Source organism: Carya illinoinensis, chromosome 15, assembly GCF_018687715.1.
Source record: "Carya illinoinensis cultivar Pawnee chromosome 15, C.illinoinensisPawnee_v1, whole genome shotgun sequence".
Taxonomy (NCBI): Eukaryota; Viridiplantae; Streptophyta; class Magnoliopsida; order Fagales; family Juglandaceae; genus Carya; species Carya illinoinensis.
Window position 1 is genome coordinate 19,117,865 of NC_056766.1, and position 72,089 is coordinate 19,189,953.

The following is a 72,089-nucleotide window of genomic DNA, read 5'->3' on the forward strand; positions in this document are numbered from 1 at the left end:
ATTTCTTTGGTTCCTTTCTTTTCTTTTCTCTCTCACATACGTTGAAGAACCAAGCACTAGTAGCATTCATGTAGGCCATCTAGAGACTCTACGTTGTTATCCCTGCACGCGCACTAACGTCGCCGCCTTTGGAAGCTGCACGTCCTCCACATTCACTGAAGCCCAACCTGAGTTCGTCCACCGCACAAAGCCACTGTCCAACTCCCCCTACGGCAACCACATGTAGGTAGGAACAAACGTTTGCACCTTTGTTTTTGCTGCCCAAAAAAAATGCACAGCCAAAGTTGCCTCAAAGTCCCTCTATCGTCAGCCGTTTCTCGTCGGAAACAGCCACAAGACACAGCTGCACCTCGGTCGCGCTACTCTCAGACCACTGTACGTAAGTCCTTCTCTCTCACCATGTTCTCTCTCCTCTCTCTCTTTCTCTCTCTGTCTCTCTCTATTGCTTTGCCACTCAAAACATCGGTGTCTTGGCCGCACAACCCTTTTTTTTTTTTTGCCGCGTCTTCCCTCCATGCTCTATAAGTTTCTGCCACCACCCAAACCTTCTCATTTCTTCGTTATTGCTGTGTAGTAAAATTTTTTGTTGTATGCATCTATACCCAAGTAGATATAAGGGGTAGATCTTACGTTTATTTACATTTATGCCCTTTTTGTTTTGAAAGCTTTGTTGAATGTTATTTTCATGTGGGCTTCAGTTTCTTCTTTTTCTTCTTTGAACTTGTTTTAAGATGGCCTTATTTCATTATGGGCCTTGTTTTAAGAATAATCCTTCTTGATTATTGATCTGCCGCCATGGTTATACAGAAGAAGATGAGCAAAGGCAAGAAAACCAGAGGCCGACAAAGGATAGAAATCATGGAACTGGTTGAGGAAAGCAAAAAATAGGTAACTTTCTCGAAGCACCGTGCCGACCTCTTCAAGAAAGCCGGCAAACTTTGTGTCTTGTGTGGTGCAGAAGTGGCCATCATTGTGTTCTCTCCGCATAACAACGTGTTCTGCTTCGACCACCCAGATGTTGAAACTGTCCTCGACCGCTATCTCGCTGGAAATCATTCGTCCTTCTCGGGCACGAGTTCATCTGATCTGCAAGATCAGAACCTCAGTAACGTTAATAATGTGGCTACAGCATGAACAGGCAATATGCAGAGGCGCAGGAGGAGTTGGCAAGGGAGAAGAAGCAGCTAGCGGAGATAGAGGATGAGGTGAAGAGGAAGAAGACGGAGAACAATGGGGAGTACTTGTGGGAGGAGGCAGTGCATGAGAATATGGAGTTGGAAGAGATGGAGCACTACATGAGTGCTTTGCAAAAGATGCTATGGAAAGTGGAGAGCAGGCTTGAACAATTTAGGATGATGAGATCTGCTACTGATTCTTGGGCTTGGGATTGGGGAACTATGTTGCTTTAATTTGATCAAGATTAATGATCATGTCTGGGCGATATTTTATTTATTATGCTTTTACCTTTGCTTTGGAGCAACTGAAGGTTTAGATTACAAGAAGTGGATTTGGAACTTCATTTGGTAGGGATGTGGTGATATTAAGTATTGAGAAGGTTTAGTGAAACCACCACACTTTGTGTTGGTGAGTCTATGGTATTATATAGTTGCATTTACATGAGTATATATGAAAATTACATATAGAGATTATTACGAATAAATGAGAGAAAATCAAGTAAATAAAGGAAAGAATAAGGCTACACTAATCACGGGTCAATGAAGGCTACAATAGGAAAGCCTTGTATTAAGGCAGAGGATCTTCATTCTCAACACCCCCCCGCAAGCTGAGCGTCGGATTGGAAAGAACGTGAAGCTTGGAGCGAAAGAATTCAAAAAGAGGACAAGGAACACTTTTGGTGAAGATGTCAGCAACTTGGAGATGAGAGGGCACATATTGCGTGTGAAGTTTGCTAGCGACAACAAGTTCTCGAAGGAAATGGTAGTCCAGTTTAACATGCTTGGCCCGTTTGTGCGAAACGGGGTTGGAGCTCAAGAAAATGGCACTTTTGTTGTCACATAAGAGAAGAGGCCGCTAAGGAAGAGGAACCTGGAGGTCATGAAGAAGATGTGTAAGCCAAAGAAGTTCAGCAGCAGTGTGTGCAAGGGCACGATACTCAGATTCGCAGCTGGAGCGAGAGACAGTAGGTTGCTTCTTAGCACTCCAAGAGACCAGATTGTCACCAAGATAAATAGAGTAGCCAGAGGTAGAGTGACGAGTGCCAGGACAACCTGCCTAGTCAGCATCAGAGTAGGCAACTAGAGCACTAGGGGTAGCAGAGGAGCGAAAAGTAAGGCCAAAATGAAGAGTGCCTTTAATATAGCAAAGGATACGCTTAACAGCAAGAAAATGATCTTCAGTGGGAGCATGCAGAAATTGGCTAACAGAGTTGATAGCATGAGCAATATCAGGGCGCGTGATAGTCAACTATTGGAGAGCGCCAACGAGAGACCGATAAAGCGTGGGGTCCGAAAACAGGGGACCATTAGTAGACAAATGCTGAGAAACAACCATGGGAGTGTGGACAGGTTTGCTGTCAAGTAACTGAGCTCGAGTAAGGATGTCCCGGGAATATTTCAGCTGACTGATAAAAGGATCATCTGCAGTTGATGAAGCTTCAAGACCAAGAAAGTAACTGAGAGAACCCAAATCTTTTGTGGCAAACTCAGAATTGAGTTTACAAGTAAAGATGGTAAGAAGAGATGGGTTGTTGCCAGTAACAATAATATCATCAACATAAAGAAGCAAATAGATAATCTCAGAGTGCTTATGAAAGACAAAAAGTGAAGGGTCAGCACGGCTGCACGAGAAACCAATCTGTATGAGAAAAGTGCTGAAACACTGGAACTAGGCACGAGGAGCTTGCTTGAGACCATAGAGGGCTTTCTTCAACTGACAAACATGATTAGGAAAACGTGAATCAATGTACCCAGGAGGTTGTTCCATATAAACGTTTTCAGTGATAGTGCCGTTAAGAAAAGCATTCTTAACATCAAGTTGACGAAGAGGCCATTTGTTGGTCACAGCAATGGAAAGTGCAACACGAACAGTGGTAGCCTTGATAATAGGACTAAAGGTATCAGTATAGTCAAGACCAAGTACCTGTGTATAGCCCTTAGCAACAAGGTGAGCTTTGAGACGCTCAATGGAACCATCAGGTAGATATTTAGTCCGAAACACCCATTTGGAGCCCACAATGTTGGTGTTGGCGGGACGGGGGACCAAAATCTAGGTACGATTAGTTTGCAAGGCTTGGACTTCTTCATCCATGGCAGCAAGCCAGGTAGGATTCTTAGCGGCAGATTTAAATCCTTTAGGCTCAGTAGAAACAAGAAGAGCAGAAAGAAGTCCAGAGGATGCCAAGACACCAAGGTTTGCCGGATGGCGGGTCTTAAAAATATCAGCTTTAGCTCGTGTGAGCATTGGATGAGAGCTCAACGGAAAAGTAGGAGCAGGAGCATCTTGTGGAACAGGAGATGGCGAGCGAGAAGCAGGGTGTGGCGAAGAAGGACCTGCAAAGACTCATCCACAGGATCAGTACAAATAGCACACGGGGTGGATCCGGAAAAAGTAATGTGTGGAGAATGGTGATCAGGGGAAGAGGGAGGGAGGTCTATCCGCAGAAGACTAGGTTCCAAGAAATTAGAAAATTGGAGAGAGGAAAGGGGTTGAGCCTGGGAGGTGGTAATGAAGGGGAAATAATTTTCATCAAATTGGGCATGTCGAGTGATATATAGCCTAAAAGTGATGGGGTCAAGGCAACGAAACCCTTTATGAGAGGGATGGTAACCCAAAAAAATACAAGGAATACTGCGAGGAGAAAGTTTGTTAGACATATAATCACGTAGACAAGGATAAACACGACAGCCAAAAGGATGAAAATTTTCATAATTGGGAGAGGAGCCATATAAAAATTCAAACGGGGAATTACCTCCAAGAAGTGGTGTGGGCAAACGGTTGATGATGTAAGCTACAGTGATGAAGGCGTCAACCCAGAAATGAGGTGAAAGATGAGAATGAAAAAGGAGGGCCAAGCCGGTCTCAGTGACATGGCGGTGTTTGCGTTTGGCGAGCCATTTTGGTCGGGTGTATATGGGCAAGAAATTTGATGATGAATGCCAGAAGTTCGTAGATGAGCTTTGAAGCAAGTGCTAGTAAATTCACCTCCACCATCACTTTGAAAAACTTTGATATGAGTAGAATATTGATTTTCAACAAATTTTTGAAATTGAGTGAAAATCTCGTAAAAATCATATTTGAATTTCAAAGGATAAAACCAAGTGAAACGTGAATAATCATCAATAAAGAGAACATAATAGGTAAATCCCGAATTTGATTTTACGGGAGAAGGACCCCATATATCACAATGAATGACATCGAGTACATGAGACGATCTATGTTCGTTACGGGAATAAGCCAAACGATTACTTTTTGCAAGTTGACAGGTACTACACAAAGTTGGAGAGGGCAATAAAGAAGTGAGATAAAGATGGCCTCGTTTATTCAAAAAAGAAAGGATAGAGTGATTTACATGTCCTAGGCGAGCATGCCATAAATCATAGGAAGCATGCAAAGATTTATTTTTAAGGACAGAAATAAAAGCAGAGTTGCCACGTTCCAACACATATAAGCCGCCATCTTTCTTACCGGTTGCCACCACCCTTCCTGTTTGACGAGATTCTGAACAGTGAAAAAATTATTAGTAAATGTAACGGATAAAGGGAAATCAGACGTTAATTTACTAATGGAAAGAAGATTTTTAGTGAGATGAGGGACAGCCAAAACATTTAATAAATGAATATTTTGGGCGGGAGAGAGAGTACCGGTATGGGTAATAGGTAATGAGGCACCATTTCCCACAATTACTGAGTCCTTAACCGTGTACTGAGTGGGCTGATCCAAAAGGGCTGGATCATTGGTCATGTGGGCCGAAGCCCCTATATCCAAGAACCAATCAGAGGCTTCGGTTCCATTAACAGATCAGGCGTTGAAGGCTTCGGCCAGATGAGCATGGAATTGCTGGGTTCACTCCGAGTGTAGCGTTGATGACAACGATCAGCGTAGTGTCCATCTCGTCGGCAAATTTGACAGCGAGGAGGACGCCGGCCTTGGCCAGAGGTGGATTGGCCACGGTTTCTAGAGTTGCGACCATGGCTACTGGTTCGGCCATGGGAATTTCGGGAAGAGGAATGCTGGGTGTTTCGATCGGGGCCACGATTTGCAGCAAGGAAAGCTGCAGTTGGAGGTGCAGGAGACTCCAGTGACTTTTGGAAGAGCTCAAATCTCTCAGCTTTGGAAACTAAATCTGCAAAATAGGGGAGAGGAGTGAGAGCCATTTGGGCAGTAGAGAAACTCGAGAAGTCGGCGCCGAGACCACGGAGGAACCAGTGCACCTTATCGGTGCTATCAACCGGCCGACCAATTGCATGAAGTTGGTCACAGATGGCCTTGAAGGCTCGAGCGTAGAGTGTAACAGATCGGGTGCCACGTTTCATCAGTTGGAGATAGTCTTTGAGGCGAATTTCATGTGCTTTCGATCGATGACTGAAAGTATTTTCCAAGGCCAACCAGACCTCACGGGCAGTGGAGAGACCAACAACCTCAGACATGGCCTCCTCGGTGAGAGAAGAAAGAAGGAGACTAAGTAGGCGTTGGTCAACAGCTTTCCATGCCAAGTGTTTGTCATTTGGTGTGTGAGAATTGGCAGGATCAAATTTGGGTGGGGGAAGAATGGTTCCATCAATGTAACCTATCAATTCTTGAGTTTCAAGAAGGGGAAGAAGTTGGCTTTTCCATGGGAGATAGTTGGTGGAAGAGAGTTTGATGGTGACCATGTGAATTAAGGTGTTGAAGGGGAGGAGGGTGGAGAAGGTTTCGGTAGCCATGAAACAAGAATGCTGGATTGAGGATGTTAATCCGGTTTGGCTCGTGATACCATGAGAAGGTTTAGTGAAACCACCACACTTTGTGTTGGTGAGTCTATGGTATTATATAGTTGCATTTACATGAGCATATATGGAAATTACATATAGAGATTATTACAAATAAATGAGAGAAAATCAAGTAAATAAAGGAAAGAATAAGGCTACACTAATCACAGGTCAATGAAGGCTATAATATGAAAGCCTTGTATTAAGGCAGAGGATCTTCATCCTCAACAAGTATGACTCTGCTTATGCTTGGATCAGATTTTGCTGTTAATAAAATTTGTATGCCAATTATGTGACCAAATGATGTATTTTATTTTATTTTATTTATTTATTTACCATGGAAACAAAAAGACTCACTGCTTATCAAAAGGACCTAACAAAGCTAAGAAACAAGTTACATATGTAAAATATGTAAAATATCAACATGACCAATATTCAGTCTTTTCTTCCACTTCATTTTGACAGATATGTTCCTGAACCAAAAAGGAATCTGCTCCCAACAAGTTTGGATCGACATGTTTCTATCCTCCATGCGCAACCTGCATCGGCGAATCTAAAGGATCCATACAATAAAAACCAACATGATACCCCTTAGATGTTCCAGCTGGGATGACCATTTTCTTTTAGAAACCAAGTCCACAACCGTTCTCTCCAACTTTGCTGCTGTTCATACTCAACCTCAAGCATAACTGATGCCTTTCTCCACAGCTTCAGCGCAAACTCCCTCTCTCCCTGTACATGGTCCATTGTTTCAATGTTTGGCAGCTCACAACATACACACACCAAATATAAGGAAATGCCCATGCGTTGGACGGTGGTGTCTACGCTCAAAGCCTCTTGCAACCCTTTCCAACATACAAAAGAAATTTTGAGAGGAATAAAGGGATCCCAAACAAACTTTGCCGACATGACTTTCTCATACTTGGATCGGCAAAACTCTCATCTGGCTTTCACAATGACAATACTATCCTTCGAAGGCTTCCACTACAACTTATCTTCCATCTCTGGCTTGCCTAGCTTTACCTTCAAGCAAATGTGCTTAGCCTTATCTCTTTCTTTCATTGCCGTAAGCTTGCCTTCATTCCACTCTATTCCAATAATCATCTCAATCCTCCCTTGCTTTTTGATAAAGAAAAGCATTCGTGTATTGAATTTGTGCATGGATAGATTCATTAGCACGTGGGAAAGGGAGCAGCCTTGAGGTCGCAACAACAAATTAGACTGGTGTAGAGCTCCTACCTGCTTGCCTAGAACGCTAAGACCAGACCAGTTCTCCCACCAGAAAGGAATTTGAGTTTCATTAATATGCCAACTTGATTACTCCATGACAACTAAAAAACAGGATGAGATTGACTTCCATAAAGGAGAGGATTTCCACTGAATCACTTCTTGAAAATGATGATGTTTTTTACAATACTTTTCCCTCATGAATTTCGCCCATAAGGAATTACCATATAATACATTCCAAGCTAGTTTCATTCGGATAACCTTCTAAACCTCCAATAAATCACGAATGCCTAACCCTCATTCTTGAGTTGCTTTAGTAAATTTTTGCCAAGACACCTAATGCTTTTTATGATGCTCTTCCGTGCACCGCCCCCCCACCCCGAACAAAAGAAAGCCAACAAAAATAGAATTAAGTTTTCTGATGACCATCTTTGGAACATCCATAACTGACATAAGATGAATAGGTAAGCTAGAGAGCACACGTTGAAGCATGACAATGCGTCCCCCAGTCGATAGAAGAATCCCTTTCCAGCCATCTAGCTTCACCCGGACTTTATTTAACATATCCTCAAAACGTAGGTGTTAAGAAATGTAGAAGAAGAAGAATATAGTCGATAGAAGAACACACTCCAATTACGGATGAGGCTATAGGTGTTAAGAAATGTAGAAGAAGAAGAATATTCACATTTGCTGTGTATTTCTTATTGATAGTTTTTTTTATGTACAGAACAATCACGGTGCAATATTGTAAAAGTAAATGGTGCTACATATGGAATGTTCTGGTTTTAGTCACTATGAGGCTCGATTTGTGCAATTAATCCATAACTGTCAATACTCCCCCTCAAGTTGGAGCATGAAGATCTGTAATGCCCAACTTGGATCTGAAGAAGACAAATAATTCATGACCCAAAGGTTTTGTGAAGAGATTAGCTTGTTGTTGAGAAGTCGGTGAATAAGCGGGAGTAAGAAGACCAGCATGAATATGGTCACGCACCAAGTGGTAATCAATCTCTATGTGTTTGGTGCGTTCATGAAAAACAGGGTTGTGTGCAATGTGAATGGTAGCTTGATTGTCACAATGAAGCAGTGTAGGTTGAGGATGAGAGATTGTGAGATCACGAAGAATAGAGCGTAGCCATGTAATCTCACAAGAGGTGTTGGCCATGGCATGATATTCAGCTTCAGCAGAAGAGCGAGAGACAGTGGATTGCTTCTTGGTACGCCAAGAGATGGGGCTATCGCCAAGTTTGACAACAAAGCCAGTGGTGGATCGGCGAGTCATATGGCAACTGGCCCAATCAGAGTCACAATAGGCAGATAATTGAAAACTGCAGGCTGAAGAGAAAAACAAGCCATAACCGGGAGTGGTCTTCAAATACCGAAGTAATTGAAAGGCAGTTTACTGATGAGGCTCACGAGAAGCATGCATAAACTGGCTCAAAAGATTGACTGTGTAAGCAATATCTGGACGTGAAATGGTCAGGTAGATGAGACGACCAACCAAGTGATGGTAAGAAGCTGGATCAACAAGAAGGGTACCATCAGTGTCATTGAGCTTAAGATGCTGCTCCATAGGAAAGTAAGTAGGGCGAGAACTAAGTTGACTAGCATCAGAGAGAATGTCCAGAATGTACTTGCATTGGTTGAAAAAAATTCCAGCAGGTGACCGTGCTGTTTCAATGCCAAGAAAATACTTCAGATTCCTAGGTCTTTGATCTTGAATGCAGTAGCCAAGTGGTTCTTGAGAGTAGTGATGGTCGGTAGGTCATTGCCAGTAACAAGAATGTCATCAACATAGATCAGGATGGCAGTGAACACTGAGCCCGTAGTTTTGGTGAAGAGACTATGATCAGCATTAGATTGAGAAAAACCTGCCAAAGTAAGAACATGAGACAACTTGGAGTACCATTGGCGAGAAGCTTGTTTAAGACCATATAAGGATTTATGCAAGCAACATAAACGCTTCTCCCCCTTGAGGGCAATAACCAGGAGGTGGATGCATGTATACTTCTATATCAAGATCACCATGAAGGAAGGCATTGTGAACATCCAATTGGTGTAGAAACCAACTTTTAGCTGCAGCTATAGCAAGAAGACAATGAAGGGTAACAAGTTTAGCAATTGGAGCAAAAGTATCATGATAATCCAAACCTTCTGCCTGGGTGTAACCCTTGGCAACCAACCGAGCTTTATGACATTCGATGGATCCATTAGCCTGGAGTTTGGTTTTGTAAACCCACTTACAACCAATGGGTTTTTTGTTAGGAGGAAGGGGTTCGAGAGTCCAGGTATGGTTGGCTTCCAGGGCTTTGATTTCATCAGCCATAGCAGCCCGCCAATGAGGAACAAGAATAGCTTGAGAATAAAGGGAAGGGTCATGAACATTTTTAGAAACAGAGGTGACAAAAGCAAAATGGTTAGGACTAAAAAAACGATAAGAGGGAAAATTAGGTAAAGAATGAACCGTACCTGAGAAAGTCTGTGGATCGGGAGTGGAATGTGAAGGCTCCGGGAGGTTTGAGCTGATATAGTCTTGAAGGTAGGAAGGACGAATGATCTGGCAGTGTGGCCGAGAGGAGGTAGTGGGAGGGTTGGGTTCAACGGGTTCAAGAGAAGGGCTATTGGTGGGAGTATCTGTGGGGTCAGGAAGATGCTCTTGGGGAGGAACTTTAGGAAAGATATGGGTGGGGTCGATAGAGACAGTAGGGACAGCGGGTGGCGCGTCTGTAAGATTATAAGTTGTAGGGTCAACATAAGGAAAGACATTCTCAACAAACCGAACATCTCGTGAAGAAAAAATTCCCTTGGTTGCTATGCTATATACACGATAGGTGGAGTGGCTAAGAGAATAACCAAGGAAAATGCATGGCGAAGCACGTGGTGAAAATTTATCACGATGAATGTTCAAAGCATGTGCATAGCATAGACAACCAAAAACACGAAGATGTGCATAAGTGGGGGCTTTATGAAAAAGAAGTTCATATGGAGTTTTATGATGTAGAGAGACTGACGGGGTATGATTAATCAAATACGTAGTAGTTAGGATACATTCACCTCGAAAAGAGATAGGTAAACAAGCTTGAAAATGTATACAACGAGCAACATTTAAGAGGTGACAGTGTTTTCGCTTGGCAACACCATTTTATTGAGGAGTTTCAACACAAGTACGCTCATGAAGTACACCATGATCAGAGAAGAATTTTTGTAGGCGATGAGCTAAAAATTCCTGACCATTATCGGTGCGAATTCGTTTTATGTCAAAATGGAATTGGGTTTTTATCATGGAAAAAAAACTTGTGAGACAAGAAAAAGTATCTGATTTAAATTTCATGAGATAAACCCAAGTGACATGAGAATAATCGTCTACAATAGTAAGAAAATAATGTGCACTAGAATGAGAAGGTGTGGCATAAACACCCCATATATCACAGTAAATACGATCAAAAGGATTAGCACTTTTATTTTCAACCAATGAAAAAGGTAAATGAGTATTTTTAGCACGAATACAAATATCACAATGAGCATATTTATTCAAATCAAAGAGAGCTTTCGGGGTATAAGGAAGTGAAGGATGACCTAAACGAAAATGCCATAACGGGTGGGCGGTAGAGTCAGTGTGAAGAGCAACGGGGCCTAGGGCTCGAGGGTGATATAGACCTCCACGTTCCTCACCCATTCCAATTAGCTTCCTTATGTGTTGGTCCTGAAAGATGCAAAGAGATGGAGTGAAAAAAATAAGGCAAGAGACGGTTTTAGTAAGCTGGCTAATAGAAATAGGATGTATTGAAAACCAGGGACAAATAACACATTAGTGAGCTGAAAAGAGGGAGATAAAACAATATTGCCCATGTGAGTGACTTGGGCTGTGGCCCCTGTGGGTAAAGTGAGGGACTGCGAGTTGGTTGTGACATGGGTAGTGTGAGGCAAAAAATTCATAGAGGCCACATGCGCTGAAGCACCCGTGTCAATGATCCAAGGCAAGGAGGGCATAGAACCAGTGAGTGATAAAAGGCTAGAGGTACCAGAAAAATCCTCCACACGGCTTGGCTGAAGAAGACCCATCAATTTTCGATATTGCTCAGTGGAGAGGCCAGGGATTACACTTGCAGTGGAAGGAGAGGATGCCCAAGATACTGCATTGGCTGAGATGGTTGGAGCAGTTGCGACAGCAGGCTTTTGCTTAGGCTTGGAGGTATTCCAATGGGTTGGGTATCCAATAATCTCATAGCAGCTCTCAACAAGATGGCCTTCTTTTCTGCATTTGATACACTTCTTGCCATTTCATGCTTTGTTGAGGACTGGATTGGAAGAGCGAGAAATAGCCATGGTTGTGTTGTTAGGTGTGGGTAGAAGTGGTAGATGAAGGTGGCGCTGTGTCTCCTCTTGATGAATAGTAGCATATGCTTTGGCAACGGTGGGTAGGGGATCCATAGCTAGAATTTGGCTTCTGATATTGTTGAAGGAATCATTAAGGCCCATGAGAAATTGAAATAAATGTTTAGTGTTTTCCTTTGCTGAAGCATTTTCTCGAGCCCTGCACGTGCAAGAGTTAGGTTTCTGTAGAGTGTGCAATTCATCCCAGAGTCCCTTGATGGTGTTGTAGTAGGCTGTAACAGTCATGGAATCTTGATGTAGATTGACGAGATCATGCTTGAGGCGATACAACCGTGGGTGATTGCTTTAAGAGAATCGGTGGTCTAAGTCTTTCCACACGTCAGAAGGATTTTGACAATAGATCAAGCTTTGCCTTAGAGATTTGTCGATGGAATTGAGCAACCAAGAAAGAACCATGTCACAGCACCTTTCCCACAGTGTAGCTATGGACGCATCTGCAGGTTTTGTTAAAGTGCCATCAATGAAAACAAGTTTATTTTTGGCATTGAGAGCCATAAGCATCGAACGTCACCATGAGGGGTAATTGTCACCAGTGAGAAGTTTTGGAACCAAGGTAGCTCCAGGGTTGTCGGCAGCGGTTAGGAAATATGGTGAAGTGAGATCACTGATGAGTTAAGATGGGGTTTGGCTGGGTTCAGCCATGGTAAGAAGAAATTTAGTTGCAGAAGCGTTAGAGATCCAAAGGAATGAGAGGCTGTGATACCATGTTAAGAAACGTAGAAGAAGAAGAATATTCACATCTGCAGTGTATTTCTTATTGATGGTTTTTTTATATACAAAACAATCACGGTGCAATATTGTAAAAGTAAATGATGCTACATATGGAATGTTCTGGTTCTAGTCACTATGAGTTGTACACGGTTGTGTTTGATATGAGGCTTGATTTGTGCAATTAATCCATAACTGTCAATAATAGGAATGCCCAGATAGGGAATTCCGACTTCCGATTCCGACTTTTGTCGGAGTTCGGCTCTGTTCGGAATTCCGAATTCCGAATTCCGATCAGAATTCTGACTTCTGAAGTCTGAACGGAAGTCAAAATTTTGAAGTTCGGTCGGAATTCAGAATTCCGATCGGTGCTGGAATTCCGAATTCCAACTTCTTTATTTTGATAGGTTTTATCTTCTTTTAAATTTAATTATATACTAATTTATGTATTAGTTTAATGTGATTAATCAAAAAGTAAATTTTATTAAAAATAATATTAATTTAAATTTTAAATATAAAGAAATCAGTATTTATACGTAGATTAATACACGACTCTGCTTATAATTTATATGTAGTAAAATTCTTTATAAAAATATAGGTCTTGATCAGTTTTTCACGCTTTTTTATAATGAAGTCAATCTTTTTATAAAAGACTTGAATTTGTACTTTTGAAATTAGTACATGGCATTTCTCTTTTACCATTTATGATTAATTTACTAATTAAGGAAACTTGCATTACGGGAGATATAGTACTTATATATATATGTGTGTGTGTGTGTGTTTGTGTGTGTGTATATATATAGGCGGCTCATGATCTAGTTAGCTCCCTTCGCATTTTTGAGCGAAAATCACAAAGAAATTTCCTGCATGCTTGAGGCAGGTACTACTAGCTAGTACTATTTTTTTGGAAAATCTTATAATAATTATGGGCATGCATGCAATGATTTGCTGATTGATTTTTTTTAGTGATCATGATCAGATAGATCAAGATGAGTGCATACAACGTCACAATTAATACCGTTTACAATCGAACGCTACATTTTATTCTCCAACAAAAATTCCAACCAAATATATTATATAATAATAATATAAATAAAGCTCTAAAAAAAACTGATATTACAGGGAGAATTAATCAAAGTACGTACGTGAAAACTGCGAGTGTAGGAAGAAATGATATGGCATTGTGGATATTTATAATTGAGTTTTGTTACATACAAATGAATTCGCATACCGATCTGCGTATTAATATTATTATTTTCATATTCAAAATTTAAATTGACATAATTTTCATTAAAAGTCTGACTTTCTAACCAATCACGTTAGATGGGTGTGCGTACTGGTATACAGAATCGTTTACGACAATATATTTCCTTTATAGCTAGCTAGGAGCTAATTGAACATAATTCAGAAGATCATAAACAATGAATAATAGAAATAACAGCCGAGTTCAAAGTTTGATTAAACAGTCTATAAGAATAAACATTTTGATTCAACAAAAAAAAAAAAAACATCATTTGCAGCATCGTAGTTGGTCATTTGAAGTACCTGAAATTAAGATAAAAAAGTATTCAATCAATAAATGTAACCAAATATTGATCCAGAAAATTGAACACAGTAAAAGTAAAATTTAATTACCATTAATACCAATAAAGATTAAGTTAATTCTGATATCAACTTATCTTTATCCATACTCCATTAGTCATTGGCAACTATACTGGGGTTCACAATTACATCTGTGAAATGATAAAAAAATATAAATTAAATAAATTTATGAAATCATAAAAACAATTAAAATAATCAATAAAAAAAAAGTAAAATAAGGTTACCATCTTCAAGCCTATAGCTCTCATCATCAATGCCAATGCTATCTAGTCCAAGGGGTGTATCACTGATCCAGTTCTGTGTACAAACAAGGGCCTCCACGGTTGACGGTGACAAAGAACTCCGGAAAGCATCCAACATTAGACCTCCAGTGCTAAACGCCGACTCAGATACAACCGTCGTAATAGAAATGGCTAGCACATCTCGGGCAATACGGGAAAGGATTGGATACTTGATGGAATTAGCCTTCCACCAAATGCATATCTCAAATGCAGGACTAGGTGCCTCGACCTCTTCCATAAAATACCGTTCAACCTTTGAAGTACACCCCATAATATTCTTCGATGCAACGAGCTGATGATACTCATTCATGATGTCGTAATTCTTACGGCGTTGAGGCAATGCACCTACTGGGCTAAAGTCATCAGAGGGAGGTGTCGGAGTCACGTGTGAGGTACCCGCTGAAGATGAAGGCTGTCCACCATTTTTGTAGTGGTTGTGCAAGTCATCGAGATCAGTTTTAAGCGATGTAATAAACAATGCAACCTTCATTGCCCCAAGGACGGAATTTGCCCAATATTCTATCACGGCCAACTTGATTCGGGGGTCAAGGATCATAGCCACAAAGAGTAATCTATTTATCTTCTCAACTTGTCCCCAATATTTATTATATTTGGACAGCATTCTCTGAGCCATACCAGATAGAAGTCCGCTAGGGTCATCACAACCATCTTCCAAGTGGTGGTGTAGTGTCGAGATTTGACTGAACCACAAGTTTGCAGTCGTGTATGCGGACCCAGATATTTTCATTGTAATATGATAAAAAATCTGTAAAAATGTGACAAAAAATCCTACACTCGTCCAATTATGTGTGTCCGGCGGACCGAGCCCCTTTCCGGCAGGCTCCAGTAAAGCATACTTAAGGCCCCCATCTTCCACCTCCATCCGCTCAAACACTTTTTGGTACCTCTGTGCCACATCTAACATCATATATGTAGAGTTCCATCGAGTGAAAACGTCCAAGCACAGCGTCCATGAATGTTTTATCCCAAGTTGTTCTTCTATTGCCCTGAATTTTTTCAGCCTTTGGGGGGAAGCCCTCACATACCGCACAATATTGTGGACTTTTGTAATGGAATCATTAACCTCTTTTAACCCCTCAGTCACAATCAAATTGATTATGTGAGTACAACAACGAATATAGATAAACTCATGGTCCCGGATGACATCATCTCTCACTCTCGTATTCCGCTTGAACCATTCAATTGCAGTATCATTGGCACTAGCATTGTCAACTGTAATGCACAAAACTTTTTGAATTCCCCAATCTTTCAAGCAATCATCCATTGTCGCCCCAATTGATGCACCCTTATGATCACTGATTTCTTTGAATCCAATAATCCCTTTTTTTAAAGTCCATGAACTGTCAATGTAGTGTGCTGTAATACACATGTAGGAAACATTCTGTATAGACGTCCATGTGTCAGTCGTAAATGAGACTCTTTGGCCAGTCCTCACAAACATTTGTCTCATCTCAACCTTCTCTTTTAAATGCCTTTTCATACAATCCCACATCACTGTATATCGTGACGGCAATGGGAATCGTGGCTCAATGAGCTTGATAAACTTTCAGAACCCTCTTTTCTCAACTGTAGTAAAAGGCATCTCATCTTCAATGATCATCTCGGCAAGTGCATCTCTCAACATCTTCTCACTGTATTGAGGGATAACCATTTTCTTAACTTGCATACCATCAATCGAAGTAGAAGTTTCATAACTCAACGTTGTCTGATCTTTGGCCGCCAATCCCTTCGCTATCTTATACCTCTGGCAACCATTTAGATGTGATATCAAACAAGTAGTGCCTTGTTTCTTTGAATGACATGCAACTTCTTGGCCACAATGGTTGCAAGCCGCGTGCGGTTCCGAGAGATCACCATCAACCTTGGTGAAATGTTCCCACGTCCACGATCTTTTTTTTATTTGATCGTGGACGTGATGGCTTGGTCCTCACGGATGGAGGTGGTACATCCAGCTCATCCCCAATACCCATCTCATCCTCCTCATTAAATGTATCCTCATCTTCTATATTTATCGGGAGTGAGAATCGACTACTTGCAGATGGAGTTTTTGTTCTAGAAGTGGGTCTCGATCTCGGTGCTGGGGACGGCATTGTGGCATTTTGATCCTGTTCTGGGGTCCCATATGGTTCTTCCTCCATAGCTTGAAATCTGACACATATATAGAAGACCAAATTAATAAGTTTATTTAAAAAACAATAAAAAAATCTGACACATGTAATAGGTGATGCAATTGCTCCTTTGTGATGTTATATGGTTGTTTCCACTGAGACAAAATGCATTGATTGGTGTACGTGTATCTTGTACATGAATGAATTTTTTTTTTTTTATTTGTAAGCATTAGACAGTAAAACTATCAATGCATAAACAAATTTGTAAATAATATAGATCTAGAACAGTGTTGGGATGGAGTCACTTAGAGATCTATAGACTTGGAAATGGTAAAATCACTAAGAATGAAATTGTTTATAAGTAAATGTTAAGATGGAGCCAGCTAGATCAAATTTGTGGAGGAGAAAAGCAAGTAAAAACTAGAACAAGAAAAATTTGGAAAACCTCATGAAAATATCTTTTTGAGTTCTTCAATCCTTTGAGGCTGTACCAGTATGAGAGGAAATCAAGTGAACTATGTATTAATTGCTGCGAACGTGCAAAAAGTTAAAAGCGTTGAAAATAATCATATGCAGCCGTTTAAATACTTTTTACAACGATGGTAAGTGATAAAAAAAATCAGATTTCTTGTAGTTTGTATTGAAGCAGTATGTAATAATTAATATCATTGTAGTCATGCATGGATCACAACACGTACGTACGTATATATTTAATTTACTGGCAAATGTTTTCTAGACATTAATCGAAAGTGGTTTAATCCATATTGACGTGATCATTACTACAGATTCTTGCATGGTGAATGAGGCTCATGATCATCCTTCTAGCTAGTGATACCTAGAACAATTTAAGGTGTCTTCTTGATTATTAGATTGCTGTAGTTTTCAATATCTTTATCTCATGATAATTTTCAAAGAAGTTATATATATATATACCATGTTTTCCTCATGATTTTTAGATTAATCTCTGTATTAATTTGGTTCTCTCTTGTTGACAAGTCTTTTACTTCCACTGCACATTTATCTTTAATTTGACGTAGTTTAGTGTTTATCTTATATTCAAGCATGGATAGGCTTTATATAATATTTACTAATTTTATATATATAATAAGCTTGATTCTTGGGATTTTCTTATAATACAAGTAGAGCTGCCTATGAATTTATATTTGAACTGGCCTAACCTTTAGTTATATATTTTTAGATTTTTAGTTAATGTATTATGTATATATATATATAGTGCCACCCCCTGTAAGCCAAAAAAATCTGCAAAATTTAATCCAGGGAAAAAACAGCAACCATCCTTTAAACCCTAGTTTCTACTCCCTAGAGGCTCTCAAATTCCAGAATTTTACAATGAAATCAGACTGCCTGTCCCTTTTGATAACTCAAGATATTACTGCCACACCCTTTAAACCTTAAGAATTTGAATAGTCTCATCAAGATGAAGCTCCTATACCTCCTTAGGCACAAAAAGAATCTGCCAACCCTAGAACTAATTAAATTTAGCCTTTCAAAACAATACAACTTGCTTTCCTTCATTTTTTTATTTTAAAAAACCCTCAGTGCCAGCAAATGTTATTGAAGATTAGGCCTGCTTTCTCTAATGTGTACTTAAGTTTTCTTACTAAGACACAAGCTTAATCATTTTTTATTATGTTCCTTTGATGATGTTATCACCAAAATCCATACAAGATTCGATCCTTCTTAGCCAATTCATCAACACTCATATTCGGATATTATATATATATATATATATAAATTAGGACATATATATTATAATGTATATATATAAAGTGGACCCCAACATCCACCAAACCACGGCTGAAAATAGCCCATTGCCAAGGAAGCTTTTATCAACATTTTCTTTGTGACATTTCCACAAACAGGTTGCCTTCAATGTCTAAAATCACAAACAAATAAAGTACTGAAAATGAAAAATGGTTCCTCAATACATAATCATTTCACAATGTCATTCACCATTCACAGAAAAATTCCATACATCAAATAATCCGTTTAAATAAAATTCAGAATCGAAAATTCGGAATACATAATTTATCATTCGGAGTCACCTATATTTACCTTTTGGAAAAAACTGGTCGGATTTGGCACTGCGACAGTGCGGCGATGGCTACCTCTGGCAGTCTACGGTGGATGTAGGTCGGTGGGGGGCTGCGGCTTCGTGCGGCGTGCGGCGTAAGATGTATGTGGAGGGGTGTTCAAAATCGGTGAGACCGTGAGAGCACTGAAGTCTTAAAGGCAAGAAATGTGAGACCGTGAGAGCACTCGGTCATGCAAGTGGGCCGTGATTCAAAACGGCATCGTTCCCATTTAAATGGAACGATGTTGTTCCAGTCAATAAAAAAAAACTAATAATCCAGCTGCAAAACGACGTCGTTTTGCAACTGGATTATTTTTTTAAAAAAAAAGTCGGAAGTGAGAATTCGGAAATCAGAACCAACGGGGGTACCGATTCTGATTCCAACTTCCGAATCAGAATTGGAATAGTTCCGATTCCGATTCTGAGTTTCGAATATTCAGACTCCAGAATCGGAGCGAAAATCGATCGAAATCGGAAGTCTCGGAATTTTGAACACCCCTATGCCCAGATATGTATAAGGAAAATTTCCAGGACCATATCCAATGATCCTTTGTAACCTTTTTTTTCCTCGCGTACAAAATACGATTGGAAAAATAAATGGCAAATTTATCCATGTTCACCTTTTTTCCCGAGCACATAGAATAAGTATCAATAACTTCCAATATGAGCCCTTTCATTGATTTTTTATCCCCATTTAAAAACAACACAACATCATCAGCATAAATAGAATGGGATAACTGTGTCCTCACTCTAGGAATTGAGAGTGATCTGATTTTCTGATGGTCCACTGCTTGCTTAACCAACCTTGTGAACACTTCCTCCACTAGAATGAACAAGTATGTTGAGAGGGGGTCCCCTTGCCGAATACTTCTAGATGATTGAAAATTCCCTTGGTATGATCCATTAAGCATCATAGAGAAACTACAATTCTACACACAATTGTTTAGAAGAGCAATAAACTAATATGAAAAACCATAAGCAGTTAAGGCCTCCCATAGAAAATTCCACTCCAACCTATCATATGCCTTAATCATATCCAATTTCAACATTATATTTCCTCCCTTAGTCTTTCTGTTTAGATTACACAATAATTCCTGAGCCAACAATGCATTCTCAAAAATACTACCCCCCTTAACAAAAGCACCTTACTCTTTTGAAATAATGCTAGATAATAAAGGCCGAATTCTTCCAACTATAATTTTTGAAAAGTACTTATAAATTACTGAACATAGGCTAATTGGGTGGAATTTAGCAAAACTATCTGGTTGGTTTGTTTTGGGAATAAGGACTAAGAAAGTGGAAGTATGGTACTGACCCAAAGTAGCGCTTGAAAAAAATTCCATGGCCGCATTAAGCACATCCTTCCCAACTATGTCCCAACAGGAGATAAAAAAAACTAGACCCAAAGTCATCAGGCAAAGGACTAATATCCTCTGGAATGGACTTCATAGCTGCTAACGTCTCCTTCATGGAAGGTGCCTAGACTGTAAGAATTTTTATTTAAACTCTATGTCCCACACACCCATCTTAATAGAATTTGAAATAGCTCAAACTTATCAGATAAAAGATGAGTGATAACGGGATAAGAAAACTCCTAAGAGATAAGATTAAAATTCTATATCTCTAATTATAGTCAGATACAAATTCTGAGATTTCTTGATGGTCAGAAATCTATAAATAGCACTGAGGGGTTAAAGGGTTCTCACCTATAACATTAGAGTGCCTTTTGTCATTGTGAGATACTTGTGAGGCAAAGTTGCTAGGATGATTCTTCCCTCATAGCCAGATCTAATTCTTTATCAAATTGATGGAAAAAGGTACACATTTATTTATCACTGTTTATTATTGTAGATCATATAAAATCAAATATCTATTTATTAACATTCATGTTAAAATATTTAACATATGGTATCAGAGATAGGTTATAGATTTTTTTATGATCTCAATATAATATTGCACATGCCGTATATCACTTTGATATTTCTTTTGGTCGTGAAAGTTAAAAATATATACTGCTTTGTACTGATAATATGCATCAACGCCACACATGCATAAAATTATAATTTTGATTCTGTGTAATATTATCGTATTGATATTAATGATCTATATATGAAATATATATATATATATATATATATGTATATATATGTGTGTGAAATTGCATATGTGAATTTCTGTATATTTATGCATATGAAATTGCTCCATTTTAGAAACTCTAAAATGTTTTGAGATGGAAACCGAATAATGTTGCATGGTGGTTTTCATCTAGTTTTTGTTAAAAATAAATAAATAAATAAATAAATAAATAAAAAGAAAGAAAGAAAGAAAGGGGGAGGATGGTGCAGTGAGGAGGCTGAGAGACTCCTCGCCGGCGTCTCTGTAACTATGACAGAGGGCTCCAAAGCCCACTGTCAAGGTGTTTCCGTGATTAAAAAAAAAACAGAGGGAGAGAAAGGTGAAGAGGAGGTGGACCTCAACAGCAGGAGGAGGCTGGGGATTTCATGTCATCTTCTAGTCGCTGGCGAGGACCACTGTTGGGTTGCCATCAGACTTGATGTGCCGCGTGCTTGTTGAGGAAGAAGGAATTCTGATGTGGCGCTGGCTTTTTCTTAAGGAAATAGAAAGGTTATTGCTTAGGGTTTCTATTAAGTGTGTAAAGTGTTTGGACTTGGGCCATGGGCTTTGGCCCAGTCCAACCCATTTTTGTTAAATGTATATCCTGAAACAGGTTACTCTATGGGCCTATTGGGCTTAGCACAGTCCAAGACCAAGAAAGCAAACAGGCCTATGGGCCACTGATGTGGCCCAGTCCAATAAAAGAATAAAAAAAAAAAAAGAGAGCAATCGGGCCTGGACAGTAGGTCTGGCCCAGGTCAATAGACCTAGTAGACCATAAACTGGGTCTCGGTCCGGTTTAGACCCAAACCTGACCGGTCAGATTAATATTATTATTTTATTATTATTATTTTTTATTTATTTAAAAAAATCTGAAATTTATTTATTTATTTATATATCTATACGTGTTATTATTGTTATTTACATGTATGAAAATTTTATTATTGATAAATTTATATGCATGTTGTTATTGTTAAATACATGTATTAAATTTTATTAAATGTTATATGCATGTTATTATTGTTAAATACATGTATTAAATTTTATTAAATGTCATGTGCATGTTATTATTACATACATAAATCTTATATACATGTATGAATTGGTTCTTATTATCATGCTATATATAATTATTTATCCAATATGGACAAATGATTTACATCAAAATTAAAGAAAAACTTGGTTGCCTAGGTACAAGATTTTCTTAAATTTTGGTGAACAATCATTAAATTCCATAGTAAGGTGGATATGATAGAGTGTACAATTTTGTGTGTCAAGATCTACTCCCAAAGGAGAATCTTGATGACAATACTAGTTCATCTATCAAATTAAGGTTGGAGTGAGCACTTTGTGTATCAAGATCTACTCCCAAAGGAGGGTTTTGATGACACTGCTGGTTCATCCATCAAAAAAAAGTTAGAGGGAACAATTTGTATGTCAGAGTTTACTCCCAAACAAGAATTCTGATAATACACTTAGTTCATCCACATAATTTAATATTGGTGAGAACACTTTGTATATTAAGATCTACTCCCCCAAAGAGGGTCTTGATGACACTATTAGTTCATCCATAATTATTTAAATTCTGATTATTATTTACAAGTGTCTAACTCAAAGCATTATGTGACAAATATTTTATTGCAGTAAATGTACCGACATCATTACATTCACAAACTTCATCAGTTCCTGTTTTGAATGGCTCTAATTTTTCCGAGTGGGTTGAGCGAGTCAGATTCACCTTAGGAGTCCTAGACCTAGACTTATCCCTTACAAGTTCAAAACCACCACCCCTCACTGAAAAGAGTAAAAAGGATGAGAAAGAGTCATTTAAACAGTGGGAGAGATCAAACAGGCTGAGTCTAATGTTCATGAAAATGACTATATTTGAAAATATTAAAAATTCACTTCCTAGTGTTGAGGATGCCCAAAAGTTTTTGAAAAATGCTGAGAAGAGATTCAAGTCTGCAGATAAGTCTTTAGCAGGAACACTGATGGCTAGACTTACCACCATGAAATATGATGGAGCCAAAGGAATGCAAGAGCATATCCATGAAATGACAAATATTGCTGCCAGATTACAAACCTTGGGAATGAAAGTAGAGGAGTCATTTATTGTTCAGTTTATTCTGAACTCAGTACCACCTAAGTATGGTCTATTCTAGATGCTTTATAATTCTATTAAGGATAAATGGAATATGAATGAGCTAGCAAGTATGGTAGTTCAGAAGGAAGTAAGACTGAAACAACAAGGGCATTACTCTGCTAATTTTGTGACCAGAGAAGTTGGAAAGAAAAAGCATCATTATAGTAAAAAGAAACGAATTGGACCACCAAGAGGAAAGGAAACTGGAAAAGTTAATCAGGTTCAACATAGTAGTATCAAATGCTATTGGTGTGGAAAAAATGGACACATGAAATCTGAGTGTCAGAAACATAAGGCTTGGTTTGAAAAGAAGGGTAAACCTCTTGCCCTTGTATGTTTTGAATCAAACCTTGTAAATGTTCCTACTAATTCTTGGTGGCTAGATTCAGGTGCTAATGTTCATGTTTCTATAACCATGCAGGGATACCTTACAAGCCAAACACCAAGCTCTAGTGAGTGATTCGTTTTTATGGGAAATGAGAATAAGGTTGAAGTTTTGGCCATAGGGACTTTTCGTTTAGTTTTGAGTACTAGTCATTGTTTAGACCTTCATAACACAGTTTTTGTGCCTTCTGTGAGGCATAATTTAATTTCTCTTTCTAGACTGGACACTAATGGTTATTCCTTTTCATTTCATAATGGTAGTTTCAATTTGTTCATAAACTCTTTATCTATTGGTTCTAGGTTTCTTTCCGATGGTCTTTATAGACTTTGTCTCGATAATATATTTATTCATAATACCTATACCCATAACCATGAAATATGTATTGGAACTAAAAGAAACATGATGAATGAACATTCTTATGACTTGTGGCATAAGAGATTGGGGCACATCTCCAAGGAAAGGTTAGAGAGATTAGTAAAAGAATGGATACTTCCGTATTTAGATTTTACTAATCTTGAAATATGTGTGGATTGCATTAAAGGAAAGCAAACCAAACATACTAAGAAATTGCCACAAGAAGTAAAGAGTTTCTTGAAATAATTCACACAGATATATGTGGATCATTCTCCATTGAATGTTTTGGTGGAGAAAAATGTTTTATAACCTTTATAGATGATTTTTCACTGTTTGGATATATCTATCTGCTACATGACAAATCTCAAGCTGTTTCAGTACTTGAGGTATTTCTCATGGAGGTGGAAAGGCAGTTAGATAGCAAGGTGAAAATCATCAGGTCGGATTGAGGTGGAGAATACTATGGAAAGTATGACGAATTGGGTTGTAACCCTAGCCCATTCGCCAAACTTCTTTAACAGCGTGGCATTGTTGCAAAGTACACGATGCTAGGGACACCACAGCAGAACGGTGTTGCTGAAAGGCGTAATCAAACTTTATTGGATATGGTCAGAAGTATGGTAAGCAATTCTACCTTACCCAAGTCATTGTGGGGTGAAGCCATTAAGACGGCAAGTTATATCTTAAACTGGGTTCCTAGTAAGTCAGTTCCAAAAACTCCTTTCGAGCTATGGACTGGTAGGACACCAAGTTTAAGACACATGCATGTTTGGAGTTGCCCAACGGAAGCGAGACTTTACAACCCACATGAAAAGAAATTGGATCCCAGAACAGTAAGTGGGTACTTTATTGGCTACTCAGAGAGATCCAAAGGGTATAGGTTTGACTTTCCTAATCACAGTCCGAGAATAGTGGAAACAGAGAATGTTAAATTCATTGAACTTGGCAAAATTAGTGGAAAAATGGAACCTAGAGATGTGATCATTGAGGAAGTACGAGTAGATGTCCTTATACCTACATCCTCAGAAAAGATAATGGTTCCTCTAATTGATCATCACCATGATACATTGGAACAAGAAAATGATCAACCATCTCAGAATGATAATACCACTGATAAACCAAGTTCGGAGTTACCAGAACAGATAGTCTTACTCAGATCTTAGAGAGATAAGAGACCTGCTATTTTAGCAGACTATGTGGTATATCTCCAAGAATCTGAATTTGACATTGGGATAAGAGAAGATCCACTAACGTTTTCACAAGCTATAGAGATGTGATTCTAGTAAATGGATCAATGCCATGAAAGAAGAGTTGAAATCCATGGATCAAAATCAAGTTTGAGATCTCGTTGAGTTGCCTGAAGGGTATAAAAGAGTTGGGTGTAAATGGGTCTTTAAGACCAAACGCGACTCTAAAGGCAACGTTGAATGACATAAGGCCAGACTTGTTGCTAAGGGTTTCACCAAGAAAGAAGGCATTGATTACAAAGACACATTTTCTCCAATATCTAAAAAGGACTCTTTTAGAATCATTATGGCATTGGTAGCTCATTTTGATTTAGAGTTACACCAGATGGATGTAAAAAAAAACCTTTCTAAATGGAAGTTTGGATGAAGTAGTCTACATGGAGCAGCCAGATGGCTACTTAGAAAAGGGCAAAGATCACCTAGTATGTAGGCTTAAGAAATCAATATACGGGCTTAAGCAAGCTTCCCGAGAATGGTACATAAAGTTCAATGATACCATTACTGCCTTTGGATTTAAAGAAAACATCGTTGATGTATATACCTAAAGGTCAGTGGGAGTAAGTTTATATTTTTGATCCTGTATGTTGATGATATCTTGTTGATTAGTAGTGATCTTGGCTTACTTTATGAAACCAATGGTTTTCTATCTAAGAACTTTGAAATGAAAGATATGGGTGAGGCGTCCTTTGTAATCAGAATTGAAATCCTCTGGGATCGAAAACAATGACTGTTAGGATTGTCTCAGAAAAGTTACATAGAAAGAGTTCTTGAGAGATTTGGCATGAAACGTTGCTCATCACTTGATACTCCGATATCAAAAGGTGATAAGTTTAGCCTATCACAATGTCCTACAACTGAGTGGGAGCGTAAAGAGATGACAAAAATCCCCTATGCTTTGGTTGTGGGGAGCTTGATACATGCACAGATTTGCACGAGACCATACATTAGTTTTGTAGTTGTTATGCTTGGGCATTACCAGAGTAACCCAGAGATGTCTCATTGGAAAGTAGCAAAGAGGGTATTGCGATATCTGCAAGGAATTAAGGATTACTAGCTTACCTTTAGGAGAACTGACAACTTAGAGGTAACTAGATACTCAGACTCTGATTTTGCCGGTTGTTCTGATAGTAGGAAATCTACTTCTGGATATGTTTTCCTACTAGCCGATGGAGTGATCTCATGGAAAAGTATAAAGCAAACTATCACTGCTTCATCAACAATGAAGGCTGAGTTTGTGGCATGCTTTGAGGCCACAGTGCATGGTTTATGGCTGAGGAACTTTATCTCAGGGCTTAAAGTTGTCGACTCTATAGAAAGGCCGCTGAGAATTTATTGTGATAATTTCTCTGCAGTATTTTTCTCCAAAAATGATAGGTATTCTAAAGGTGCTAAACACATGGAGCTCAAATACCTAAGTGTCAAGGGGGAAGTACCAAAACAAACAATGTCCATAGAACATATTAGTATTACGCTTATGATAGCAGACCCATTAACGAAGGGTCTAGTAGCGAAGCAGTTTAAAGAGCATGTTGACAAAATGGGTCTTATGATGTCAACATGTTATTGAGCTCGTAGATGTTGTATTTTATTTTGAACACTGAATGATATCCATTATGGTTGATTTGTTTTTGTTTTCTTGTCTTTCCACTTATTTGTACATTGAATGGTTTGAAAGAATGATGACAAGATAATGTCTGCAACAGACATTAATTGGAACCCAAGGCATCACGGTATTAGCCTTAATGATCCCAATTAAAGATTATGTAAAATTGGTTACTGGTGTTATGGTACATGGAAGGGAATTTGTTGATTATATAATATGACTCGCATCGGTAATTGATTTGACATTGATATTATAGAACTCATGTAATATACTTTGAGCTATGAAAGTTTCAGGAAATGAATTTGTGCAATATGGTTAATTTCCTGTAATAAACCCATGAACAGAAAATATTATTTTATGGGCGTATGGGCCAAGTGGCAGAATGTAAGAGTTTTTATTTAAACTCTATGCCCCACACACCCATCTTAATAGAATTTGAAATAGCTCAAACTTATAAGATAAAAGATGAGTGATAACGGGATAAGAAAACTCCTAAGAGATAAAATTAAAACTTTGTATCTCTAATTATAGTTAGATACAAACTCTAAGATTTCTTTATGGTTAGAAATCTATAAATAGCACTTAGAGGTTAAAGGGTTCTCACCTACAACATTAGAGTGCCTTTTGTCATTGTGAGATACTTGTGAGGCAAAGTTGCTAGGGTGATCCGTCCCTCATAGCCAAATCTAATTCTTCATCAAACTGATGGAGAAAGGTATGCATTTATTTATCACTGTTTATTATGGTAAATCATATAAAATCGAATATTCGTTTATTAACATTCATGTTAAAATATTTAACATGGACAAGATAAGAATTTTCCTCCTCCAATATAGCCGGTTGTACAAGCTTACATATTTCTCCTTGTGCACTTTTTTGATCCTCAGACAGCAAGAGCTTCTGGAAGAAATCCACTGCTCCATCATGCACGACAACCAGGGACTAAAGCACATGACCATCTTGCATCTCCATATGACCAATCCATGCTTTCCATCTATGATTCCTAATCATACCATGAAAAAATTTAGTATTCGCGTCCCCTTCCTTTAAACATCTTGCCTTGGCCTTTTGAGCCATGAAAATCTCATCTCTATGAAGCCAATCATGCAACCCCTTCCGAGCTTCCTTTAACAATTTGTTATCCTCAATATGACCCATTTTAAGCACCTTGCCTCCCAATTGAATGATCTGATCTTCCTAGCGTGAAATATTAGTGAAGATATTACCAAGGGAAGTGTGGTTCCACTCCTCTAAAGTATGCTTCAGTCGCTTCAACTTAGTAGCCAAATTCAAGAGACCATCGCATTTTGTAGCTTCGTCCCAACTCTTTGCAATCATATCTCTAAACTGTTCATGTGTAGTCCACATGCATTGGAAGAAAAAAGGCCTTGGACCATAAAACTCTCAAGCATTTAAAATTTTAAGGTGTAGCGGACAACGATCCAAAGTACTTCTGGCTAGAATAATGACTTTCGGAGCAGGGTAACTCCGTATGAACTCTTGATTAACAATTACCCGATCTAGCTTAGCCCATATTCGACCATGCCCTTCTTGCCCATTACACCATGAGTATCTTGAGGCCTCTTCTTGAATCTCCATGAGCCCACAGTTCATTGGGCAATTGTTAAAATCATCTTTTAACTCCCTGAGGCTTTAAGAGACCACCAATTTTCTCATTATCATACCGAATAATATTAAAGTCAACCCCAGCCACCCACGGAATGTCCTGTCTTTGAACTGTCTCCAACTCTTGCCAAAGCTGCACTCTCCCAGATTGAAACAACTTGCATAAATAAACAATAGCAGCATCTCAACCTCACCTTTTTTATACAGTCTAGAAATCTATTGCTTAGTACTGGAAACAATTTGCATAGAAACATCATTTTTTCAAAACAAAAACCCATATCTTGCCTTCTTGTTGAAAGTTAGTCATGAAATTAGCAAACTTCAACTTCGTCACCCAATTATTAATTTGACATTCAGCTGTGAATGGTTCCAAAATGGCCAGTACATCCAGTTGTGTCTAAAAAATATTCTTCTATAATTGTAAAAAAGAACTACCCAACCCCCCAACATTCCAAACTAGAATGTTGTCTAACATATGATACTCGTTTGGAGGACCAAGTGATCATACTCGGTGGTGCGGTTATAACTTTTTTCTTCTTTTTCAACTTTACAATCGACATTTCAATTTCATGATCTATGTTCACTACTACATTCTCTGTATTTTCAAATCCTTCGATATCATATCCTTCCTTACATAAACTAGGCTCCATCACCAAAAGCACATCCCACTCCAGTTACCACAACCTGCATATTAATTTCCTTAGCATCCAAATTCTTGGCCATTCCCTCCTTTATTTGGATCAACTCTGATGACTCTTTGTCTATGTCCTCCCTCACTACCTGATTACTGCCATACTGTAATTGCACTGCTTGTATAGGGGTTGTACCCAAAGCTGGCTAGCATGCTTGACCCCCTATTTGCTCATTAATGCCTGTGACGCTCTCTGTTCCAAGATCACCATCTACCACAAGATCAAATATCCTTTTTAATTCAACATCTACAATTACTTACAAAAGTAACGATGCTTCTTCTTGGATATTTTGAACCCCTTGTGTACCCCTCAGGGATTCAGAAATGTTAACTAGATCCAGAACCACTTCCACATTCATATCCCAATCACTCGGTTCTGCCTCTCGTCCTTCAATACATAGCGGTGTTTTGTCATCCTGCATCACATACAAAAGCAGTTGCTCAGTTTCCTTATACTCCATAACTCTATATTTGTATTAGGTGTTCTATATTCTAGTGAATGTCTATTGAAAAGGATTTTTGCCAAGGCATGTAGTAGAGCACCATAGATGAATGGAAAGAATGTTCAAAACAATCAAAGAAAAAGAAACTACAAAACTAAAATAGGCACTCAAATTGTAATACATACACAAGAAAGTTGGTAACAATCTCAAATGTTTTCTAGTAGCAAAAGGGGCATATAATTAAGCCATTCTCATTACACACCGTGCACTTATTTGACTGTCCATCATTGTCAACGACTTTGTGGCTACCATTGCAGTTGAAGCAGAGCACAAACTGGACTCTGACATGTTGCGCCTCTGGTTTGTCTAAAAAATCACACAAGACGATACAGAGACAATATTTAAGTGGTTTGGCAACTTGCCTACGTCCACTGAAGTGGAAACTCAGTATTTTCAATATGTTTGTACAAAATTACAAACACTCATAAACAAGCTCTCTATCTCTCAAAATGCTCTTTGCCTACAGCCCTCTGCCTCGATCGCTCACTGCAATGAGGATGATTTTAATCTTCAAAAAATGATCTCCTTTAAAAGGAGAAGCCATAGGGGACAAACTCTCACACTTCTTGACCAGGAGGAAGGCTACTTTCGGTATAGCAATTTTGGTCAATATTTGCTGCCAGAGAAGGGACTTTCGATGGGTGGGTGGCTGCAAGTTCAAATGGCATTTCACACTTGGGGGATTTCCAACACGGCGCACCCTTCACACGCACCATTGGTGTTATCCATCAGGACCCCTTGAAAAAGTAGCCGGAACTTCCCTTGCTCATGCAATGCCAAAACCTCTTCAGCTCCACAAATATATCTCCCCCTTATGAAAAGCCTCGGAAAAAGTGCTTTGATGTCCAAAAGCCTCCACATCTCTTCCTTGAACTCTATATGCATTGACACGTCCTGCTTGTAGAATAGTACCCGAAAGCTCTGTAAAAGAAAGCGAATACTTAGGCATTGTTCGAATGTCTTTCTTACCCTTGAAGCGTTGTCATGTAGAAGATTATCAAGTCTGTAACCCCTGCAGGCACTTCCCTTTGAAGCCTAAAAGCGGGTCATCTTCCTCCATGCAACATGCTTTTAATAGGGGCTCTTCATCTTCTTTTTCTTTCTTTCCAAGGCTCTCTTGCTCAATTCTGGCTATTTTCTTTGATACACTAATTCAAATATGCTTTTTCATTGCTTCCTCAAAGGCTGCAAGTAGGTTTGGGTCGAAGAGGCTACTGGAGTTCAAGTCTGGCTGTCGGAAAGACAAGATGTCAATCTCTGATAAAAGGGTTTGTCGACATATATCAGTTCCCAATTCTGACGGTTTCAAAGCTCTGTTTTTCCTAAATTCGGGCTCTGATCTCAGCAAGTACTCTTTTTTATGGAAACAAACTGGGTCTTTTGCTTCCATTGGCTACACAATGTTCTCTTTGTTGTCAAAATCTCATCAAAATCCTTCTCAAGGTCTCTCAAAAGCTCTGCCACATCGATAATATTAGGCTCTTGTGCTATCACACCACTTTGTATTGCCTTCTTCGGCTCCACTTCATTGCAGACCACCTCTGTCTGAACTTTGAGATACTGATTTAGCATGCTCTCCTGATAATGCAGTTACTTGAAGAATTTGATCTGGTTTCAGATACCCAATAGGTTGAATCGACTTGAGCTTGTTCAATAGCTTTCCCTTGATAACTCCATTCATTTTCTTGAAGTTCAAGTATCAAAATATAATTTGGGCAAGGAATATTCAAAGCACGAGAGGGGGGTTTCTTAGCAGATGATATATGAGTGAGAAGCATAGAGCAAAATGAGACTTCTTTTTTGGTCCCCAAGATGGTGTTTGGATGAATAATTTGATGATAATTTGGATGAATAACATAAAATTTCTCTGAGTTTTCAAAATAACGACCAATTCAATCTTATAAGTTATTTATTCATATCTTATTTTTTATTTTTATTTATTTATTTAATTTTTTTTAAGTAAGTGATTATACATACTTAGGAGCATGCATAAGAACTTGCTCTCCTCTCCAACATTCTTCATGATCATGAAAGATAATTAAACAAATGTCATTATGCTATAAGGTCACTAGATAATGACGAATTTTATTTAATTCTCAATACTTTATGATATTATATATTAATAATTGATAGAGAAATACTTTAACTATAAAAGGATTACACAAAGATAAATCCATAAAGTGACTTGTCTTGATGTGACATATTAGATTGTAAAGTATTAAGGCACCTTAGCATATTGCAGCAGCACGAACGCATAAATCCAGCTCCAACAGACATGCACCTGAAAAAGAAGAATGCCACATTCTAGAACCTGCTTCCATAACAGAATGAAGATTCCCTTTGCCACCTGTCATCATAAGAGTGGCATAACCTGTGGTGTTTGTTATACCTTGTATTCTATAAATAGACAGACTATTGTACACATACGATAATGAGAAAAGGAGGAATTTCATAGAGATTTGATTGATTGTGATGAGTTTGGAATTTCTTCAAACATCTTGCATGCATTTCTTTTCCTTTAGTTTTAGCATGGTATCTAGAGCCTAGGACTCATGTATTTCTTCTTCCTCCATGGCATCTCCAAAAAAAACCTCCCATTCATTCACTCCTTCCTCCCTTACCTCATTTGCCACTTTGTCATTATTAAACTCTCCATCCAAAATTGCCTTTTGTGGAAGGCACAAATTGTGCCTTTCCTCAAGGGCCATCAACTGTTTGGATATGTTGATGGTTTTATTCCTTCTTGACGCTGAACATAATAGCGATTATCCTGCAGACTAGTTCCAACAGATGATTTACAGGAGAAAAATCGCCCAAAACTAGAGAGAAAAGTCTCTAGGGTTTAACTAAATATTATCAAATCAAGCAATAATGAAAATCAGTCCACAAGCTGGACTGTTATAGCAAAAAATCGTGTTTATCCGAATTTTGTCAAAAATATCAAAATCTCAAAAATCACTCCAAATTGAAATTTGAAATAAAATAAGCAATATGCAAAAAATAGGCCCAAATTGGGTTTAAAATGACTTCCTAACTGACAAGCGAAATATTACCACAAATAGAAAAAATAACTAAAACTAGTGATTCAGAGGGGAAAAATAGTAGAATTTGATGTGGACAGCGTGCATGCCGAAAAGAGCTTTCCGAATTGGGGTCTTATGTGCGATTCCGACACTCGTAGCCAAAGTTATGGCCAAAAGACTGAAACGTACTCAAAACGGCTCCAACGAGGAACATATCACAATCAATTCCTGCCTTTGTGCTGATCTATCAACTCATGGTATCTTAGCGCCATCAAGGTGCAATCTGACAGCTCAGCATCATCTGTCTCGAATCCCCCTGCATCACTTCTTCTGCTCCCAAGATAAATGATAAAATCAACCCTGAATATACCCGCTGGCTCTTACAGGATCAGCTCATAATCTCAGCCATTAACTCCTCTCTCTCCAATTTTGTGCTTGCCCAATTACTCGATTGCCATACATCCCATGAAGTGTGGACAACTCTTCAAAATATCTTCTAAGCTCAATCCTTAGCTCATGTCATGCATACCTGATACCAGCTAGCTACCCTAAAAAAGGGTGTTGAATCCATGTCGAATTACTATACCAAAGCTAAAACACTTGCATCTTCTATTAGTGCTGTTGGGCATACCTTCACAAATCAAGAATTTTCAGTTTATCTCCTTACTAGACTTGGAACTGATTGCGAGTCCATAGTCACCTCGCTTACTACCCGTCTTGATTCCCTCTCCCCACATCAGATCTATAGCTATTTACTAAACCATGAATCTTGATTGTCTCATCAGAATCACTCTCTGCTCATGGGTTCTTCCCTTTCTGCAAATAATATAGTGACTCAAACACCCTCTATACTTAGGTCCCCTACTCATGGCCATGGTGGTTTCTCCCAAGGTGGTCATTGTGGGAGTGATGGTGGTAGAAACAACTCAGGGGACCTTAACACTACTTCCTCCAATTTTTTCACCAATCACAATGACTCACAACCTGTTTGTTAGCTTTGTCAAAAATTAAGCCACACGGCTATCTCCTATTACCATCGCTTCAACCACTCACTTTAGCCCCTTGCACCTTCTTCTCTGGCTGCACACTTCACCCAAATTCTAGCTCAAACTCTTCACCCAGCTAACTGGTTCCCTGATACGACTGCCACTAGCCACTTCACCCCTAAGCTATCCTCCCTCAATCTTGACTCTATGTCTTATCAGGAGTTCGACCAAGTGAGCATTGGAGATGGGTCTTCTCTACCCATTTAGAACGTTGGCTCACCTCAACTCTAATCTCCTTCTGACAATTTTCTTTTAAACAATCTACTTCATGCTCCTTGGATTTCTAGCAACTTACTATCTGTTAGACAATTTTGCCTCGACAATGGAGTTTTCTTTGAATTTCACTCTGGTTTTTTTCTTGTGAAGGATTTATGTTCCCAAACGGTGCTACTTCGGGGTCTCGTTGAGAATGGTCTATACGTTCTACCCTTGCATTCCATTGATCCAACAACACCTTTTTCCTCAGCTTCACAAGCTTATCTTGACACCAAGACCCCTCCTCAACAATGGCACCACCAATTAGGACATCCTTCTTCTCGCTTACTTAGCTCACTCTCCAACGTTTTCAGCTTCCCACCACAAATAATATTAGGTTTTCCTTTTGTTCGATCCACTCTCAAGCTAAAGCCCACTGTCTTCTTCACCCCCTTTCCCCCTTACTGTCCACTGGGCCTTTCCAGCTTATTTTCTTAAATGTATAGGGCCCCTCCCCTGTTTATCTTCAATGGGTTGTCGTTACTATCTGTCTATACTAGATGACTTCTCCAAGTTTATTTGGCTTATTCCAATGAATGAAAAATTTGATGTTTCTCTCATTATTGCATTTCTTCAATTTGTTAGTATTTTTTTTCTAAAAATTTTGTCTTTGTCCAAATTGATGGAGAGGAATTTCATCCTTTTCGTCGTATTTTACAAAGTTGGGGTATTAGTCATTGTATAACTTGCCCCCGTTCTCATCCCCAAAATGGGAGCATTGAGCGTTGCCATAGACATGACTCACTCAAAAATGAGTAGCACTAATGCTATCCCAAGTGCAGGAGGATGTCGTATAATAATTAGGAATAAATTCCTAGATCGTCTCCTCAGGAAAAGTTACTTAAAAATCAAATTCGTTGAAAAAAATGAAAAACTTCACAAAGAGAAAATAAAATGATGGTATGTGCAATGGATGAAAAAGGGTACTAGTCATGAACTAGATTCATGTTTTTAGATTTTGATTGTCGGATTGGAATGTAAATGACTAATAGATTAAACTCAGAAATTAATAAAGCTAAATTAAGAATTAAACTAAATTAGAAAGTAATTGACAAAACATGAACTAAAAATTGAAAATGCCCAAAACCAAGATTCTAGAATTCATCTTTGTATTTAAATCACAAATTCTCAAAATAACACATAACAATTGTAATCACTATTAAATGAAGGCTTAAGGAAGTGAGAAAAATAAATAACATGAAATAAGTAAACAGCAAATAAATTACCCAAACTTCTAAGCCAAAAAGTCTCAAAAGTATTCCATAAACTTTAAACTGAAGTTAAATAAAATAGAGAATGAAAAGTCTAGACGAAAACTCCCCTTCACCATTCAATTGAAATCTAAAGCAAAAAGAAACAACTTCTCATGTATCACTCTTGAAAATTAATCTCCAAACCTTTAATGAAAACTCTAGAACAACTCATCTACTCCCCACGTATGATGTTTCAAAAAAATCAAAAACAAAAGCTCTCAACCGAACCCTTCTTGCAATAAATTAAGGTAGCACATTTAATGAAAACTTCTAAAACAATTCCTTCGTTTCATGAAACAAACTAGCACACTTGAAAGAAATTAAGGTATTACACTTCATGAAATAAAATTCTAGAACAATTCTTAATACACTTAATAAAAATTCTAAAACAACAAAGCATTGAAGCCAAAAGGAAAAACAAACTGCCGAACACAAGAAAGAGCCAATTATTTAAAGAATATAAGAAAGAACATAACAAAGTAGAAAGTTCTCCTTGTCCCTCGGACTGCACCCATTATTTAAGAGCCAATCCACCGACTTCAATGATGTCCAATTTGGTGGAAGCCTTCAATCACGCCTCTTCATCTCTCAAATTCTGGAAATTCCCCACCTATTATTACACAATCATGCACCCACGACTGACTCTTTCACTCCTTCAACTGAAAGCTTCTCATTGCCGTAAACATTGACCCAGCTTGCATGTATCTTTCTTTTCATGCTTTCCATTTTCCTTTTTCGGTGGTGTTAATTGTTGACTACATCACATGCAGCTCTCTATCTTTCTTCATTTCGGCTACCTCTTCCTTAATTTTAGCTCTTTTTTCCACACATGTTTCTTCATTCTTTATACATGTCAAGCTTCAATGAATTTCCACCGATTTCTCCTCTCTCATCTTATTCAATTGGTTTCTCAATTCAAACCAAGCACCTTTCACTTTTATTTTTATTTTTCTCTTCCAGCCCCACATGTCTTCACATTTCACTAGCTGCCTCTTGCATTCACACCTTACTAGCCGCCTCTTGCATTCACACCTCCAGAAAATTCCAAGCAAACGGATTTAATGAAATCAAAACAACCCCCAGCACCGACTTTTCTTTTTCTCTCTTCTCTCAATTAATTCCAGCACAACACTCACACTTTAGCTCAAGCAAATCATGCACCGAACACGTTTCTCTCTAATCATGACTGCTTTCTTTTGTTCAATGACTCAAGCACCGACTTACCTCAACTCTAAAGCATCCACCGACTTCTCTCAATTCCAGCTGACCGACCACACCTCAACTCTCCTACTTAACTCTAACGTCCCTGCCTCTCTACGTAACACGTTCCAGTCACACACACACACACACACACACATATAGATGGCTGAATTCGGTGCTTCTCCATTCCATCCAGCAATATATATATATATATATATCAAGTCGACGCCAAACTCCCCCAACTACAATTCACTCCAGCCGACTTCTCTTCACAAGTCAAGCACAGCATCTCTCCTTTCTTTTCTTCATCCAGCAATATATATATATATATATATATATATATATAAATAGCTGCCCCAAGTTGCAAACTCATTCCTCCAATTCACGGCTCTTCATTAATAATCACCACCAACTCCACAAGTAATGCACGACACCTTTTTATTTCTTCTATGGGATCACATTTCAGCTCTTTCTTTCAGCTTGCCAAGTTGTTGCCATGTGAGGTTGTTGCCATGTGAATGGATTAAATTCATGTGATATGCAACCACTTGGAAGACAAAAGAAGTATTTTTCTGTGGGTTGGAAAGGAGTTGGTGGATTTATTTGAGTGTGAACGGAAGAGGTGGTGGATGATTGATGAGAGTGACTTGGGTTGAGTTGGTGGGATGAAATGCATACGACACTCGTCAATCTAGAGGTGGTCAACAATTCAATATATCTTTCCATGCCATGTGTATAGGACCTACAAGCCAAAATTCATTGTTTTGAGTCATGCATGTGTTAATGACTTCCAATCTATTCAAAAAGTTTAACATATGGATCACACACAAAATTTATCTCATACCAAGCTTTCTAAATAAGATAAAATATGCATATGAATAAACATTATCCAATTAAATCTCAAGTTATAAAATTAAGCATAAACTCATACTATTAATCAATTTAAATCACAACTTGTATTTATTCTTATTAACCATTTTTCCATTTAAAACCAATAATAATGTCATGATGAATTTAAAATACATTGGTTTTAAATAGCTAAAATATGTAATATTTCAGCTCAATCAAGACACATTGTCGAAACCGGTTTATCCTTACTTTCTCATGCTTTTATGCCATTGAAATACTGGGTCAATTCATTCCAAACTGCCATCTATTTAATAAACAAGATGCCCAGCCCTGTCCTCCATAATAGGTCTCCCTTTGAAACTTTGATGGACCATGCCCCTGGCTATTTAAGTTTACATGTGTTTGGGTCCACTCATTGGCCCAACTTAAGGCCCTTCAATCACCATAAGTTGGACTTTTGCTCTCAACTATGTGTTTTCATAGGTTATAGCCCAGACACAAAGGCTATAAGTGCCTTCGTCTACCCACAGACCAAGTCTATATTTCAAGGAATGTTATCTTTAAAGAAGTATCCTTTCCATTCGAGCCCAAATCCACTGGCCCATCCCTCACATAGCTGTCCCCTCATACTTCTTCTCTCCTTGATACTCTGTCTTATAAAGCCTAGCCCACTGGCCCATCCCTTCCCACATCCCTACCCACCCCGAGTGCATTGTCTCAGTCCATTCCCACCTTTCATACTTCGACAAACCCTAATACATCATCTTCTCCCTCTACCGACAACCCTTCTCCAGCTCTCACTATTCCAGAGGGTTCAGTCCGATCTTGAGAGGTTTTTCAGATTGGATCAGACCTATTCGGTCTAGGATTTTTTCACCCTGGACCGGACCAAACGCCCTAAGGACCGGTTCGATCTGTTCAGTCCACTCTATGACTTTTCTCTCTTTTCTTTTCCTTTTTTTTTTCCTATTTTTTGAATCTAGGGGCATTTTGTTTAATAATTATATAATTATATGGTGATATATTTAATATATATACACATAGTATACTATTATATATATATTAGTAATATGCTAATACTATTAGTTTATTAGTATATAGTAAATTAGTAATAGTTATTAACTTATTTTACTATAACTAATAATACACTAGTACTAATACTATAACTAATAACTCTATGTAATAATAGTAATACTATATGTAATACTATATTAAATAATAGTAATAATACTCTTATTACTAATACTCTATATAGTTATAGTGATTTAATACTAACATTTTATATATTAAGTTAACTACACTAATACTATTATAAATATATATATATGATATATTATAATTTATACTATAATTTTTATAATATGTTAATATATTAATATATATACTAGTACTATATATTATAGTTAATAGTTATACGTTAAAGAATATAATATTACATTGATACTAAATATATATAGTTATAGACTTGTAATGATTTAGTTATCATGGATTTATGATTAGTATAACTATATAATAGTTTTAATAGTAGACTATTAGTATAGCTATATATTAGTATTAGTTATATTGTTATAGTGATTTAGTATATTATAATTTCTATATTATATTTATACTATAAATCTTATAATATATTAATATATACTAGTACTATATATTATATTTATATTATAGTTATACACTAAATAATATAATAATACATTGATACTAAATATATATAGTTATATTTATAGTGATTTAGTTAATAACTTATTATGATTAGTATAACTATATAAATTATAGTAGTATTAGACCATTAATATAGCTATATATTAGTAATATTAGTTACGATGAATAAGTGCTTTAGTATAACTATATAAATTATAGTATAGTGATAATTATATTAATTAAATATAAGTATAGTGATAGTTAAATTATATTAATTATAGTGATTAGTTTAACTATATAAATTATATAATTGTATATTAGTATTAATAGTATACTATTTTTTTTTTTTTTTGAGAAGAATAGTATACTATTAGTATAGGTCACTATAGCTATTGTTGAAGTATTAGTTAAAGTGATTTAGTATAACTATATCAGTATAAGTATAATTACAGTCTATATTAGATTATTAGTATTTTTTTTATACCATATATAATTATATATAACTATTATATAAATAATAATTTTTTAAAAAAAAAATTCCATTTGGTCCGGTCTGGGGTGAAAAACCCCTGGACCGAACTCATTCGGTCCCTTGAAAATTGGACCGGACTGGACATGATCGAATTGGGTCTGGTCCGGTCCGATAAACCATCTGGACTGCCCGATTCTCAACCATACTCACTGTATCTCTCTCCTCTAAGTCTTCAATTCCTCCTTTAACATTTGCATCTTCTTCCCCTGCCGACAACCCTTCTTCAACCCTTACAACATCTTCTCTACCTCGTCATCCTATGACCATGCGGTCACACTCATTCTCTTTGCCCTCAAGTGTGCACCGATCACTACAACAAAAAACATATTTTGGGACGAAAATTTTCGTCCCAAAATATATCGATTTCGTTCTGAAAGATTTTTTGGGACGAAAAAATTTCGTCCCAAGGTCGTCCCAACATCACTGTCCCAGAAGATATATTAGGACGAAAATCACAATTTCGTCCCAAAATATATCTTTTGGAACGATTTTGAAAGTGACCGTTCGATACCGTTCGAACGATGGATTTTTTTGTCACGGTTAAAATTCGTCCCAGAATTGCGTTCGAATGCTTCTCATATACCGTTCGAACGTTAATGTTTCTTTTGAACGGTTATCAAGATATGTTCAAACGATCAGTAGAAATACGTTCGAACGTTAAATGAGACGATCGAACGTCATAAGAGATCGAACGGTGATGATCAACGTTCGAACGATATGGTAATGTCATGCGTTTGAACGGTTTTTTGAGCATCTGGTATGCGTTTGATATGGTAATGTTCGAACGTGACTCGGTCGTTCGAACGGATATTATTTTTATTAAAACCAATAATTATAAAAAAATTAAATAGACATCCATATTATTTGAAAAATATAAATTAAGAACTGTTTAATTACTCACAAAAGTTTTATTATAAGTGCGAAGAAATAAATAACCATAAAACTAGCATTGTTCATACATAATTAGATAATGTCATAAGCTAGACGTAAAAAACCATCAGTTGGTTGGAGGCCTGTACTGTTGCATAAGCTGTTGCATTTGGAGTTGCATATCTCTCCTGAACTCTGCTTGTTCTTCTTCATGTTGTTTGAGGCGCATCTCCATGTCTCCTTGTCTCGCCAATTGAGCCTCTAACTCTTGTTGTTTTGCAATCAATTCTTCAATTCTACGATTCGCATTCTCTTGAGCTATAGAGGCAGACCCGGAAGAAGAGGAAGAGGGAGAAGGTTTTACACAGCGACCCAAACCCCTCAAATATCCTGAACGTTCACCCAGAACTTGTGTAAAAATCTCAACATCTGTATTTGAGGAATTTTGATCTGACGCAGATTCAGCACGCAGGGCAACCATTTTATCCTACACATAAGATAAAGAGTTAATATCATCATAAATATTCAAATATATTTATTTAAAACAAATTATAATACTTACATAATTTTCACAGGCATCAGGATGACTCCACTCTCCATTACGATTAGTATGTGATGCAGCATATAATTTTGTCAGATCATAATTGGCATCTGAATCTTGCTATAATAAAGATTTGTTAAGATATAAAGTCATTATGATTGATATATTCAGTTAACTATATACAAATGAAAGAATAGCAATACCAATTTTTTAGAGAGGCGGTGGAAAGATCTTGAGCCTGCATGATGAGTAATCTTCAATTTTGATCTATTTGTTTTGTTTATAGAACTTCGCTCCTACATAAGAATTGAAAATATTAGAAAGCGAAATTAAAAATAGGACTAAAATAATTAAATTAATTATACCTTATATGATGAATCCTCAAACATGTCACAAAGTTTTTCCCAATCAGAAGGTTGCACATCTTGAAAAGGATGTTGGCGTGCTTCTTCACTATTCTCAAACTTATTATAATGCTCATGACACCTCGCCTTATACTTGCGGAATGCATTACTCATAAGCTCTTCCACAGTTTTACGCTCCTCTCTCCGACCAAAATTTAATTCGAAATCATCCTTACAGAAAAAAGTTTGGACAAAAATATTATCATTTATAATATTCTAACTTTAAAGTAAAATAAAATTATAAGTCCAATTAAATTTCATTTATTAAACATTACCAAACAACGCTTCTTGATAAGGTCCTTAACATCTTGGGGGACTTTCTTCCATGAACTTGTTGCCAAAGGTGCATAAGTTCGTGTAAGAGCACCCACATGCGATGCAAGCTAAGCTGCTGGTTGTCCTTCGCCTCCGGTATGTTCATCAAGAATGTTAACTTTGATCTTACCCACCTTACGATATTTTTCCAACGTCACGCCTCTCGTAGTGCCTCGACCTTGACGAGATTGTACTGTGAAGTCATCATGATATATAACATTATAATCAATTTTCTATTATAATCTTAATTAATAACTTTTATGACTATTAGAATTTTACCTTGTTCTGTAGAGTCAATCTCTAATGGTGAGTCTGAAGGAGAGCTAGGAACAGGTGGAGATGGGTTGCGCACTTCCTTTCTCTTCGGAGGCATAATTTCAAAAAACTGATACAATATTCATTAAGTAAAATAGTGCTCATCATCACGTAATGTGAAAATATAATTCGTCAATCACTATCTGTATCAGTATCATTTGACAATTCAGTCTCATCTTCTGTAGATAGTTCAGATGAATCAACACTTTGCTCAAGTGTTGCATCAACAATTTCAGCCTCAATATCTTCTCTATTCAATGGAATCATCTCATACTGGCTCAAATCCACAAACAAATTAAAGACGGGCTGACTCTCTTGGTATGCTTCTTGAGTAGAGGCATCATCTTCTTCTTCATCTCGCTCTTCTGCCTGAGGGATAACATCATATATATTTCTTGGAGCATATTTTTGTACTACTCGCCATTGAGTTCCCAACTTCGGGTCATCTAAGTAGAATACTTGAGATGCTTGAGAAGCTAAAATAAATGGATCATCCTCGTACCATTTTCTTGATGTATTAATACTCAAGAAATATTCATCATCACGGACTCCAGTTCGAGGATTGCTTAAATCCCACCAATCACACTTAAACAGATACACTGCAAGCTCCCCCAAATATTTCATTCCAATTATATCAACAATCACTCCATAGAAATCAATATTTTCTCCATCATGACTTCCCTCAACTAGGACACCACTATTTTGTGTTTTCCTATAATGATCTCGATCTATTGTGTGATACCTACTACCACGAGAAATACATGCAGAATATCTAGTAGCCCGTCTCAATGGGCCACGCGCTAATGCATACAATTCATCTGATATATCGTTTGGATTATTGGCATGCATTTGTACAACCTACATATTAAGTAAAACATCTATTATATCAATAAAAAAACAATCAATATTTTCTATTTGTATTGAATGAAGTGTCGCATATGTAATGTCATTACCCGTTGTTCAAACCATCTCGGAAACTCCTCTTCATGTTTCCGGTCTATATCATTTACTCCTAGTTCCTTGAGCATGTTAATATGATCACTGAAATTGATGATTACCACATGCATTTTATATTATTAGAATTTTGCGAAAGTAAATGAGCGAATACTAAATTAAGAAAAGATTAATACTTACTTCAAGTAAATCTCTATGTCAGGGCAATTGTTCAGCACGTACCACTGAGCTTTCTCAAACTCTCTTCCACATAAGTCATAACCACGCACTGCACCAAGTGGATGTACTTGTTGGGAAAACACGGAAAACACATTTCGTTGTCTTGCTCTGTCAACGTCAAAGTTTCTTTCTGGCCGATCAAACCTAGTGTCAACTCCGTGGAAATATTTGGAACAGAAGGTATGTCACTCATCATCAATATATGCTTCTGCAATTGATCCTTCTGGGCGAGCTTTATTACCAACTGTTCGTTTCAACTTCCCAAGAAATCGTTCAATGGGATACATCCATCTATACTGAACTGGTCCTGCAAGTCGAGCCTCACGTGGCAAATGGACGGCCAGGTGAACCATGACATCGAAAAATGACGGTGGGTAAATACTTTCTAGCTTACACAATATGATGGGAATTTCCCGTTCCATTCGATCCAAAGCTTCTACATTTAATGTCCGTGCACATAAGTCTTTGAAAAATAAACCCAACTCAGTCAAAGCCACGCGCACGTCTCTAGTCAAGTACCCACGTATACCAATAGGCAAGATACGCTGCAAAAGGACATGACAATCATGACTTTTTAACCCAGTTATTTTCCAGTCATTTGTTCGCACACACCTTGTCAAATTCGAGGCATAACCATCCGGTAATTTAATTTTCATTATCCACTTATAAAAAGTAGCCCTTTCATTCCTTGACAATGTATACCACCCAATCGGCATGTAAACGGACGAACCATTTTCTTGCAACTGCATTTCCGGTCTTTTTCCCAACCGCTTCAAATCCTTCCTTGAGTTTAATGTATCCTTCGTTTTTCCTTCAATTGACATCAATGTTCCCAATACGGATTCGCATATATTTTTTTCAATATGCATAACATCAAGACTGTGCCGTAATTTTAACTTTGACCAGTATGGAAGATCGAAAAATATACTCTTCTTAGTCCAATTCAACTCAGAAGTAGCTCGTTTTCTCTTTCGTTGTTTTTTACCAAATTCATTACAACCAACATCTACAAATTGTGGAAGTAAATCTTCACCAGACAAATATGGTGGAGGTTGGCCCCATTCAACAGTACCATCAAACATTTGTGAATTTCCCCGCCATCTATGATCACCAGGTAGAAATCGACGATGACCCATGGAACATAATTTTCTCCCGTAAGTGAGCCATTCAGATTTAGTATGTTTGTTACATGTTGGACATGCCATTTTCCCCTTAGTACTCCAACCTGACAAGTTTCCATATGCTGGAAAATCATTTATTGTCCATAAAACCGCAGCATGCATCTTGAACGACTTGCCTGTTGATGAATCAAATGTGACAACCCCATTCTCCCACAAATCTTTCAATTCTGCAATCAATGGCTGTAAGTGTATGTCTATATCATTTCCCGGCAATCTCGGACCTGGAATGAGCAAACTCATCATGAAATATGGATCTTTCATACACTTCCACGGTGGTAAATTATACGGCATAAGTACGACTGGCCAAGTACTGTGACTAGTACTCATGTTCCCAAACGGATTAAATCCATCTGTTGCCAACCCAAGTCTCACATTACGTGGTTCTTCTGCAAACCATGTATGCTCCTTATCAAATTCCTTCCACACCTGAGAGTCAGCAGGATGTGATAAAATATCATCGTTTCTAACTCTGGCTGATGAGTGCCATATCATGTCTGCAGCTGTTGCACGTGACATATATAATCGTTGTAATCTAGGTGTCAATGGAAAGTGGCGTACTACCTTTTGCGGCACATTTTGTTTGTCAGATGTCCATCTTGACTCGTGGCATATGGGACATTCGTTCAACTGCTCATTCTCTTGCCAAAATAATATGCAGTCATTCTTACATGCATGTATTACGTTGTAATCAAATCCAAGTCCTCGTTTCAATTTTTTTGCTTCATAGAAGTTACGAGGAAGTGTATTATCTGATGGCAGTGCCTCCTTAAACAACTTGAGTAACATATTGACAGCCTCAATTGATAATCGGCACATTGATTTTATGTGTAGCAGTCTTACGGTAAATGACAACTTACTGTGTCTTCTGCATCCTGGATATAGCTCACGTTGTGACTCATTCCACAATCGTGCAAAAGTATTATGACCCCCATCATTTGAACTTGATGTGTCCGTGCCACCTTCATTCATAAACATTCCCGCACCGATGTCACCTAACATTTCTTCCATATCCTCATCATACTCATCTCCAACAACATCTGGTTGTACATCTTCATCGATAGCTTCTTCTTCATGTGGAGCATCGAATGAAGTTGGATATGGTTCCCCGTGTAAGACCCAATCAGTATAACCCTTGTCAATACCTTTTACAAACAGATGCTCTCTCACCAAGTCTATCTTATGAGAGCGCAAATTCCTACATTCTTTACATGGGCATCTAATACGTCCATCACTATCACATGTACCCAATGCAAACTCTAAGAATTTCTTAACACCTTCAGCATATACGTTGTAATTCTGACCCAAACGATCGCTAACTCGCATCCAACTCTTATCCATGCTGACTATCTTCATTATAAACAATCACGTGTGCATCAACAAACAAGCATGTATCATGTATCAATCAAGGAGTATGCCACCTTACACCGGGTAGTTGGTCCTATCCCATTCGGAACTGTAAGATCATAGTCGCAAACCTATCCTCTATAATCTGTCACGCCCAACAAAATTTCGGCAGCATCTCCCCATAGTTCTCCAAATATGCTCGTCTGGTTGTGTGCACCGACTTATCCATCGTCGATACAACATCACCGAAACTGCATATCCGGAGAACAAGGGATAAATCTGCCAAAATCTTAATGCTGGACGTATAACAGATATAGCTCGATAGTTTGCGAGAATGATCTTACAATTCCAAACTGTCCACTCTGGACAATTCAAGAGTTATCAATCTTTCAATTAAGGCGGATTGATAACTCTCGAACGGGTCTAAGGCTAATATTGATGAACAAGCAATATAAGATATGCCAATATTTAACATGTATCAAACAAATAATTCAACATCATAAATAATTAAGTTTTGTAACAAATCTTAGATGATTTGTAATTTAATTCATTCTCATTTGATTATTTGAATCTTTTAAGTATTTAAGTATTATTAAATGTAGATTATATATATTTAATTTTTAATTACACTCCTGCATTTAAAATGTTAATTATTTTAACACTGCCCAAGAAATCGTTCAAACGGTGCTCGTGACCGTTCGATCTCCTATACAGTCGTTCGAACGGTACACGAATACCGTTCGAACGGTTTACTTCCAGAAATCACTCGTCTTCAACCTCCGAAAACCCCAAAATTTACAATCCATATTACATCAAAAGATAGCAAAATATATGACGAACTCATGTAAGCAAACGAAAACACTTATATAAAAACTAAAATGAGGTCAAATTTAAGGAGAATACCTGATTTGGAGAGATAAAGCTTCAAAAATTCCAAACGGTAAAAACTCTTCACCAAATGGTAAAAACAACCTCTTAATCCGAAAATATAAGAGATTGATAGGAGTTTGTAATATTTGAGGGCTAGATTGAAGAATAATGGCGTTGGTTGGAACAAAATGAGCGTGGGAGTGATGCTCGGTCGACTGAAACGAGTCCGAGATTGTGAGGTTCTGTCGTATAAATGCAGAACATTGACGTTCGAACGGTTGTTTAATGAACGTTCGAACGTCAAATCGACTAGCGGGAAAAATTCCCCCCGCTAATTTAACGTTCGAACGTGAAAATATACGTTCGAAGGCTAATAATAAACGTTCGAACGGTTATGTTATACCGTTCAAACGTCAAATCGATTAGCGGGAAAAATTTCCTCCGCTAATTTAACGTTCGAACGTTAATATATACGTTCGAACGTATTATTAAACGTTTGAACGCCAATAGTAAACCGTTCAAACGTTTAAGTTATATTGTTGCTTATTGTATTTTTTTTGCACTATACCTTTAAATATAATAATTTCTAAATGTACTATAGTTTAGAGCCATAGTAATATAACTATATAATATATAATCAAACATATATTATATAGTTTAGTAACATATATAGTATAAAATATCATATTACATCTAATATTATAGTCAAGTACTACATATATTAACCTATTATATATAACATATATATGTTATATAAATACATGAACATAGCTTCATGTATATAGTAGTCTATATTATATTAATTATACTATATAATATAACTTATACTATATACTATATAATATTCAATAGTATAATATATTTTAATTAAATATAATATAATATATACTATATATATAAAAAATTATATATATAATACATAGTGTTTAATAATATATAAGTGCATTAAATATATTGCATTTAATATATTTAACAATTAAAATATATTATAATTGAATTAATTATTATATTTAATATAATTAATACTGAATATTGCATTTAAATATTTGAAAATCGATTAATTAGGGATAAATAGTAATATTTAGTTAATGCGTTCGAACGATATAACTTACCGTTCGAACGGCACTGCATATATAAGCCCATCCCGACGTCATTTTCACGCATTTCCTCCGTGAAAAAGCCTCCAAACCGTCGATCTCCGCCGTTGAACGCCGTCTTCGCCGCCGTCAACAGTGCCCACTCGAAGCCCCTACCTCTAACAACCGGTATTTTTCATTTTTAAAGCATTTTACCGTTTAGATTTAGGTTTTTGATAGATTAATTGTTTAACTTAGGGTAAACCGATTTATACATCAAAATAATCGGTAGATTTGCATAAATCCATGTTAGGAACGTTTATTTAGGTTTCTATTGCATTTATTTTGGTGTAAAATCCAGGGAATCGAAGGATTCCATGGATTTCAATGGCCGAGTCGACTCGGCCTGGAATCCCGATCGACACGAATATCGTTCGACCTCTATGCGTATCGTTCGAACGATATAACTTAACGGTCGAACGGTCTGTCTGTAACCGTTCGACCGTTACCGTAGCGTTCAAACGATATAACTTAACGGTCGAATGGTCTGTCTGTAACCGTTCGACCGTTACAGTAAACGTTCGAACGATATAACTTAAAGGTCGAACGGTTTGTCTGTAATCGTTCGACCGTTACAGTAAACGTTCGAACGATATAACTTAACGGTCGAATGGTTTGTCTGTAACCGTTCGACCGTTACAGTAAACGTTCGAACGGTTTTTAATATTATATTTATATTATTAATATTGATATTGAGTGACATATTTATTGTTGATAATGTTGTTCAGAATATCAAATATTATTAAATTGCTGTTTGTTTCAAACTACTGTAAATAGTTCTTTATTGTATTTTTCTTGTTAATGTTATATATCTAGTTTGTAATTATAAATTTCAGGTTGATTATAATGTCTACTTCTAGACTGGCACGTAAGCGACGCAATCTTGGTGAGAGTAGTAGTGGTCCAGTTCGGGAGAGGACAGTTTCACTGGAGCGACCAGTGAAGATTTCTGATTTCCAGAGTCTTTTCTGGGAGGGTCATTCATTGCCCTCAATATTCAGTGATCGTGGTTGGGGACCTATCTTGGATGAACGGGAGGAAGCATGGGAGCCAGTCTCCTACATTGACATTGTTGCTGAGTTCTATAGAGAACTCGGCAGTGCCAGCGCAGATGATTCTGGGGCCTACAGTATCACTGTCCGAGGAGTACCCGTTGTATTTTCACGAGATGGACTTGCTGAGCATCTCGGTATTCCTAGGCTGCTAGATGCATATTCGAATGTGGTGCCTAGAGAGTCTGATCCTTCAGTTGAGGCGGAGACAGCTGAGGAGGAGGCATCAGTTTATACTGATGAGGTCGATACCCTTGCTGATCACGAGGTGAGGGATTTGGTTGTCGGTCCAGATGCTCCACCGTATGACGGGATGAAGAGCATCAAACAGGCAGATTTATCTTCTTTCTTTAAGATATTAAATTTGATAATTGCCAATAATATTGACCCTCGGCAGCACAAGACAGAAGTTGGCATTGATCGGACGAAATTTATGATACGGGTCGCTCGTGGCATTCCTATCGACTTGGTGGGGTATATATTCGATAGGATTCGATCAGAATCTCGGTACATTTCGATGGATATACTACCATTCGGAGTCCTGATCACCCGATATCTACTATGTGCTGGTGTTGTGCCAGATGTTGCTGAGCGTAAACGGGAGCCGATGGGACCGATAAACAGCACCACCCTCTCACGCAGCACGGGACACTCGAGACTGCGTTTTCGTGCACATGTTCCAGAACCAGTTGATCCTCACAGAGATGCACAGCCGGGAGATCATGGAGTCTCAGCTGCAGCTGCAAAGACATCTACACGGGCCGAGGCATCAGTCCACAGTGTTACTCGTGAGGAGATGACTGACATAGTGCGTGCAGCGATTAGCGAGCAGACATCAGCAGTGATCGATGCAGTGCGTATGGAGATCCATTCTGCTGTGTCTGAGCTTCGTACAGAGTTTGCTGCCATGTCTGCGACTCAGGTCACCATCAGTACTCGACTGACACAAATAGAGGAACGTATAGCTGCAGTCGAGGAAGTGTGCAAAGACTTGGGGTCTTAATTACTTTATGATAAATTTTATTTATTTATTTCCTGTTTTTTGTATGGACAATATTTTGTGTTTTGTAAATTCAGTATTTAAGTTATATGCAATAGTATTGTTTTATATTTTCTAAACTAATTCTTAATTTAGATTATTCATATTATTTAATTAACCAATTTTTTATAATTACTAGTTAATCTAAATATAATTTGGCAAAAAACTTAAAAAATTAAAACTCTGTCACCGTTCGACCGATTCAAATAACGTTTGAACGGTGAATATGCATCATTCGAACGGTTAATATTAACCGTTCGAACGGTTTATCAATTTCCCTCCAAAATAATTTTGCCTATCGCGCCAATATTACGTTCAAACGGTGAAAATTAAACGTTCGAACGGTTAATCATTAACGGTCGAACGGTTAACTTATTTGGGACAAAAATATTCGTCCCTAAGAATACCGTTCGAACGCGTTCGAACGGTCTAGCATAACCGTCATCATTTTGGAATGAAATTCAAATTTCGTTCCTAAATCCCACTTTTTGGGACGATTTTAAATTCGTCCCAAAGTAATTTCGTCCCAAAAAAACATTTTTGTTGTAGTGGATGGTACTGTCCCATGGCCATTGAAAAAACCTTCTCAGTCTCTCACCACATCCCCGATAATTTCCAACTCTTCTCCAATTGCCTCTATTCTAGAGGAACCCTTATCCCTTTTCTGAAGCCAACAAATACCCAGAATGGTGTTCAGCCATGTCTGAGGAATTTCGTGCTCTTATTCTAAATCACACTTGGGAACTGGTTCCTCACACTTCCAACCTCAATATCTTATGTTCAAAATGTATTTTAAAAACCAATAGGAAAGTTGATGGAACCCTTGAACGCCATAAAGCACGGCTTGTGGCCAAGGGTTTTCCATTAGCAACCAGGTTTGGATTATACCAAAACCTATAGTTTGGTGGTTAAGCCTATTACATTCGACTAATTCTTTCTCTTGTAGTGACCTCCAACTAGCCTCTTCATCAGCTCGACGTGTAGAATGCATTCTTACATTGGGACCTCTAAGAAGCAGTGTTCATACAACAGCCACCTGGTTTTGTGAATCCAGATTATCCTTCTCATGTGTGTAAGCTGTGAAAATCACTCTATAGGTTGAAACAAGCCCCTGGGGCTTGGTTTGTTAAATTGACTGATAAATTATTTTCTCTAGGATTTGTTGCTTCTCACTTAGATTCATCCCTGTTTTTGTTAAAAGTTGCCTTTGATTGCATTTATATTTTGATATATGTTGATGACCTGATTATCACTGGCTCGAATCCTACACTTATCTCAAATTTCATTGCTTCCTTAAGTTCATATTTTCCTGTTAAAGATTTGGGTATGCTTCACTATTTCTTAGGCATTGGGGTTACTAGGTATTCCTCAGGCTTGTATCTTTCTCAATCAAAATATATCTCAGATCTCTTACACTGCACCAACATGCATTCTTCACAACCTGTCACTACACCTATGTCCTCTTCGACTAAACTCACGTCTCTTGATTGGTGTACATTTGAAGATCCACAACTGTATCAAAGTGTTGTGGGTAGTCTTCAATACCTTGTTTTTACCAAACCTGACATCTCCTTTGTCGTTAATAGAGTCTACCAGTTTATGCACTACCCTAAACTTCCTCATTGGCAAGCTGTGAAATGGATTTTTAGGTACCTTCGTCACACCTCTTCTCTAGGGTTACATTTTTCCTCATCTTCCTCCTTAAACTTTTGGCCTTCTCTAATGTTCACTGGGCAGGATGTCCAGATGACCGCAAGTCTACTAGGGGTTTCTGTATTTATTCTGGGAGTCATCTTATCTATTAGGGTTCTAAGAAAAAGGCTACTATTCCTTAGTCTTCCACTGAAGCTGAGTATAAATCAGTTGTCAGTACCACATGTGAGCTCATTTAATTACAGTCTTTAGTTAATGATCTTGGTATTTTTCTTTCTCACTACCCGACCTTGTAGTGTGATAACCTAGGAGCTACATATCTATCAGTCAATCCTATTCTCCACTCTAAGACCAAGCATGTGGAGCTTGACTACCACTTTGTTCAAGAATGGGTTGCTGCCAAGACACTCCAAGTTTCCTTTATATCTAGCAAAGACTAGATTGCTGATATTTTGACTAAGCCTCCGTCAACTACACAATTTCATTTATTACGGTCAAGTCTCACTTTAGTCTCAGTGCCATTTGACTCGCATGAGGGTATTAGGGCACCTCATCACATTGCATCAGCACCAACACATAAATCCAGCTCTAGCAAACATGCACTCGAAGAAGAAGAATGCCACATTCTAGAACCTGCTTCCATAACAGAATGAAGATTCCCTTTGCCACCTGTCATCATAAGAGTGGCACAACCTATAGTGTTTGTTATACCTTGTATTCTATAAATAGGCAGACTATTGTACACAGACAATAATGAGAAAAAGGAGGAATTTCATAGAGCTTTGATTGATTGCGGTGAGTTTGGAATTTCTTCAAACATCTTGCATGCATTTCTTTTCCTTCAGTTTTAGCATAAAGTCAATCTAATAGATCACATAAAGTTATATTATTTTTTGGATTTACTTTAACATAATTCATTCATGTCTATAGTACTCTTTTTATTGATATAAGTGTGGTGATTAAAAAGTGATGAAATTGGATAATTAGTGTACACACTAAGTGTGTGGAGGTCTAGTTTTTACCTATTAATTATAGTAAGAGAAGTGCTATAACCGTATAGATCTTTCATAAAAATAAATCTACAAACACGACTTCTTATGATATGTTAGATTTACTAGTTTATAATACAAATAACTTTACAATCTAATGTACTACATCAAGTTACGTTAGTTTGTTATTTTAAATTTTATGAAACTTTTTCGTGGCTAAAATATTTCTCTAATTAAGTAGATTTTTGTATTTGGTGCTAATTAATTGGGGGAGGATAGTGGATACTCTCTAATTGATCACTAGATTGTGGCATGGATCGAACGGATGTGTTGTTGCGCCAAACGAAGTTACTGTATATAGTATACACCTTTGACCTAATTTGGACTATTAATTTTCAGCTTTTTTTTTTTTTTTTAAAGGAAACCTGCATCTTGTATTCATGTGTTAATCATATTACACATTTTATCAAAAACAACATTTTCCAAAACCTCCTTAGGATGATCTTCCATCCAAACTAACTCTTCACTTACATTTAAAGGTAACTTTGTAAGACTATGAGCAACACAATTACAAACTCTCTTCACATATACCACTATCCAGTTCCTTCTATTGTTCAGCACAACTTTTAAATCCTCAATCAGTTGACCATGCCATTCCCAATTCGCTTCTAAACTGTTAATAGCTTTAACAATAGTTAATGCATCACCCTCCAGTTGTACATTCCTGAAATTGAGCTCTTCACATAACTTCATGGCCCTCCATAGAGCAAAAACTTCTACTATGACAAGATCTGCAACATGTTCTTTCGGATAGCATAGAGAAACTAGCACCTCTCCATGACTATCTCTAATTACTACCCCAATCCCACCTCTGTTTTCACTTGACTTCAAAGCCGCACCCCAGTTCACCTTCACCATATCTCCCACAGGTAGTTTTCAAAGAGGAGAGTTGCTACCATGAGTTCCACCAATTTCTTGAACTTTGTCTTGCTTAACTTGTGCCAATTGATACTCTGACAAGCATTCAACAGCTTTATTAAAACTTGCATTAGGTCCTTCAAACTTATTTTCAAACACCAACCCATTTCTTCTTAGCCAAACTCCTCTCAGCACCACAACCATTACCTCTAACTGATCTAGAGGCAGTTTTGAGAACCAGTTAGACCATAATTCAAAAAAATCGTTTTCACTACTTTGCCATTTCTGCACTAGACTCCTTCACATGCTCAAACATCACTTGCCCTATTACAACTCCACAGAGCATGACATACAGACTCTACCATGCTTTTACAAACTAGACAAGTAGCTTCTTTTAGAACAACTCTTCTCATTAAATTCATCTTAGTTGGTAGGCAATTATTTATAGCCTTCTAAACAAAGATTTTAACCACCCCTGGAATATTCATTCGCCATAACCCCTTCCATACCTCACTTGACCTACTTGATACTTTCCCTTTCTCACTTCTTTTCCTGTTAACGTCAAAATGATATGCACTTTTCACACTGTACATACCATTCTTTGAAAATGTCCAAATTTGTTTATCAGGGAGTCCAGAAAAGCTAACATGTAATTTACAAATTATTGAGACCTCATACTCATTAAACACCTTCTTCAGTAGTTCAATATCCCATTACTTCCTATCAGCTCTTATTAGCTCCTCCACCTTTGCTTTAGTGTTCAATATTTTTATTGTTGATTGAATTCTATAAGTAACAGCCATAAGTATCCACCTATCTTTCCAAATCCTTATACTCTTCCTATCACCAACCCTCCAAACCAGCCCCTCCTTCAATAGATTGAGAGAACTCCACAAACTTCTCCATACCACAGAAGGTTTAAATCCTAAAGAGGAATTCAATATATCAGAATTTTTGAAATATTTATCTTTCAACACAACAGCTGTCATAGACAATGGATTCATCATCACCCTCCAACATTGTTTTGCAAGAAGTGCTTAATTAAAAGCTTCCAACTCTCTAAATCTCAAGCCTCCATCACACTTAGACATTTCCATCTTGGCTCAACTCTCCCATTGTATTATGTTATCCTTCTGTTTAAACCCCCACCAGAATTTAGCCATTTGTGAAGCTATCTCCTTACACAATCTTTTTGGCAATCTGAATACACCCATATAATAGGTAGGAACAGCTTGTATAATAGCCTTCAATAGCACTTCTTTCCCTGATGGTGAGAGGAATTGGTTCTTCCAATTACTTAGTTTTTTCCGCACACGTTCCTTTAGCATACTAAAATATTGATATTTAGACCTACCAACCATAATTGGCAGGCCTAAATATTTTTCACAATTGTTCTGCACACGAGCCCCACAGTCCTTAACTATTGCATTCCTCACATTTAAATCAACTGCAGGACTGGATAGTATAGTTGTCTTGTGCTTATTAAGACTCTAGCCAGATGCCTTCTCATATACCTCCAAAATACTACTGATTTTCCTCCATTCCTTCCATGTAGCCTTCCTAAAAATTAAACAATCATCTGCAAATAGCAAATGAGTCAACTTAACCCCCCACCTTGAGCCACTGTCACCCCTTTTAGTTCATTTTTCTGTTTTGCCTTTTCAAGCATTATACTTAATCCCTCAGCACATAGAAGGAATAGGTAAGGAGACAGTGGATCTCCTTGCCTTAATCCTCTAATAGGAATAATGTACTCACCTGGCATTCCATTTACAATAGTAGCATAACACACTGATGAAATGCAGTTCATAATCAATCTTGTCCATCTAGCCCCAAAACCAAGTTTTTTCATTATTGCTTCTAGGTATCCCCATTCCACCTTACCATAGGCTTTAGAGATGTCCAGCTTCACTTTCAATTGTTCTATTGGCATCCCAAGGGGTTTTTTTTTTTTTTTTTAAACAATAAATGAAGTGTTGTGCGTTTATTATTTTTTTGAGTTACTTATAGAGGCAGGTGGGGGGGGGGGGGGGGGGGGGGGGGAGATCATATCGAGTTTTTTGTCAAAATTTAAATAAGATAAGAGATAGGAAATCCAATTTTATTTCTAATTTTAATTTTGTCCTAATTAATTAGATGGCATGCATGAATTAAATGTGTATGCATAAATTAAGCTTTTTAAAATCGCTTTGTTCTAAAAATATATGGAATTAATGAAATTATAGAATTTAAAAAATATGATTAATTGTAATCGAAGAATTCTATGAGCCGGGCCATTTTTTTTTTCCTATTTGATGATTCTTTGAATGGTAAGAAATTATATTAACTAGAATTGGAGCGTAGTCAACCGATCGACATAGTTAGAATTTTTTTGAGAAGATTTGCTCATGGAATTACAAGCAAGCTTTTGCAAGAATTTTGCCCAATTGAAGGGTCTAAGACATAACTAATACTGGTCGATTTTCGCAATTAACTAAAGAGAAAGATATTAAATTAAGAATCTTTTAGAACCAAAATTATAGGGTAATTGGTACGTACCCTATAATTTTGGTTCTAAAAAATTCTTAATTATAGTAATTATATATATATGCTGTACGTTTTAGACTATGATCACAAGAGATCATCATAATATCATATGTATTGATCTGCTGCGCGCCATGGTTATACAGAAGAAGATGCTCGAAGGCAAGAAAACTAGAGGCCGACAAAGGATAGAAATCAAGGAACTGGCGGAGGAAAGCAAAAAACAGGTAACTTTTTCGAAGCGGCGTGCCGGCCTCTTCAAGAAAGCCGGTGAGCTTTGTGTCTTGTGCGGCGCGGAAGTGGCCATCATCGTGTTCTCTCCGCATAACAACGTGTTCTGCTTCGGCCACCCAGATGTTGAAACCGTCCTCGACCGCTATCTCACTGGAAATCATTCATCCTTCTCGCACACGAGTTCGTCTGATCTGCACGATCAAAACCTTAGTAACGTTAATAATGTAGCTGCAGCGGAGTAACGTTAATAATGTAGCTGCAGCGGAGTTGATGAACAGACATTATGCGGAGGCACAGGAGGAGTTGGAAAGGGAGAAGAAGCGGCTAACGGAGATAGAGGAGGAGGTGAAGAGGAAGAAGATAGAGAACAATGGCGAGTACTTTTGGTGGGAGGAGGCGGTGCATGAGAATATGGAGTTGGAAGAGATCGAACACTACATGAGTGCTTTGCAAGAGATGCGATGGAAAGTGGGGAGCAGGCTTGAACAATTTAGGATGATGCGATCTGTTACTCATGATGCTTGCGCCTGGGATTGGGGAACTACGTTGCTTTAATTTTATCAAGATTAATGACTTCTCCCATCAGCTTTATTCAGATTAATGACCTCGTTTTTATTTCTTTGAAAACATGAAACTTGTGTTTAAATATCTGACCCAATTAGGACGGAATTAAATATATTTTGGGTAATCCTTTTTTCTCACTTAATTGCAATATTGCATGGAGAGACCTTTTTTTTTTCTTTTTTTCTTTTTTCTCTATTAATTAGAACAAACATTACAACAAATGTTTATCAATCCCAAAAATGCAGAACTTTAAACTCAAGATATGGCCCCTCTCACACACTTATATCATCCATATTCCAAGCATGCTTAGCCAGTTTGTGTACTGCCCGGCCCTTCATTACCCATGTGTCCAACAAGCTAAATGCTGCATTGGTGGAAATTATTATCAACTCTTGAATCCCCTTATTCATATTTTCAAGAATTGACATAGAGTTTAATTAGTTCTTTTGTTGTTCTTTTCCACACACTTGACCTGTTTATGATCAGACCCTAAGGATAATGCTGCAGCAATATTGTGTATTGCTGCAGCATGCTTAATCTCTTTACTCTCATACATTCATTGATTTCGTCTAAACCAAAACCCACATTAAATAGAGAGACTTGAAGAATATATATACTTTCATCTTAATTAATGGATCGGCCTTTAACAAACAAAAAAATTAATGGATTTTGCCTCATCCCATGGATTTCATTAATAATCAAGTCCTTACAAGAAATTGCTTACCGAGCCATACAACTTGAGATACAAAAGAAGGGCAATAAGACCATAACACCATATCTAAAAAATTACAAGCATTTCTAGCCAATAGATGTGTCACACTATTTACTTGTCTACTAACATGCAGAAATTGCACCTCTTGAAAGCCCTGCATTAACCTTCTAATATCCTCAATGATGAAGGCAAAATTTGTTAAAATATCAGCAGAGGAATTCAATATGTTCACAAGAACAAGACAATTAGTTTCCTCCATCAGCTTTGGAATAATACCCCATTGAATACAAATCTGTAAACCCTTTAGCGCTACAGTTGTTTCTATAAACTCTGGGGAGGAAACCTCACATTCAATTTTACTGCATGCAGCAATTACATTCCCTTCACAGTCCCTAAGAACAACCTCAACACCCGCCTGCTGCATCTCAAAAAAGGTTGTTCCATCGATATTCATCTTAAGGTAAGCTGTAGCTGGAGGAGACCGGCTTAAGACCTTCTGTACCGCCTTGCTATGGCCATAAAAAGTCTGCACTTTTTGAAATCCTAATATATATATTGAAATTTCTTTCCTTTTTTAAGATTCTTTTTAGAATCAACGTCAAATATATTTATTAATAAAACTCCATCAAAGGAGGGAAAGATTAACAGATGAAGATGGGCAATCCTCCATCTCAATCACCGATGTTGTTGATTGGCAAGCCATTGCCATTACCCACTCAAATCGGTTCGTTACCAGAGTATGGTTCAGAGGAGAGATTGAATTGAGTTGAGAGAAGTCGTGGGTTATATGGTGGGTGGCTGCCAAATCAGGGTACCGGGTGGGATCGATAATGGCAGAAGGTGAGGTGTAGTTTACTGAGAATGAGCGTGGTGGGTCTTGTTGATAGGCATGGTCAAATCTGTAGTGGCACTGGAGGGCTGTATGGCCTGGATTGGAACAAACTTGGCAGATAGGGCAATTTGGGTTTAGGGCGATTTGGGTTTAGGGCGATTTGGGTTTGGGGTGTAGGAATGATTGGGGAAGTTTTGAGAGGGTGAAAAACAACCTCTCTTAAAGGGTCTGGTTCGACCTCGGTTATACCTGTTACCCCTATATGAGCCTCTACCTCATTGGTCACGGGGAGGTGATTGGTTTCGTTCTGGTGGTGATGGAGGTAACAAATGATTCATAAGAAGGGCCAAGGCCGTTTAGAAGTAGGTCACGAGTTCCTTATCAGCCAATGGGTTACCAGTTGTTGCAAAGGTGTTTGCAAGCATACTAACTTTGCTAAAAAATTTTGGTATGGGTTGCTCTCCTTTGGACAAATTAGTAAGTTGAGAACGAATTTGAAACTCCTTTGCTTGAGAATGTGAGCTGAACATTGATTGAAGGGCAAGCCATAGCTCCCTTGAGGTTTCTGCTGAAACGACATGGCCAATAACAAATTTAGTAAGAGAAGAAAATAAAATGCTAAGAATCAACTGATCGGCTTTTTCCACGAGAGATAAGCTAGATTGTGTTTTGGTTTAGAATCAGAATCAGAGGGAAGGTATTTCTGTGGAATGGTCTGAGTTCCGTCATTAACAAAAGAGATCGAAGAGATCTTGTCCCCTTAAATAAGTGGATATTTGAACCTTCCAAAGTAAGTAATTATCAGAGTTCAACTTGATGGTAACATATGGGAAAACAAAGAAGAAAATGGAGGAAGGAGGAGTGGTGAGACTCTTGGATTCTGTAGCCATGGTGAGGAACAAGAGAGGATCAAGAGACTGCTAGTCATCAAGCTCTGATACCATGTCAGATCAGAAGAAAAAGAGTAAACATGCATTGTGATTCTGTGGAAGTTTTCCTCACTGAGTATTTCATTGATATACATGCCTTTATATAGACATACGAATTACATGTGGTCCAATAGGAATATTACAGAATAAAAAGAAAGAATAAAATTTAGTTACACTAGATATACAATTTAGACAGATAACAGAATGTGTAGTCACTAGAATATTCCTGAGGATTATGTAGCTGCTGAATCATCTGAGGTGCTTGAGGTGGTATTTGACCCGTTGCTTTTCTGTTATGATTCATTTTTTAGACTAAGGTTGATACTGATCATGACAAGTCTAAGGCAGCATTAATGGAGCGTGGAAGGTTCGGCGTGGGTTCTTTTGAAATTATCTTTCACTTGGCTTTTGAAATTTGTTTGGTGGGATTTGTCATTCTTGGATGATCTAGGAAATTAACTTGGATTTCAGGTATGATAGTGTAGGAATTAAGCATCGACTGATGATAACTTGAAATTGCATTCTTTAGGATGTGAACACTTTATTATTCCACTTGATCCACTCATAGAATGAGACCATGTAATTCTGAAATTTAAATTGAATTATATCTATTATCAATAAATTTACATTATAATTTGTGTTTTTCGTCATGGCAAGCTGTGATTGTTTGCATTTAGTCGGAGAGTGCGCGAAATCTTCTAGATGCTCATGTATACCATTATCTCAAATCTTTGCTCTGACGGTTGACGCAGAGCTTCATTTACCCAATCTTTATGCCACCATATTGGCATCCCTTTTAACGTGCATGTTCAACTTTCCATGGCAGAAGAGTGCAAAATTAATGATTTATCAGATCACTCAAGCAATAATCCATATTGCATCCCTTTTAAAGTGTATGTGATGGATTATTTGCAACGACAATAACTATTTATGATGAAAATAGATTTATTTTAACAGGAAATAATCATTTTAACTGAAAATAATTTTTGAATTTTCTCACCGCACACTCCATCCATCAATCCTTCCAAGATGGACAATTACAGTCTAGCTGGGATATGATCGGTACTGATAGTTTCAACCTTCGCATCACAAGTATTTGTACAAAGAGAGTTGGCCGATAACGCATGTAATTCACGCAAAAGTAAATCTGAACATTTGTTTCAAAAAAATTCTATTTTCAATGCTGAGTGGAGAACTGTATGTACAATCCCATTGTTTCAAAAGTATAACATGAGGCAACTAAGAAAGTAGATCTGAATGTTGTTAATTATTACAAAAATACTAAAAGAAATAAATTCTCTCTTTATTCCTCAACCAAAAAGGAGGGTTTGAGCGAGGATTTATGAATAAAATTAAGTACCATCTTCTTTTAAAAAAAATAGAATCTTATATAGCTCCACCACAAAAAATTGTATCTGTATGCATGATAGTATCAGATTCCAGATAATCACAAGCACTTTTCATCAAAACTAATCGGTGAAAAGCATCTAACAACTATAATCTCCTATCTTCAATCTTCTAATTTATCTTGCTATAATCTGATGGAACTAGCACCTGAAATTTGTTCATGAGGAGTGGATCGATGTCGTAGTGTACGTACGTACATGTGATGATCACTACAAGAAATACGGCCTTTTTACAATGGGAAGCTTCATGGCAAAGAGCCGATTTTTTGTGAGAAAAATCTTATTCTCACAAATTATTGCTGTGGGTAGCTCGTAATGTAAAACTTGCATCAAAAAATATTATCACTCACGAAGGTACTGCCTGATCATTTACGTACATGACGAGCAGTACCTTATCAATCAGATCTAGAAAGAGTTGTGTTTGAAACTGGGACGAGCGTATTCCGGCATAGTGGACAATTGGGATGCATCCTTAACCATGGATGGATGCAATTTGGATGGAAGAGATGGCCACAATCAGGCAGCAACTGCAGCACGTCACTTTCTTTGTAATCGTCCAAGCATATGGAACAAGAAGAAGAAGCGCCCCAGCTGCTATTTTGGAGTTTGTATTGGGAGTAGAGGAGCTTTGGGAAGTTGTGGAGAATGGCTTCATCAAGGCCAACTTCAATGGTGACGAAGTCTGCGCCTTGCTGGTCAAGATTTTGTAGGGAACGGCCGGTTTGTCGACTAAGACGATGAGATGCATGCGGGTAAAGGCGGGTGCAGAAAAAATAAAGAAGGTGTGAGAGTAGGGTGAGGAGCAGGATGATTCCCAGAGGGAATGCGATCGCAAAACGAAAACCATCAACGAATCCGAAGTAGTAGCCCATCGTGCTACCAGTAATCATGTCCATGTTTCCTTAACATGACGAAATTAATGCAGATCGAGAATCAGAAGAGATCAAGGAACGTTTATTTTTGGAGATCGGAGCTATATATAAATATACAGAGAGAGGTGATGACGATCAGAAACACGTCTTAGGGCTTCTCGATCTGTTTATCTTAGGGCTTCTCGCGTGGGAAATAGAGTTGGAGTTTGAAATTTGAACGGGTCTTTAATTATTTTATCACATAATTATATATATATGTATATATATATACATATATATGTTAATCGGTTAGGAGTTGGAGTCATGTTGTTATTCGTAAACATATTAGGATCAGTTGTACTTATGAGGTTGCATTTGCAATTAGCAACATGTAGACGTCTGTCTTTTATTTGATAAAAAGAATTAAATAATTAACAATAAAAATTTGACAGTCAGATTGGTGTGATTGATGATCCATTATTGCAATTCTTGATCTCATTATGATCGATCTCTTATAAGTAGATTTGTATTAGATAATGATAATTAAGCAATGGACTATAAATAATTTTTAATAAAATTTAATACTGCAATATTATTAGAGAATAATGTGGACTGCAAGACGAATCATTCATTTAGTAAGAATTATTCATTACTAAATGAATAAGAGTTAATCTACGTATAATCTCTATTTCAGAACTGTTTATGTAAATCCATACAATTATCATTAAAAATATTTTAAAATTATCAAAATATACTTCTCAAAATGATATTTTTTTCCTTTATATGCCCCGATATATGTTAATAGATTTGCACACGCAATTTCCCATCTGGAGCAGTTCCCCCACCTAAAACTACAAATAAAATTTCTCAATGAGTAATTCATCTTGTAGTCCACATCTAGGAACTTCATTATAGGCCTAAATGAAATTCTCCGTGTTATGGGTAAATGAAACGAAGCATTTCACTAAGATGAAATGCCCTTTCAATAAAGGTGTTTTGGTCAAGTTCATTCTAAAATAGGGGCCTTTCTGTCTATTCCTATATTTTGGACTGTACGAAGTGTTGCCCTTTAAATTATATATATTATTATTTTACTACAACTAACTTTTAGTAGAAAATAGAGGCTAATTTACTTTTAATATGATAAGTTTGATTAAGCCTATTTTAGTAAACAAGTTCAAGCATTTGGCTTGATAAGTTTTATCATTATTACGTTAATAAAGTATATTTGTAAAATACAGGAATATGTTAAGAGTATTTAAATGATCTTAGTATTTATTATGAATTCTTTTAAAGATTTAATATTTATGTTATTTATACGAAAATAAACCTATTTTTAAGAGAGGAGGTTTTCAAGACTTATTTTATGGGAATTTAAAGTAGAGTAAGTATTCTACTAATTTATACGACTATACACCGATGGGTTTCTATGCCAAACCAAGACACCACCGACGTCTGCCATAAGTCTATTGAACTGGCCAAAATTGTGGATTTGTGGAGAGAAAACTGATCATATCGGTTTCAACGTGTGTCGATGTAGTCTTCCGTCTACCGTTAGCCTCTTCTGTGAAGGAGGAGGAATTGAGGAAGAAGGAAGAAGCATCGTGCCGTCGTCTGCCATGGAAGAAGAAGAAAGTTGCAGAGAGGAATAAGACAATGTGGGGAAGAAGAAGAGAGGTGGAGGAGGGTTATTAATTCATTTTGAAACGGCGACATTCTATTATATTTCTTTTTTAACTTCCAAGCCCTAAAACGATGTCATTTCACTCATTTAAGTGAAACGGCACCGTTTTATATACATATATTCAAAAAATATATACATAAATAGACAGAATCAGTCGATTCAACGGTTTCCCAGGAGTTCAAACCGGTGTCAAACTGCCGATATCGGTTTTCCCTCAATTCCTCTCACACGCCGACTGGTTCTTTGCTGATTTGGGCTAGTTCAGTGCTCCAGCAGTTGCTTTGATCGGTTCATGGATGGTTCCAGCAATTCCTATACACCCCTACTAATTTATAATATGTTATTAGTATTTTAAATATTTTAAAATATCTATATTCATTGATTTTCATGTTAAACCAAATATTTTATTCGATTATTCCTTACATTATGATTTCAATTATGTGGATATTGATGAGTTTTAGAAAGTGATGATATTTTAGGATTAAGAGAATTTTAGGTTTTTTGAGAAATTAAAATATGTATTTTTAGGTGTAAATACGAGGTAATTATTTAAAGATTTATTCAAGTTACATGAATTTTTATAGGTGATGATTGATATTCATTTGATACTATTTTGAGGAAATTTAGAGAAGCTAAGATATTTAGGTAAGCGAGATTTCTATACTAGATTTTACATAAAAAAAAAATGAAACAAAATTGATTTTAGAAAATATGCATATTTATTTTTAAAAGAAATGTGATAATAAGATCAGTTATTTGTTCAGCATTACTTGTGAACTTTAATGAAAGAGAAAGCATTTTTATCATGATTGGTTTAAACGTGAGTTTATTTTTAATTTACATTCTATTTCTAAACTATGCAAAAAGAGCAAATATAAAAATTTGTGCACGATTATGTGAAAATACTCTATATCTGTTTTGATTCTGAAGATGATATGATTTTGTTTAGTACTCTATTTTGATAAAATGTAACTTCTGAAAAATCTTTGGCATAACTTTCTAATTCTGAATTTAATTTTATTTCCACTCTATTCAATTATGGCTCTACCACAGGTGATAATAGTGGCATACGGCCTAACCACGGGTTATAATAGTAGATACGGTCAACCATGAGTTACAATAGTATATATGACTCAACTATGTGTTATAATAGTGGATATGACCCAACAATGGGTTATATTAGAGGATACGGCCATACCACATGTTATAGTAGTAGTCTCTATTTGAGTGCATACCTTAGTGATGGAGTGATTTATGTTCTACTTGACTATCCACAGATGCACAACTCTATCATAGGGATTATATTGATATATGGCCTCTGTTCAAATATGATGTTCCGATATGATGTTCTGATTGGATGTTCTGATATGATGATGATCATGATTAGTTATGCTATGCCAAATGATATTTTTGAATGAAAATATTTCTGAATCTTCGCTTTGATATTTTGATAATATGTTCTGCTTCCGCACTCTAAAAATGGAAATGTTTTGTTCTGTATTGTGATATTTGTAAATGCTCATATTTACATATTAATATATGTTCTTTGCTTATTGAGTTATTGATAACTTACTATTTATTTTCACAATATTTGTAGATAATTTTGATGCTTCAGCTGGAAGTCAAGAATAGGAATTGCTAACAAGGTTTGATGATCGTAGATGAATAAGTGTCAGATGGTACCAGTAATTATTAGAGAGTTTTATTAATGGATTCATTATTTATGTTATTTTGATGTTTTGAGTTATGGATATTTCTAAATGTTTGTGGAGATTTTGGTTTATTGATATATTACTTTAGTATCCTGGTGGAGGAATATATATATATATATTTGGATTGAATAAATGAATTTATATTTTATAGAAAATTTAGAATATTTATAATTGTGATATGAGAAATGATTTTAAGCTACGTGAACTAATTCTCCAACCCTTACAGGTCGGGGCGTTACAAAACTACCATATAATATTTCTCTTAATTTTAAACTTTAAACCAAAGTCCGGTGATAATTTAGCAAATGAAAAAGGCAAAAAAAAATCAAATCCATTAGGCCCAAATACGACCCATATTATGCTTAAGTTTGGCCCAAGAAAGAGAGAACCTTTAGCAAAGGAGCCTACTTCAAACTTGGGATGGGGGCAGCTGGATCTCAAAACGCAGCCTGGAGCTCGGCCCATTATCATGAGTAGAAGAGGTTCTTTGTGCAGATATTGCCGAAGTTATCAATGTCAAACATGTGGGCTTTGCCGGGTCTTGCTAATTAAGGTTGGCCAATTTGTTACAAATATGAATTCTGATTAATGTTTTATTCCAAGAAATAGAGGAACATCAATTTGGTGGGAAAAATTATAAAAAATGAATTTTTTTTGAAGTAATTATTTTTTATAAAACTTTTCTAATATAAAAATCATTATTATTATGAGAAATATTACTCTGTCGCTCCACTCATACCGCTCACTTTTTTTTATTGATGTTACACCACGTGGTTTATTAAAAGAATTTTTTAAAAAGAGTAAAAAATACAAACATAAAAAAGATAAAGAGAATTTGGAGTTTTAATCTTCCTCTTTTTATATTTTCAAACCTCATTTTTTTAATATATATCTTTTTATTTTTCTAATAAGTCCCTTGGCGCCACATTAATGCGACAAAATGAGCAGGATAACTAGGGAGCATAGTAGCACTACTTTATTGTTATATTATTATTATTTTGAGTGATATTGGTTTAACAGGAATAAAACTGAGGGTCTCATCTCTTTTTCTTTTCAAATATAATTTAAATGTAAATAATTTCAAATTACTTATTACAACTTTTACAAAATTTTAAATAAAAAATAAATAATAATTCAACTTTTTCAAATCTTAAAATAAAAAAATATTAAAAAAATTGGATTACAATAATATTTTAATTTTATAATATTTTTTATCTAATTTTTTCTTTCACCTTTTTTAAAATCTAATAAATATGTAACGCAGATTATTATTTTTAAATTATCTTATTATTATTTATAAAATTTTTATTTTATCTTGCCTCTGATCATCTATAAATGATTGTGGGGATTACGAGGAAAATGCTCCATGGATTTTTTAGACCGGGACGCAGACAACAAAAGCTCATGACATAGTGAACTGGGCCTTAAGGAAAAATGGCTTTGGATGCTTTCATGGAAATGAGATAACATACTTGACAATCTTCTAAAATCCAATTTCGGAATGTATTTTTTTTTTTTTTTTTATAGTTTTTATTCAGATTTAGAGTGGGATAGAAAATAATACATAAAATGGGAGAGTGAATTTTTTTTAAATAATATTAAATGATCAATAAATGATGTAGAGCTAATTTTATATATTTATCTATGGACAATGCTAAAGAAACTGAAAAGGATGCCTCTACATTGTACCAATAAGTGTAAACCTACTTCTTTTTTTTCTTTTTCTTTTTGTTTTATTTTCAACCATTTTATATACATCTTTAAACACTTCAAAAAGAAAAATTAATTCACTAATAATCATTTTATTAATTATTAAATAAACAAATAAAAAATAAAATAAAATATATAATTAGTTCGGATTAATAGCGGTCACCATCCACTGTTCAAATAGCATTTTCCTTTATCTATCTCCTGCTCTAAATTCTAAAGTCAAGATAAAAACTCTAAATTCTGCTTGGATAGTAGGATTGGGAAGGAAGATTTGAATTTTGGTCTTTATAATTCAAATGATCATATAATTGGATCACATATTACAATTTGGGTTTGGGTTTGGTTTTAAGTTTTTTACAATCTTGGATTTGAAACCAAAATTGAGTTGAAATCCAAGTCCAAACCAAACGAATCCATAGAGTATTCAAAACTACAATCCTCATAATGTCAATGTAATGTATGAGATTGGTATTTGCTTAGAGAGAGAGAGAGAGAGAGCATTGAGGATGGGAGGGGGGTGGATATTGATGGTTTGGTTTCATAAAGTAGGGCACCTCTTCAACGCTATGTGTAGCTCACATGCTACTTAGGAGGGGCTGCAAATTATTAGAGAGATCAAACCAATGCAACTAGTGGCCATCCCACGTACCTACTCATAAATTTGAAAAATAAAATAAAATAAATTAAGTCTATTAATTTATTAAAATTTTATTTACCGTATCTTTATTATTTCATTTTTTATTTTAAAAAATAAAAATTTATTATCACACAAGTTATAATCGAAGTTGGACGAGAGTGTAGCATATTGACCAATGTCGACAAAGCAATCAATATGTTTTTGGGATTACTTTTACAACTACAAATCAAGGTGGCCCAATTGAAATCAACCTTTTCAATCAATGTGCAGAACTTTTTCTCCTTTGCTTATGTAGTTTGGTAGATTTTGGTGTCCAAATTTTTTAAAAGTCAGAAGCCTGAGTTCATGACAAAGAAAGTTCTCTGCAAATTTGATTGACTCCGACTAAACGATATTAAGTATCTAATTCTTTAATAATTTTATATTAAAATGGCATCATTTTCCCCATAAATCCGCCCCTAAAATCCACTAAAATATGATGGTTCTCAATATCACTTTCTCAGAGGATGGTAATCGATATAGCGATTCTCCATACCAATGTGCATTTCTACTTGAGTTGAGAAGCTTAGTTGGGTTTGATTTCATTGTCATCCTTCACATGTGTTGTGTGGTTGGAGGTGGTTTTTGTTATTAGTAATGCTAAATACAATTATTGGTTGTGCAAGCACCGTGTGAAGCAATTTGAACAAATCTTGGAAAAAGTCTCTAATTCTTTCATATATGAACTGAACTTTCCAAAGAGACGTATATAGTATTTATACAAATTGAAAATGAACTAAAAGTAAAGTAACCAACTCAAATGAGTAACTAAGTGTGACAAAAGTTTAGCGTCAACGTGGTCAATATGGCAACTTCCTTATTTTACTATTTTTATTTTAATAAAGGGTGAAGGCACTGACCTGCCTTGTTTGTAGGGAATCAATTTGCTACAATTTTGTTTGAGTCTAGCATTAATTTTGTGCATGTCCAAATAAGTCCCTTGTAATACTTTCCTTGTAAGTCTAATGATTTCCTTATAAGTCTAATGCTGATAAGCTTGTAATGATTATTATGAATGCATATTAGAAAATATTCAAGTATATGTTTGTAGAGGTGGGATCCTCATAAAACAACCTAACTTTTATCAACAATTATTCACAATAAGTAAAGCATGTCAGAGTGATCTAGCATCCTTTCCCGTTGATATACCCATTACTTGTTCAATCACTCGCACTCTTAACATTTTGGCATCAAAGTAGGTCATGGCGGATTCTAGAATTGAGCATTTAGAATAACAGATGGCTAACTTTGGGAGCATTATAGAATGACTTATGAAAAGATTTGAGGAAACTAGTGCGAAGGTAGATTCTCTTGTCGAAAAGAGTTCGGTAGATAGGGAAGGATTAGGATTAAGAAACAAACACGGAAGAAATCATGGAGGGAGCAACTCGGAAGTTCCAAAACTAGCCAAGTAGGACTTTCCAAGATACAACGGTTTGGATGAACCAACCAATTGGATTTATCGCGTGGAGCAATTTTTCAATTATCAACAAACAGATGAGGTTGAAAAATTACCTTTAGCAGCTTACCATTTGGATGGAGAGGTGCAAATATGGTATCAATTATTCAAAGATACCAAAGAGATTAATTCATGGGAAGCATTGAAAGGTGGATTTCAAATTCGATATGGACCAACCATGTTCGAAGATCATTTTGTCAAGTTAAGCAAGTTGCGGCAAATAGGAACTATTCGTGATTACCAGCTGTAATTTGAATAGTTGCTAAGTCATTTTGGAGGACTGGGCCCTACTCATCAATTGGGGTGTTTCATAACCGGACTCAAGGACCCGTTCAAACTGATGTATAGGCTGGTAGACTAATGTCCATTATAGACCCCGTTGATCTATCTCAATTATTTGAAGCCGAACATGCAAAGAGGCCAATGTTTTTCGAAGCAAAGTATTTAGTGAATGTGGAACCAATGCCACCCCCGTTGCCTTCAGAAAATTTATAAGGCCTCTCAGTCTGAGAGAGATTTAAGAAAGAAGGAGAAAGGTACTATGTTTTAATTGTAATGAAAATTTTACACTAGGTCATTGGTGTAAAAAACTATTTCTCATCAAGGGAATATTTCTGAATGAAGAAGGGATGCAAAAAGATGGAGGAGAAGGCCATCAGTGATTTCCCTTCTTGCCATCGTGGGAACTACTTCACCGCAAACAATAAGGATAAGAGGCATAGTGAAGGGGCATGGTATCACAGTTCTCCTTGAAAAATGTACGGAGTGAAGGTAATGGTAACCAATGGTGAGAAATTAGATTGTAAGGATAGTTGTGATGGGGTTCAAATATTTTTTCATGGTATCTTATTCGCCATTGATTTTTTCCTGTTAGCCATTGAAGGGAATGATGCAATTTTAGGCACTCAATGGTTGTGAACTTTGGGACCAATCTGTTGGGATTTTACCAAATTGGTGATGAACTTTGAGTACTTGGGGAGTTGGATAGAGTTGAAGGGGATTAAGGGGCCGATGCATAAGGTGGTGGAAGGAGTCACGGCTAGAGAATTAAGGAAACAAAAAAAAAAAAAAAAACCTGGGCTGCTTTTCCAATTGCTTCCTTCTGAATCATTGGGAAGAGACGCACCAACCCCAAGTTTTTCAATGAATTTGGGTGCTAATTTTGTAGGACCAACAACAACTACAGTTGGCTTGAATAGAATATTGCAGGAGTTTAAATCCATATTTACAAAGCCAAGGGGGCTTCGTCCAGACTAATCACAAGCTTGCTGCAGTCCGGCATGGTGCGACCAAGTAGTAGACTATACTTATCACCAGTATTGATGGGAAAGAAAAAAGACAGATCATGGCACCTATGAGTTGATTATAGAGCTCTCAATCAGATTATGGTAAAGAATAAATTTCCTATACTTCTCATCGATGAGCTACTGGATGAAGTAAACGAAGCGAAACTATTTTCAAAACCAGACCTTCGTTTAGGGTACCACAGATAAAGATGCACTAACCGGACATTGAAAAAAGGCATTTCGCACACACCATGGCATTACGAGTTTCTCGTTATGCCATTCAAACTGACAAATGCCCCTATAACATTTCAGTCACTCATGAATGAAATCTTTAAACCAGTTTTGTGAAGGTATATGTCTTGGTTTTCTTTTTTTTTTCTTTACGACATATTGATATATAGTTAGCATTGGGAGGATCATTTATCACACCTTAAGCATGTTTTAAGCATGTTGCAAGCTAACCAATTTTTGTGAGGATGGAAAATTTTCAGTTTGGATAGGGGCAAGTGAGTTATTTGGGGCACTTGATATCTGAAGGTGGCATTTCTATAGACCCCGAAAAAATTACAGCTATGAACAAATGACCCCGATCTTAGTTCGTCAAGGTTTTATGTAGGTTTCTCGAGTTGATGGGATACTATCATAAATTCATCTGCCACTATGGGATGATTATGGGTCCTTTAACTCAGCTTCTAAAAATAGGATGCTTTTGGATGGACTGAACAAGTCGAAATAGCCTTAAAAAATCTCAAACAAGCCATGAATACTGGACCTGTGATGGCACTTCTGAATTTGTCCTTCCATTTGTGGTGGAATGTGACGCTTCTGGGTTGGTTTGGGGGTGGTGCTCATGCAAGAAGGTAAACGCATGGCCTATTTCATCAAGTTTGTTCAAGGCAGAAATTTGAGCAAGTTCACTTATGAGAAGGAAGTCATGGCATTTGTGGTAGCCATCCAAAAATGGAGGCCATACTTATTAGGTGCTAAATTCATTGTCCAAACTTATTACAAAAGTTTGAGGCATTTGTGAGATTAAACTATTGCCATGGAAGCTCAACAAAAAGGGCTGGTGAAATTAATGGGGTATGATTTTTTTATTGAATACAAAAGGGGAAGGGTGAGCTCATCTGTGGATAGCTTGTCGAGACACAATGAGCAGGAACCTTTGAGTTCAAAAGAGGGACAAATGGTTGTACTCAGCAGCCCACTTCCCAGTTGGACGGACATGATACAAGAGGAAATAAAGGGTCATCTCGACTTAAAGAAGCTGGAGTAAAATATCCAAACAGGGGAGGCCATGGGACCATGGAGCTATAAGTTTGGGATAATATTCTTTAAGGACTGAATTTATTTGCAAGCCGACTCTCCTCTCATTCATCTCATTCTCAATGAGTTCCATACAGGTACCCATGAAGGATCTCACAAAATGTGGCAGTGACTAAAAGCAGTATTTTATTATGCTAGAGCGAGGAATCAAGTTAAAAAACTTATTCAGAAATGCGACGTGTGTCAACGACATAAAAGCAAGCATACCAAGCCATTGGGACTTTTCCATCCGCTACCAATACCGATGGCTATCTGGTCAGATATATCAATGGATTTTATAACAGGGCTTCCTAACTCTCATAGAAAAAATGTTATCTTTGTGGTGATTGATCGATTGTCGAAGCTTGCCCATTTTATACCACTTAAGCATCCATTTTCAACAACAATGGTGGCCTAGATTTTTTTTTTTTTTGAGAATCTTTTTACATTATATGTACTTTTTGCGTCCATTGTGTGTGATCGTGATCCTACTTTACAAGCAAATTTTGGCTTGAGTTGTTTCAGTTGCAAGGAATCAAATTCAATTTTAGTTCCTCTTATCATCCGTAAACGGATGAACAAACTGAAGTGGTCAAACATACGTTGGAAATGTATTGAGATGTTTCACTAGTGAGTCACCAACGGCCTGGGTTAAGTGGCTGCCTTGGGTGGAGTATGTCTATACCACCAGTGCACATTCAAGCACGGGAAGAACTCCATATGAGGTGGTCTATGGTTGGAAATCTTTAACACTCCTCTCCTATATGCATGGTACAACAAGGGTGGAATCAGTGACTCAAACACTTGAAGAAAGAGACCAGCTTATTAAAGAAGTTAACCTCAAGCTCCATCAAGCTTAAACCAGAATGAAAATTCATTATGATAAGGGACATCAAGAGAGGAGTTTCCAGCCAGGGGATTATGTTTATGTGCGCCTAGACCCTTACAAGCAATACACGGTAGAAAGAAGAACCAATATGAAGCTGTTGACTAAGTACTATCATTCAAGATTATTAAGCGTGTGGGTCAAGCAGCATATCAGCTTGAACTTCCTCAAGGTGTGTGAATTCATCCGATATTTCACGTATCTCTCATGAATTAAAACTTGGGCGAAACACAGAAACAACTATTGAGATACCAGAAATTTTGCTCATTGCACCACCAATCACTCTTGAGGCCATTTTATCGTACTGTGGCCATGGAATGAAGGCAGAGGTTTTAGTCCATTGGAATGGAAGCAATCCGATTGAAGCAACTTGGGAGAATCAGGTGATGATAAAGGCTCAACTTCTGGAATCTTTCCTTGACAACAAGGAACGTTTTGAAGAGGGGAGAAATGTTATGGAAGTTTAGTGTCAACGTGGTCAATATGGCAACTCCCGTATTTTACTATTTTTTTTTTCTTTAATAAAGGGTGAAGGCACTGACTTGCCTTGTTAGTGGGGAGTCAATTAGCTACAATTTCGTTTGAGTCTAGCACTAATTTTGTGCATGTCCAAATAAGTCCCTTGTAATACTTTCCTTGTAAGTCTAATGCTTTCCTTGTAAGTCTAATGCTTATAAGCTTGGAATGATT

General features: G+C 37.1%; 2 protein-coding genes and 1 pseudogene across 2 annotated transcripts; 1 reads left to right on the forward strand and 2 right to left on the reverse strand.

Moving 5' to 3' along the window:
- Positions 1-29,188: 29,188 nt before the first annotated feature.
- LOC122296735 lies at positions 29,189-30,712 on the reverse strand (annotated as a pseudogene).
- Positions 30,713-55,287: 24,575 nt separating this feature from the next.
- LOC122296736 (agamous-like MADS-box protein AGL62) lies at positions 55,288-55,629 on the forward strand. The gene has a single exon (XM_043106533.1). It carries the CDS (start codon positions 55,288-55,290, stop codon positions 55,627-55,629), a length of 342 nt encoding a protein of 113 aa, XP_042962467.1.
- Positions 55,630-60,225: 4,596 nt separating this feature from the next.
- Positions 60,226-60,726, reverse strand: LOC122296737 (putative RING-H2 finger protein ATL71). Its single transcript, XM_043106535.1, has one exon. The coding sequence runs from the start codon at positions 60,724-60,726 to the stop codon at positions 60,226-60,228; it is 501 nt and encodes a 166-aa protein (XP_042962469.1).
- Between the last annotated feature and the right edge of the window lie 11,363 nt (positions 60,727-72,089).

What these genes read in the sequence shown, in the direction of transcription:
- LOC122296736 (XM_043106533.1), top strand. Translation starts at nt 55,288, where the DNA reads ATGGTTATACAGAAGAAGATGCTCGAAGGCAAGAAAACTAGAGGCCGA.
- LOC122296737 (XM_043106535.1), bottom strand. Translation starts at nt 60,726, where the DNA reads ATGGACATGATTACTGGTAGCACGATGGGCTACTACTTCGGATTCGTT.